Source organism: Procambarus clarkii, chromosome 24, assembly GCF_040958095.1.
Source record: "Procambarus clarkii isolate CNS0578487 chromosome 24, FALCON_Pclarkii_2.0, whole genome shotgun sequence".
NCBI lineage: Eukaryota > Metazoa > Arthropoda > Malacostraca > Decapoda > Cambaridae > Procambarus > Procambarus clarkii.
Genome location: NC_091173.1, coordinates 35,692,417 through 35,764,505, shown reverse-complemented (window position 1 = coordinate 35,764,505; position 72,089 = coordinate 35,692,417). Strand labels below are relative to the sequence as shown.

Below are 72,089 nucleotides of genomic sequence, written 5' to 3'. Positions count from 1 at the left end.
TGTCACCTCCGGGACGCATGGAGCAAATTCGGCTCCTATCATATCTGGACAATGTCGGCCAGTAGCGTCAGTGAGGATGGAGGGGCAGCCATTGTTGTGTCACCTCCGAGACGTGTGGAGCAAATTCGGCTCCTATCATATCTGGACAATGTCGGCCAGTAGCGTCAATAGTATGGAGTGTTAGACATTATTGAGACCAAAGGCGCAGGGAGCAAATTCGGCTCCTGTTAATTTTACTTGGACGAAGTGTTATGGAAACCAAAGGTGTACCATTATCACACGCTGTCAACAAATTTAAGTTAACACTTTCGCGCTCTCGGCGCTCAAAAAAAAACAATACCCCATATGCTTTCGGCACTTCGCGCGCCTACGCGGTAAGACCGAAAAAGTGTACATTCTTTTGACTGTCCTGACAATAATTGAAGGTGCACGTATTTAAATTTGGTGTCACTGTGTTCGCAATAAAATTGTCTATAAGAGCATAGCTATAAAATGCCGCCCAAGCATAAGGAGTATCATCACCAAATAAAAAACTATGCAGATCACTCGCCGAGAGCGCCAAACAGCAACAAAATGTTTCCACTCTCTTAATGGTTGCGAAGCCTACAGTTGTCCTACATCGCTAATTTTGGTATCATTGGAATCGCAATAAAATTCTCTACACGGACATATGCATATGAATGTTTAATATAGGTAATTGCCCACCCGCAAGAGTGTGTGAAGTGGAGAGTAGTTAGCCGCGAGCGCACTGGCGAAAACACAGGGGGGAAATCATGCTTGGAAAATTTATACGTTTCCTGACCCTACTTTTCTATGTACGTATTTCTTTGTTCGCAATAAAATTTTCTATAAGATGAACTGTATAACATTTGTACAAAGCATGTGTAAGAGAAGCGCCAAATATAGAACCACGTCGCTCAGTATGCGTTCGCGGCAGAAACGAACGCATTGTTTTCGTTCGTTTGATGTTTGTCATGTTTATACTTGTTGAAACATTTTATACTTTGTATGACAGTGATCGCAGTAAAATTCCCTACACAGACATATACATAACACATACAAATATTTCCCACGTGTTGGATATATCAACGGCTAAAGGGAACCCACTGCCACACGCTCGCCACACCCCCAAACATACTTTGTGTATTTTTTTTTTTACTCATAGAAGTTTATGTGATATAATATTCATTCTGGTAACAAAAAAATTCGCAAATAAATTCTCTACAAAACAAAAGTATCCCCATCCATTTCGGTTAAAAAATGGAATTTATAGAAATATTTTTTCAATTGACGAGAAAAGTAGGCAGTTATGCGGAATCGTAAGAAAAACCAGTGACGAGTTATCTCTAATCGAAAGCGCGAAAGTGTTAAGTGTCTTTCCGAAACCCGTATATCTATCATTAGTGGCCATTAATGTCATTGAGTAGGGTGAAGCGGTTAGATCACGAAATCGCCTCATACTAAAGGTAATTAAGCCAGGTCTTCAATGTTCCATGTACAGTATTTTCTCTGATATAGCTTGTCATATATAGGTATCTGGCTTTACAGCTAGCGCCCTTTTAACAGGTCAAGACGAGGAAGCAAGGCTTTGTGCATCAGTTACTGGGTGATGGAAGCTACCTCAAAGAGGATAATTTGGTGTCTACACCCTAGTTATACCTGGTGGACTAACCTGCTGTACTATAAGATAAGGAACCTCTTCAATGTATGTAGTCTATTACTGTAGTTTGATTGGCTGCATATATAAATTTAATAAACCCCCCTAATGTGTAGAGGATCGATTTGTGAGATTGAGATTATTGCAGAAATACAGTCCACTTATCATTATACAAATTGCTATCGAAGTATATAAATTAACGTAAATATAAATTCATATAAATTAAATAAATATAAATCTCACAGGTCGGTTCCCACATTATTTGGTCCTTCGAACCGGATGACGGATTATTCGGTCCTTTGAACCCACATTTGGTCATCTTAGTACCGGATGAACCAGTTAACCAGTGGATTCATTAAATAAACTAGTGCAGTGTGATTTAAACAAAGCCAGTCATAACCGGCGGCGTTGACTCATGCGAGTTCACGAGCCCCGCTCAGTTCAGATCAGCTTCGTCAGCGGTTTCATGCACACCCACAGAGATTTGGTGGCGTGTTATTCTGTGAAATGAAAGCGCTAATATAGAAGCCAGCCAAATTAGTGACTGTGTCGCGAGATTGTTCACGGATTTCGTGGTGTTACATTTCGCGAGAGATTATCTACGAATTTTGTGGAGTTTATTTCGCGAGGTCACTAATAATATTTAATACTTCTAGATAATATTAGAAGTTTCATAGAGGCAATTAAGAGGCTATTATCAATAATTGTGTATATTATTTCTCCAAAATAGAGAATCATTTAATATATACTGCACTAGTGTTCACAGTATAATATTTACTAATTGCCAACCCACAACAGGGTAGGATATTAACCATTGACTAGTTGAACTATTATTGCTCATCCTAGTCCCATTATTACCATAGTCAGTTGTACTATATTGATCAACCTAACACCATTAATGAATGGTCCAGACCCTATTTTGGGTGTAATTTTTATCAACTCGAGTTGAGTTGTGTATATATAATAATTTACTTATGATCATTACACCTTTGAGTGATTAATTAGTGTCTCTACCATCCTAGGGTGATATAGAAGAGCTAACCTAAAGGTACTTCCATGACACTGGTTTATCACTCAAATCATTAGTGTGTATGATTGTATATATATAATGTGTATTAATTTTAAGTGCTAACCTCTAGTAGAGGTAGGATTATTGCCTAGTGAGTGCAGAATTTGACCCTAGGCTACCATCAGTGCTTGTTCAGTATTATGAGCAGCCCAAGTACAAGTCCCACAAGGCTTTACCAACTAGCCAGTATGGATAATGCAGGGAGAATGAAAAGAACCCTTGCAGGTCTTAAAGGCCACTTAACAAGACAGATCAAGAAATGTGAAGATTTGTTACAACAATCTCCAGTTGATTATGCTGACCTGGAAAGCTATTATCATGCAGCTGCAGGTAAATTTGAGCAAATCAAATGCCAAATGGCTGTCCTTGTGGGGACAGACTACTACCATCAATTCATTGGTAGCCCTACTAAATATCAGGGTATAACCATGTTAAAGTCTGCAGGAGGTAAATTACTCTCAGGCCCAGTATCAAGCCTGAGGAGACCTATGCCTGCAGATAAACATTACCAGTAGAAATCTAAATTTGTCAGCTGATTATATTTCTCCAGTAGCATTATACTAAGGAGATTACAGCTGACTATACTAACAGAGGTTGATGTTAGTATCATCATTTGAAGCTGAAGACGAGTTCATGAGGCCTCAGTGGCAAATCAGTGAACAGTAGCCTGAACAGCTACAAGTCACTGCGACCAATGTCACTGAACCCACTGCAGTCTCAGAACCATACTTTACTTTAATGATGAGCTATTCAATCTTCTGAATCAATTAACTAAATTAAACCCTAATAAATCTGATGACTGATTTGATACATTTATTATTTAATCAAGATGTATTCCATGGGCCTCAGTGTTTATATATCAGTGACCAGTTACCTGAAGAAACTTCAAGTTATATCTAATGTCACTGATCTCACTGCAGTCCCTGAATCATACTTGACTGTAGCACTTGATCACATTCAGTCTTCTGGGTTAAATAATATGTAATAAGGTTTGAATATTAGCCTTTCAAGAGTTGACAGGGAAATGAAATCGCATTAGACTTCTAACCCCTGCAACTCAAGTACGGGACATCCGTCCTGTACGAACAGACACACAAATGTGTGATTACTAACTACTAGCATCAAATTAATCTAATAATTCGAAGGAGGAGTATCGGTGTTCGTCTGTTCTAAATAGGACTTCGACCCGTGAGCAGCCCCTGGGGAATTATGTCGGAAAATCCGACACCATTTAATATATCATACAGACAGATAAGAGCTGTGTTGTATAAACAAGTTAACCATAGAAAACGTAACTTGTAGTGGAATTACCGTCTAAAGAAAACGGGATATCATCACCACACACTATTATAATTCACCACCTATTATGGTGGGAATTATTCTTAAATACATTAGTCTTTGGACTTTACCATCATAAAAACATCTCATATAAATTAACTTAATTATCAATATTAAAGTAGAGTAAATGTGATCCTTCTATCACTTTCTGACATTTGGACAATGTAAGCCAGGCGTGAGTGGGGAAGGAGGGCAGCCATTGTTGTTGTCACCTCCGGGACGCATGGAGCAAATTCGGCTCCTATCATATCTGGACAATGTCGGCCAGTAGCGTCAGTGAGGATGGAGGGGCAGCCATTGTTGTTGTCACCTCCGGGACGCATGGAGCAAATTCGGCTCCTATCATATCTGGACAATGTCGGCCAGTAGCGTCAGTGAGGATGGAGGGGCAGCCATTGTTGTGTCACCTCTGAGACGTGTGGAGCAAATTCGGCTCCTATCATATCTGGACAATGTCGGCCAGTAGCGTCAATAGTATGGAGTGTTAGACATTATTGAGACCAGAGGCGCAGGGAGCAAATTCGGCTCCTGTTAATTTTACTTGGACGAAGTGTTATGGAAACCAAAGGTGTACCATTATCACACGCTGTCAACAAATTCAAGTTAAGTGTCTTTCTGAAACCCGTATATCTATCATTAGTGGCCATTAATGTCATTGGGTAGGGTGAGCCGCTTAGATCACGAAATCGCCTCATACTAAAGGTAATTAAGCCAGGTCTTCAATGTTCCATGTACAGTATTTTCTCTGATATAGCTTGTCATATATAGGTATCTGGCTTTACAGCTAGCGCCCTTTTAACAGGTCAAGACGAGGAAGCAAGGCTTTGTGCATCAGTTACTGGGTGATGGAAGCTACCTCAAAGAGGATAATTTGGTGTCTACACCCTAGTTATACCTGGTGGACTAACCTGCTGTACTATAAGATAAGGAACCTCTTCAATGTATGTAGTCTATTACTGTAGTTTGATTGGCTGCATATATAAATTTAATAAACCCCCCTAATGTGTAGAGGATCGATTTGTGAGATTGAGATTATTGCAGAAATACAGTCCACTTATCATTATACAAATTGCTATCGAAGTATATAAATTAACGTAAATATAAATTCATATAAATTAAATAAATATAAATCTCACAGGTCGGTTCCCACACCCCATAACACAACAGTGACCCCTGGCAACCCCCCCACCTATAACACAACAGTGACCCCAGGCAACCCCCCACCTATACCACAACAGTGACCCCTGGCCACCCCCACTCATAACGCAACAGTGACCCATGGCAACTCTCCCCCCATAACACAACAGTGACCCCAGGCAACCCCCACCTATACCACAACAGTGACCCCCGGCAACCCCCACCCAAAACACAACAGTGACCCTTGGCAACACCCCCCATAACACAACAGTGACCCATGGCAACCCTCCTCCCTTAACACAACACAGTGACCCCTGGCAACCCCCCACCCATAACAAAACAGTGACCCCTGGCAACCCTCCACCCATAACACAACAGTGACCTCTGGCAACCCTCCACCCATAACACAACAGTGACCCCTGGCAACCCTCCACCCATAACACAACAGTGACCCCTGGCAACCCTCACCCATAACACAACAGTGACCCCTGGCAACCTTCCACCCATAACACAACAGTGACCCCTGGCAACCCCCGACCCATAACACAACAGTGACCCCTGGCAACCCTCCACCCATAACACAACAGTGACCCCTGGCAACCCCCCTCATAACACAACAGTGACCCCTGGCAACCACCCCCCATAACACAATAGTGACCCCTGGCAACCCTCAACCCATAACACAACAGTGACCCCTGGCAAACCCCCACCCATAACACAACAGTGACCATTGGCAAACCCCTCCATAACACAACAGTGACCCCTGGCAATCCCCCATAACACAACAGTGACCCCTGGCAACCCACCACCCATAACACAACAGGGACCCCTGGCAACCCTCCACCCATAACATAACAGTGACCCTTGGTAAACCCCCCCATAACACAACAGTGACCCCTGGCAACCCCCCCCCCCCCACACCACAACAGTGACCCCTGGACACCTTCCACCCATAACACAACAGGGACCCATGGCGACCCTCCTCCCATAACACAACAGGGACCCCTGGCAACCCCCACCCATAACACAACAGTGACCCCTGGCAATCTGCGACCATAACACAACAGTGACCCCTGGCAACCACCCCCCATAACACAACAGTAACCCCTGGCAACCCCCCACCAATAACACAACACAGTGAACCCTGGCAACCCTCCACCCATAACACAACACAGTGACCCCTGGCAACCCTCCACCCATAACACAACATAGTGACCCCTGGCAACCCCCTACCCATAACACAACAGTGACCCCTGGCAACCCTCCACCCATAACACAACAGTGACCCCTGGCAACCCCCCATCCATAACACAACAGTGATCCCTGGCAACCCCCCACCCATAACACAACAGTGACCCCTGGCAACCCCCCACCCATAACACAACAGTGACCCCTGGCAACACCCCAACTATACCACAACAGTGACCCCTGGCGACCCCCACCCATAACACAACAGTGACCCCTGGTAACCCTCCACCTATAACACAACAGTGACCCCTGGCAAAGCCCACCTATACCACAACAGTGACCCCTGGCAACCCCCACCCATAACACAACAGTGACCCCTGGCAACCCCCACACATAACACAACAGTGACCCCTGGCAACCCTCCACCCATAACACAACAGGGACCCCTGGCAACCCTCCTCCCATAACACTACACAGTGACCCCTGGCAACCCTCCACCATTAACACAACAGTGACCCCTGCCATACCCCCCCATAACACAACAGTGACCCCTGGCTACCACCCCCTATAACACAACAGTGACCGGTGGCAACCCTCCACCCATAACACAACAGTGACCCCTGGCAACCCCCCATTCATAACACAACAGTGACCCCTGGCAACCCCCCACCCATAACACAACAGTGACCCCTGGCAACCCCCCACCCATAACACAACAGTGACCCCTGGCAACACCCCATCTATACCACAACAGTGACCCCTGGCGACCCCTACCCATAACACAACAGTGACCCCTGGCAACCCCCACCCATAACACCACAGTGACCCCTGGTAACCCTCCACCTATAACACAACAGTGACCCCGGGCAACCCCCACCCATAACACAACAGTGACCCCTGGCAACCCCCACACATAACACAACAGTGACCCCTGGCAACCCTTCACCCATAACACAACAGGGACCCCTGGCAACCCTCCTCCCATAACACAACACAGTGACCCCTGGCAACCCTCCACCATTACCACAACAGTGACCCCTGCCAACCCCCCCCCCATAACACAACAATCCCCCCTGGAAACCACCCCCTATAACACAACAGTGACCCCTGGCAACCCCCCCACCCTTAACACAACAGTGACCCCAGGCAACCCCCACCTATTCCACAACAGTGACCCCTGGCAACCCCCACCCATAACACAACAGTGACCCCTGGCAATCTGCGACCATAACACAACAGTGACCCCTGGCAACCACCCCCCATAACACAACAGTAACCCCTGGCAACCCCCCACCAATAACACAACACAGTGAACCCTGGCAACCCTCCACCCATAACACAACAATCACCCCTGGAAACCACCCCCTATAACACAACAGTGACCCCTGGCAACCCCCCCACCCTTAACACAACAGTGACCCCAGGCAACCCCCACCTATTCCACAACAGGGACCCCTGGCAACCCCCACCCATAACACAACAGTGACCCCTGGCAATCTGCGACCATAACACAACAGTGACCCCTGGCAACCACCCCCCATAACACAACAGTAACCCCTGGCAACCCCCCACCAATAACACAACACAGTGAACCCTGGCAACCCTCCACCCATAACACAACACAGTGACCCCTGGCAACCCTCCACCCATAACACAACATAGTGACCCCTGGCAACCCCCTACCCATAACACAACAGTGACCCCTGGCTACCCTCCACCCATAACACAACAGTGACCCCTGGCAACCCCCCATCCATAACACAACAGTGATCCCTGGCAACCCCCCACCCATAACACAACAGTGACCCCTGGCAACCCCCCACCCATAACACAACAGTGACCCCTGGCAACACCCCAACTATACCACAACAGTGACCCCTGGCGACCCCCACCCATAACACAACAGTGACCCCTGGTAACCCTCCACCTATAACACAACAGTGACCCCTGGCAAAGCCCACCTATACCACAACAGTGACCCCTGGCAACCCCCACCCATAACACAACAGTGACCCCTGGCAACCCCCACACATAACACAACAGTGACCCCTGGCAACCCTCCACCCATAACACAACAGGGACCCCTGGCAACCCTCCTCCCATAACACTACACAGTGACCCCTGGCAACCCTCCACCATTAACACAACAGTGACCCCTGCCATACCCCCCCATAACACAACAGTGACCCCTGGCTACCACCCCCTACAACACAACAGTGACCGGTGGCAACCCTCCACCCATAACACAACAGTGACCCCTGGCAACCCCCCATTCATAACACAACAGTGACCCCTGGCAACCCCCCACCCATAACACAACAGTGACCCCTGGCAACCCCCCACCCATAACACAACAGTGACCCCTGGCAACACCCCATCTATACCACAACAGTGACCCCTGGCGACCCCTACCCATAACACAACAGTGACCCCTGGCAACCCCCACCCATAACACCACAGTGACCCCTGGTAACCCTCCACCTATAACACAACAGTGACCCCGGGCAACCCCCACCCATAACACAACAGTGACCCCTGGCAACCCCCACACATAACACAACAGTGACCCCTGGCAACCCTTCACCCATAACACAACAGGGACCCCTGGCAACCCTCCTCCCATAACACAACACAGTGACCCCTGGCAACCCTCCACCATTACCACAACAGTGACCCCTGCCAACCCCCCCCCCATAACACAACAATCACCCCTGGAAACCACCCCCTATAACACAACAGTGACCCCTGGCAACCCCCCCACCCTTAACACAACAGTGACCCCAGGCAACCCCCACCTATTCCACAACAGTGACCCCTGGCAACCCCCACTCATAACGCAACAGTGACCCCTGGCAATTGTCCTCCCATAACACAACAGTGACCCCAGGCAACCCCCCACCTATACCACAACAGTGACCCCTGGCAACCCCCACCCAAAACACAACAGTGACCCCTGGCAATACTCCAAATAACACAACAGTGACCCGTGGCAACCCTCCTCCCATAACACAACACAGTGACCCCTGGCAACCCTCCACCCATAACACAACAGTGACCCCTGGCAACCTTCCACCCATAACACAACAGTGACCCCTAGCAACCCCCGACCCATAACACAACAGTGACCCCTGGCAACCCTCCACCCATTAAACAACAGTGACCCCTGGCAACCCCCTCATAACACAACAGTGACCCCTGGCAACTCTCCACCCATTAAACAACAGTGACCCCTGGCAACCCCCTCATAACACAACAGTGACCCCTGGCCACCACCCACCATAACACAACAGTGACCCCCGGCAACCCTCCACCCATAACACAACAGTGACCCCTGGCAAACCCCCACCCATAACACAACAGTGACCATTGGCAACCCCCCACCCATAACACAACAGTGACCCCTGGCAACCCCCCCATAACACAACAGTGACCCCTGGCAACCCCCCACCCATAACACAACAGTGACCCCTGGCAACCCGCCCATAACACAACAGTGACCCCTGGCAACCCACAACCCATAACACAACAGGGACCCCTGGCAACCCTCCTCCCATAACACAACACAGTGACCCCTGGCAACCCTCCTCCCATAACACAACAGTGACCCCTGGCAACCCCCACCCATAACACAACAGTAAACCTGGCAACCCGCCACCCATAACACAACAGTAACCCCTGGCAACCCTCCACCCATAACACAACAGGGACCCCTGGCAACCCTCCTCCCATAACACAACACAGTGACCCGTGGCAACCCTCCACCCATAACACAACAGTGACCCCGGGCAACCCCCCCCAAACACAACAGTGACCCCTGGAAACCACCCCCATAACACAACAGTGACCCCTGCCAAGCCCCCTACCCATAACACAAGAGTGGCCCCAGGCAACCCCCCGCCTATACCACAACAGTGACCCCTGGCAACCCCCACTCATAACACAACAGTGACCCCTGGCAACTCTCCTCCCATAACACAACAGTGACCCCAGGCAATCCCCCACCTATACCACAACAGTGACCCCTGGGAACCCCCACCCAAAACACAACAGTGACCCCTGGCAACACCCCCTATAACACAACAGTGACCCCTGGCAACCCTCCTCCCATAACACAACACAGTGACCCCCGGACCCCCCACCCAAACACAACAGTGACCCCTTTCAACCCTCCACCTATAACACAACAGTGACCTCTGGCAACCCTCCACCCATAACACAACAGTGACCCCTGGCAACCTTTCAACCATAACACAAGTGACCCCTGGCAACCTTCCACCCATAACACAACAGTGACCCCTGGCAACCCCCGACCCATAACACAACAGTGACCCCTGGCAACCTTTCACCCATAACACAAGTGACCTCTGGCAACCTTCCACCCATAACACAACAGTGACCCCTGGCAACCCCCGACCCATAACACAACAGTGACCCCTGGCAACCCCCGACCCATAACACAACAGTGACCCCTGGGAATCCCCCACCCATAACACAACAGTGGCCCCTGGCAACCACCCCCTATAACACAACAGTGACCCCTTTCAACCCCCCACACATAACACAACAGTGACCCCTGGGAACCCTCCACCCATAAGACAACAGTGACCCCTTGGCAAACCCCCCCCCAATAACACAACAGTGACCCCTGGCAACCCACCACCCATAACACAACAGTGACCCCTGGCAACTTACCACCCATAACACAACAGTGACCCCAGGCAACCCCCACCCATAACACAACAGTGACCCCTGGCAACCCTCCACCGATAACACAACAGTGACCCCTGGCAACCCCCCACCCATAACACAACACAGTGACCCCCGCACCCCCCTCCCCACCGACACCCGCCGCCTACCTGTTACACAAGAACTAGCAAGACGTTACCACAAAATGAACAATATTTTGTCACTAAATTGCCCTCGTACACCAACAGATTCCAGCACACTCACTGCTCCAGCACACTCACTGCTCCAGCACACTTTCTGCCCCAGCACACCCACTGCTCCAGCACACTCACTGTTCCAGCTCACCCACTGCTCCAGCACACTCTCTGCTACAGCACACCCACTGCTCCAGCACACTCACTGCTCCAGCACACCCACTGCTCCAACACACCCACTGCTCCAGCACACTCTCTGCTCCAGCACACACACTGCTCCAACACACCCACTGCTCCAGCACACTCTCTTCTCCAGCACACCCACTGCTCCAGCACACTCTATCCTCCAGCACACACACTGCTCCAACACACCCACTGCACTAGCACACCCACTGCTCCAGTACACCCACTGCTCCATCACACTCTCTGCTCCAGCACACCCACTGCCCCAGCACACTCTCTGCTCCAGCACACTCTCTGCTCCAGCACACTCTCTGCTCCACCACACTCACTGCTCCACCACACTCACTGCTCCAGCACACTCTCTGCTTCAGCACACTCTCTGCTCCAGCACACTCTCTGCTCCAGCAAACTCTCTGCTCGAGGACACTCTCTGCTCCAGCACACTCTCTGCTCCAGCACACCCTCTGCTCCAGCACACTCTCTGCTCCAGCACACTCTCTGATCCACCACACTTCTATGCTCCAGCACACTCACTGCTTCAGCACACTCACTGCTCCAGCACACTCTCTGCTTCAGCACACTCTCTGCTTCAGCACACTCTCTGCTCCAACACACCCACTGCTCCAACACACCAACTGCTCCAACACACCCACTGCTCCAACACACCCACTGCTCCAGCACACCCACTGCTCCAACACTCCCATTGCTCCTACACACTCTCTGCTCCAACACACCCACTGCTCCAACACACCTACTGCTCCAGCACACCCACTGCTCCAACACTCCCATTGCTCCTACACACTCTCTGCTCCAACACACTCACTGCTCCAGCACACTAACTGCTCCAGCACACCCACTGCTCCAACACTCACTGCTCCAGCACACTAACTGCTCCAGCACACTAACTGCTCCAGCACACCCACTGCTCCAACACACCCACTGCTCCAGCACACTCACTGCTCCAGCACACTCTCTGGTCCAGCGCACTCTCTGCTCCAGCACACCCACTGCTCCAACACTCACTGCTCCAGCACACTAACTGCTCCAGCACACTAACTGCTCCAGCACACCCACTGCTCCAACACACCCACTGCTCCAGCACACTCACTGCTCCAGCACACTTTCTGCCCCAGCACACTCACTGCTCCAGCACACTTTCTGCCCCAGCACACTCACTGCTCCAACACTCCCACTGCTCCAACACTCAATGCTCCAGCACACTCTCTGCTCCAGCACACTCTCTGCTCCAGCGCACCTACTGCTCCAACACACCCACTGCTCCAGCACACTCTCTGCTCCAGCACACCCACTGCTCCAACACACCTACTGCTCCAACACACCCACTGCTCCAGCACACTCTCTGCTCCAGCACACTCACTGCTCCAGCACACTCTATGCTCCAGCACACTCTCTGCTCCAGCACACTCACTGCTCCAGCACACTCTATGCTCCAGCACACTCTATGCTCCAGCACACTCTCTGCTCCAGCACACTCACTGCTCCAACACACTCTCTGCTCCAGCACACTCACTGCTCCAGCACACCCACTGCTCCAGCACACTCACTACTCCAGTACACTCTCTGCTCCTGCACACTCTCTGCTCCAGCACACCCTCTGCTCAAGCACACTCTCTGCTCTAGCACACCCTCTGCTCCAGCACACTCTCTGCTCCAGCACACTCTCTGCTCCAGCACACACTCTGCTCAAGCACACTCTCTGCTCCAGCACACCCTCTGCTCCAGCACACTCTATGCTCCAGCACACTCTCTGCTCCAGCACACCCACTGCTCCAACACACCCACTGCTCCAACACACCCACTGCTCCAACACACCCACTGCTCCAACACACCCACTGCTCCAACACACCCACTGCTCCAACACACCCACTGCTCCAACACACCCACTGCTCCAACACGATTGCTCCAAAACACCCACTGCTCCAACACACCCACTGCTCCAGCACACTCTCTGCTCCAACACACCCACTGCTCCAGCACACCCACTGCTCCAACACACTCTCTGCTCCAGCACACTCACTGCTCCAGCACACTCTCTGCTCCAGCACACCCACTGCTCCAGCACACTCACTACTCCAGTACACTCTCTGCTCCAGCACACTCTCTGCTCCAGCACACCCTCTGCTCAAGCACACTCTCTGCTCCAGCACACCCTCTGCTCCAGCACACTCTCTGCTCCAGCACACTCTCTGCTCCAGCACACTCTCTGCTCAAGCACACTCTCTGCTCCAGCACACCCTCTGCTCCAGCACACTCTCTGCTCCAGCACACTCTCTGCTCCAGCACACTCTCTGCTCCAGCACACACTCTGCTCCAGCACACTCACTGCTCCAGCACACTCACTGATCCAGCACACTCTCTGCTCCAGCACACTCTCTGCTCCAGCACACTCTCTGCTCCAGCACACACTCTGCTCCAGGACACTCACTGCTCCAGCACACTCACTGCTCCAGCACACTCTCTGCTCCAGCACACACTCTGCCCAGCAAACCCACAGCTCCAGCACACTCTCTGCTCAAGCACACTCACTGCTCCAACACACTCTCTGCTCCAGCACACTCTCTGCTCCAGCACACTCTCTGCCCCAGCACACCCTCTGCTCCAGCACACTCTGCTCCAGCACACTCTCTGCTCCAGTACATTAACTGCTCCAGCACACTAACTGCTCCAGCACACCCACTGCTCCAGCACACTTTCTGCTCCAGCACACTCTTTGCTCCAGCACACTCTCTGCTCCAGCACACCCACTGCTCCAGCACACCCACTGCTCCAGCACACCCACTGCTCCAGCACACTCTCTGCTCCAGCACACCCACTGCTCCAGCACACCCACTGCTCCAGCACACCCACTGCTCCAGCACACTCTCTGCTCCAGCACACTCACTGCTCCAGCACACCCACTGCTCCAGCACACTCTCTGCTCCAGCACACTCTCTGCTCCAGCACACCCTCTGCTCCAGCACTCTCTCTGCTCCAGCACACTGTCTGCTCCAGCACACTCTCTGCTCCAGCACACTCTCTGCTCCACCACACTCTCTGCTCCACCACACTCACTGCTCCAGCACACTCTCTGCTTCAGCACACTCTCTGCTCCAGCACACTCTCTGCTCCAGCACACTTTCTGCTCCAGCACACTCTCTGCTCCAGCACACCCTCTGCTCCAGCACACTCTCTGCTCCAGCACACTCTCTGCTCCACCACACTTCTATGCTCCAGTACACTCTCGGCTTCAGCACACTCTCTGCTTCAGCACACTCTCTGCTCTAACACACCCACTGCTCCAACACACCCACTGCTCCAACACTCCCATTGCTCCTACACACTCTCTGCTCCAACACACTCACTGCTCCAGCACACTAACTGCTCCAGCACACCCACTGCTCAAACACTCACTGCTCCAGCACGCTAACTGCTCCAGCACACTAACTGCTCCAGCACACCCACTGCTCCAGCACACTCACTGCTCCAGCACACTCTCTGGTCCATCGCACTCTCTGCTCCAGCACACCCACTGCTCCAGCACACACTCTGCTCCAGCACACCCACTGCTCCAGCACACCCACTGCTCCAACACACTCTCTGCTCCAACACTCAATGCTCCAGCACACTCTCTGCTCCAGCACACTCTCTGCTCCAGCACACCTACTGCTCCAACACACCCACTGCTCCAGCACACTCTCTGCTCCAGCACACTCACTGCTCCAGCACACTCTATGCTCCAGCACACTCTCTGCTCCAGCACACCCACTGCTCCAACACACCCACTGCTCCAACACACCCACTGCTTCAACACACTCTCTGCTCCAGCACACCTACTGCTCCAACACACCCACTGCTCCAGCACACTCTCTGCTCCAGCACACTCACTGCTCCAGCACACTCTATGCTCCAGCACACTCTCTGCTCCAGCACACCCACTGCTCCAACACACCCACTGCTCCAACACACCCACTGCTCCAACACACCCACTGCTCCAACACACCCACTGCTCCAACACACCCACTGCTCCAACACACCCACTGCTCCAACACACCCACTGCTCCAACACACCCACTGCTCCAACACACCCACTGCTCCAACACACCCACTGCTCCAACACACCCACTGCTCCAGCACACTCTCTGCTCCAGCACATCCACTGCTCCAGCACATCCACTGCTCCAACACACTCTCTGCTCCAGCACACTCTCTGCTCCAGCACACCCTCTGCTCAAGCACACTCTCTGCTCCAGCACACCCTCTGCTCCAGCACACTCTCTGCTCCAGCACACTCTCTGCTCCAGCACACACTCTACTCAAGCACACTCTCTGCTCCAGCACACCCTCTGCTCCAGCACACTCTATGCTCCAGCACACTCTCTGCTCCAGCACACCCACTGCTCCAACACACCCACTGCTCCAACACACCCACTACTCCAACACACCCACTGCTCCAACACACCCACTGCTCCAACACACCCACTGCTCCAACACACCCACTACTCCAACACACCCACTGCTCCAACACACCCACTGCTCCAAAACACCCACTGCTCCAACACACCCACTGCTCCAGCACACTCTCTGCTCCAGCACACCCACTGCTCCAGCACACCCACTGCTCCAACACACTCTCTGCTACAGCACACTCACTGCTCCAGCACACTCTCTGCTCCAGCACACCCACTGCTCCAGCACACTCACTACTCCAGTACACTCTCTGCTCCAGCACACTCTCTGCTCCAGCACACTCTCTGCTCCAGCACACACTCTGCTCAAGCACACTCTCTGCTCTAGCACACCCTCTGCTCCAGCACACTCTCTGCTCCAGCACACCCACAGCTCCAGCACACCCACTGCTCCAGCACACTCTCTGCTCCAGCACACTCTCTGCTCCAGCACACTAACTGCTCCAGCACACTAACTGCTCCAGCACACCCACAGCTCCAGTACACTAACTGCTCCAGCACACTAACTGCTCCAGCACACCCACTGCTCCAGCACACTCTCTGCTCCAGCACACTCTCTGCTCCAGCACACTCTCTGCTCCAGCACACCCACTGCTCCAGCACACCCACTGCTCCAGCACACCCACTGCTCCAGCACACTCTCTGCTCCAGCACACTCACTGCTCCAGGACACCCACTGCTCCAGCACACTCTCTGCTCCAACACACCCTCTGCTCCAGCACACTCTCTGCTCCAGCACACTCACTGCTCCAGCACACTCTCTGCTCCAGCACACTCTCTGCTGCAGCACACTCACTGTTCCAACACACCCACTGCTCCAACACTCACTGCTCCAGCACACTCTCTGCTCCAGCACACTCTCTGCTCCAGCACACCCACTGCTCCAACACAGCCACTGCTCCAACACTCCCATTGCACCAACACACCCACTGCTCCAGCACACTCTCTGCTCCAACACACCCTCTGCTCCAGCACACTCTCTGCTCCAGCACACTCTCTGCTCCAGCACACTCTCTGCTCCAGCACACCCTCTGCTCCAGCACACTCTCTGCTCCAGCACACTCTCTGCTCCACCACACTTCTATGCTCCAGTACACTCTAGGCTTCAGCACACTCTCTGCTTCAGCACACTCTCTGCTCTAACACACCCACTGCTCCAACACACCCACTGCTCCAACACTCCCATTGCTCCTACACACTCTCTGCTCCAACACACTCACTGCTCCAGCACACGAACTGCTCCAGCACACCCACTGCTCAAACACTCACTGCTCCAGCACGCTAACTGCTCCAGCACACTAACTGCTCCAGCACACCCACTGCTCCAGCACACTCACTGCTCCAGCACACTCTCTGGTCCATCGCACTCTCTGCTCCAGCACACCCACTGCTCCAGCACACACTCTGCTCCAGCACACCCACTGCTCCAGCACACCCACTGCTCCAACACACTCTCTGCTCCAACACTCAATGCTCCAGCACACTCTCTGCTCCAGCACACTCTCTGCTCCAGCACACCTACTGCTCCAGCACACTCTATGTTCCAGCACACTCTCTGCTCCAGCACACTCACTGCTCCAGCACACTCTATGCTCCAGCACACTCTCTGCTCCAGCACACCCACTGCTCCAACACACCCACTGCTCCAACACACCCACTGCTCCAACACACTCTCTGCTCCAGCACACCTACTGTTCCAACACACCCACTGCTCCAGCACACTCTCTGCTCCAGCACACTCACTGCTCCAGCACACTCTATGCTCCAGCACACTCTCTGCTCCAGCACACCCACTGCTCCAACACACCCACTGCTCCAACACACCCACTGCTCCAACACACCCACTGCTCCAACACACCCACTGCTCCAACACACCCACTGCTCCAACACACCCACTGCTCCAACACACCCACTGCTCCAACACACCCACTGCTCCAACACACCCACTGCTCCAACACACCCACTGCTCCAGCACACTCTCTGCTCCAGCACATCACTGCTCCAGCACATCCACTGCTCCAACACACTCTCTGCTCCAGCACACTCACTGCTCCAGCACACTCTCTGCTCCAGCACACCCACTCCTCCAGCACACTCACTACTCCAGTACACTCTCTGCTCCAGCACACTCTCTGCTCCAGCACACCCTCTGCTCAAGCACACTCTCTGCTCCAGCACACCCTCTGCTCCAGCACACTCTCTGCTCCAGCACACTCTCTGCTCCAGCACACACTCTGCTCAAGCACACTCTCTGCTCCAGCACACCCTCTGCTCCAGCACACTCTATGCTCCAGCACACTCTCTGCTCCAGCACACCCACTGCTCCAACACACCCACTGCTCCAACACACCCACTACTCCAACACACCTACTGCTCCAACACACCCACTGCTCCAACACACCCACTGCTCCAACACACCCACTACTCCAACACACCCACTGCTCCAACACACCCACTGCTCCAAAACACCCACTGCTCCAACACACCCACTGCTCCAGCACACTCTCTGCTCCAGCACACCCACTGCTCCAGCACACCCACTGCTCCAACACACTCTCTGCTCCAGCACACTCACTGCTCCAGCACACTCTCTGCTCCAGCACACCCACTGCTCCAGCACACTCACTACTCCAGTACACTCTCTGCTCCAGCACACTCTCTGCTCCAGCACACTCTCTGCTCCAGCACACACTCTGCTCAAGCACACTCTCTGCTCTAGCACACCCTCTGCTCCAGCACACTCTCTGCTCCAGCACACTCTCTGCTCTAGCACACCCTCTGCTCCAGCACACTCTCTGCTCCAGCACACCCACAGCTCCAGCACACCCACTGCTCCAGCACACTCTCTGCTCCAGCACACTCTCTGCTCCAGCACACTAACTGCTCCAGCACACTAACTGCTCCAGCACACCCACAGCTCCAGTACACTAACTGCTCCAGCACACTAACTGCTCCAGCACACCCACTGCTCCAGCACACTCTCTGCTCCAGCACACTCTCTGCTCCAGCACACTCTCTGCTCCAGCACACCCACTGCTCCAGCACACCCACTGCTCCAGCACACCCACTGCTCCAGCACACTCTCTGCTCCAGCACACTCACTGCTCCAGGACACCCACTGCTCCAGCACACTCTCTGCTCCAACACACCCTCTGCTCCAGCACACTCTCTGCTCCAGCACACTCACTGCTCCAGCACACTCTCTGCTCCAGCACACTCTCTGCTGCAGCACACTCACTGCTCCAACACACCCACTGCTCCAACACTCACTGCTCCAGCACACTCTCTGCTCCAGCACACTCTCTGCTCCAGCACACCCACTGCTCCAACACAGCCACTGCTCCAACACTCCCATTGCACCAACACACCCACTGCTCCAGCACACTCTCTGCTCCAACACACCCTCTGCTCCAGCACACTCTCTGCTCCAGCACACTCACTGCTCCAGCACACTCTCTGCTCCAGCACACTCTCTGCTCCAGCACACTCACTGCTCCAACACACCCACTGCTCCAACACTCACTGCTCCAGCACACTCTCTGCTCCAGCACACTTTCTGCTCCAACACACCCACTGCTCCAACACACCCACTGCTCCAGCACACCCACTGCTCCAACACACTCTCTGCTCCAGCACATTCTCTGCTCCAGCACACTCTCTGCTCCAGCACACTCTCTGCTCCAGCACACTCTCTGCTCCAGCACACTCTCTGCTCCAGCACACTCTCTGCTCCAGCACACTCTCTGCTCCAACACACCCTCTGCTCCAGCACACTCTCTGCTCCAGCACACTCTCTGCTCCAGCACACTCACTGCTCCAGCACACTCTCTGCTCCAGCACACTCTGTGCTCCAGCACACTCACTGCTCCAGCACACTCTCTGCTCCAGCACACTCTCTGCTCCAGCACACTCTCTGCTCCAGCACACTCTCTGCTCCAACACACCCTCTGCTCCAGCACACTCTCTGCTCCAGCACACTCTCTGCTCCAGCACACTCACTGCTCCAGCACACTCTCTGCTTCAGCACACTCTCTGCTCCAGCACACTCTCTGCTCCAGCACACCCACTGCTCCAACACACCCACTGTTCTAGCACTCTCACTGCTCTGCTCCAACACACCCTCTGCTCCAGCACACCCACTGTTCCAGTACCTTCTCTGCTCCAGCACACTCTCTGCTCCACCACACCCACTGCTCCACCACTCCCTCTGCTCCAGCACACTCTTTGCTCCAGCACACCCACCGCTCCAAGACACCCACTGCTCCAACACACCCACTGCTCCAGCACTCCCACTGCTCCAGCACACCCACTGCTCCAGCACACCCACTGCTCCAACACACTTACTGCTCCAGCACACTCTCTGCTCCAGCACACCCACTGCTCCAACACACCCACTGCTCCAACACACTTGCTGCTCCAGCACACCCACTGCTCCAGCACACCCACTGCTCCAACACACTTGCTGCTCCAGCACACTCTCTGCTCCAGCACACTCTCTGCTTCAGCACACTCTCTGCTTCAGCACACTCTCTGCTTCAGCACACTCTCTGCTCTAACACACCCACTGCTCCAACACACCCACTGCTCCAACACACCCACTGCTCCAACACACCCACTGCTCCAGCACACCCACTGCTCCAACACTCCCATTGCTCCTGCTCCTGCTCCTGTGTTCACTCTACAGGTTTTCTGGTCTCTGCTCTTGTCTTCACTCTACAGGTGTTCCGGTCCTTGCTCTTCTGTTCACTCTACAGGTGTTCTGGTCCTTGCTCTTCTGTTCACTCTACAGGTGTTCTGGTCCTTGCTCTTCTGTTCACTCTACAGGTGTTCTGGTCCCTGCTCTTCTGTTCACTCTACAGGTGTTCTGGTCCCTGCTCTTCTGTTCACTCTACAAGTGTTCTTGTCCATGTTAATATGTTCACTCTACATGGATTCTGGTCCCTACTCATGTGTTCACTCTACAGGTGTTCTGGTCCCTGCTCTTGTGTTCACTGTACATATGTTCTGCTCCCTGCTCCTATGTTCACGCTACAGGTGTTCTAGTCTCTGTTCTTGTGTTCACTCTACAGGTGTTCTGGTCCATGCTTCTGTGTTCACTCCACAGGTGTTCTGGCCCCTGCTCTTGTGTTCTCTCTACAGGTGTTCTGGTACTTTCTCCTGTGTTCTCTCTACATGTGTTCTGGTCCCTGCAAATTTTGTTCATTATACAGGTGTTCGGGACCCTGCTCTTGTGTTCACTATAAAGGTGTTCTGGCCTCTGCTCTTGTGTTCTCTCTACAGGTGTTCTGGTCCCTCCTCTTGTGTTCACTCTACAGGTGTTCTGTTCCCTTGACTTGTGTTCTCTCTGCAGGTGTTCTAGTACATGTTCATGTGTTCACTCTACAGGTGTTCTGGTCCCTGTTCTTTTGTTCACTCACCAGGTGTTCTGGTCCCTGCTCTTGTTTTCACTCTACAGGTGTTCTGGTCCCTGATCTTGTGTTCACTCTGCAGGTGTTCTGGTCCCTGCTCTTGTGTTCACTGTACATGTGTTCTCGTCCCTGCTCCTGTGTTCACTCTACAGGTGTTCTTGTCCCTGCTCTTGTGTTCACTCTACAGGTGTTCTGGTCCTTGCCCCTGTGTTCACTCTACAGGTGTTCCGGTCCCTGCTCTTTTGTTCATATTAGAGATGTTATGGTCCCTGCTCTTGTGTTCACTCCAAAGGTGTTCTGATCCCTGCTCTTGTGTTCACTCTTTAGGTATTCTGGTCCCTGCTCCTAGGTTCACTATACAGATGTTCTGGTCACTACTCTTGTGTTCACTCTACAGGTGTTCTGGTCCCTGCAATTGTGTTCACTCTACAGGTGTTCTGGTCCATTCTCCTGTGTTCACTCTACAGGTGTTCTGGTCCCAGCTCTTGTGTTTACTCTACAAGTGTTCTTGTCCATGTTCATTTTTTCACTCTACAGGTGTTCTGGTCCCTGCTTTTGTGTTCACTCTAAATGTGTTCTGGTCCTTTGTCTTGTTTTCACTCTAAAGGTGTTTTGGTTGGTTTGTCTTGTGTTCACTCAACAGGTGTTCTGGTCCCTGCTCCTGTGTTCACTTTACAGGTGTTCTGGTCCCTGCTCTTGTGTTCACTCTATAGGTGTTCTGATCCTTGCTCCTGTGCTCAATGTACAGGTGTTCTGGTCCCTGTTCTTTCGTTTATAATACAGGTGTTCTGGTCCCTGCTCATGTGTTCACTTACCAGATGTTCTGGTCCCTGCTCTTGTGTTCACTCTACAGGTGTTCTGGTCCCTGCTCTTGTGTTCTCTCTAAAGGTGTTCTGGTCCCTGCTCTTGTGTTCACTATACAGGTATTCTGTTCACTTAACTTGTGTTCTCTCTGCAGGTGTTCTAGTACATGTTCATGTGTTCACTCTACAGGTGTTCTGGTCCCTGCTCTTGTGTTCACTCACCAGGTGTTCTGGTCCCTACTCTCTTGTTCACTCTACAGGTGTTCTGGTTCCTGATCTTGTGTTCACTCTGCAAGTGTTCTGGTCCCTGCTCTTGTATTCACTGTACATGTGTTCTCGTCCCTGCTCCTGTGTTCACTCTACAGGTGTTCTGGTCCCTGCTCTTGTGTTCACTCCACAGGTGTTCTGGTCCTTGCTCCAGTGTTCACTCTACAGGTGTTCTGGTCCCTGCTCTTTTGTTCATAGTACAGATGGTATGGTCCCTGCTCTTGTGTTCGCTAACCAGTTGTTCTGGTCCCTACTCTTATGTTCACTCTACAGGTGTTCTGGTCCTTGCTTCTCTGTTCACTCTATAGGTGTTCTGGTCCCTGCTCTTGTGTTCACTCTTTAGGTATTCTGGTCCCTGCTCTTGTGTTCACTCTACAGGTGTTCTTGTCCCTGTTCTTAGGTTCACTATACAGATGTTCTGGTCACTGCTCTTGTGTTCACTCTACAGGTGTTCTGGTTCCTTCTCTTGTGTTCACTCTATAGGTGTTTTGGTCCATGCTCCTGTGTTCACTCTACAGGTGTTCTGGTCCCAGCTCTTGTGTTCACTCTACAAGTGTTCTTGTCCATGTTCATTTTTTCACTCTACAGATGTTCTGGTCCCTGCTTTTGTGTTCACTCTAAAGGTGTTCTGGTCCTTTGTCTTGTGTTCACTCTAAACGTGTTTTGGTCCTTTGTCTTGTGTTCACTCTACAGGTGTTATGGTCCATGTTCATGTGTTCACTGTACAGGTGTTCTTGTCCCTGCTCCTGTGTTCACTTTTCAGGTGTTCTGGTCCCTGCTCTTGTGTTCACTCTACAGGTGTTCTGATCCTTGCGCTTGTGCTCAATCTACAGGTGTTCTGGTCCCTGCTCTTTCGTTTATAATACAGGTGTTCTGGTCCCTGCTCATGTGTTCACTTACCAGGTGTTCTGGTCCCTGCACTTGTGTTCACTCTACAGGTGTTCTGGTCCCTGCACTTATGTTCACTGTACTAGTGTTCTGGTCCTTATTCTTCTGTTCATCCTACATGTGTTCTGGTCCATTCTCTTGTCTTCACTCTACAAGTCTTCTGGTTTATGCTCTTGTGTTCAATCTATAGGTTTTCTGGTCCCTGCCCTTGTGTTCTTTCTACAGGTGTTCTGGTCCCAGCTCCTGTGTTCACTCTACAAGTGTTCTTATCCATGTTCATGTGTTCACTGTACAGGTGTTCTTGTCGCTGCTCCTGTGATCACTTTACAGGTGTTCTGGTCCCTGCTCTTGTGTTCACTCTACGGGTGTTCTGATCCTTCCTCCAGTGTTCAATCTACAGGTGTACTGGTCCCTGCTCTTTTGTTCATAATACAGGTGTTCTGGTCCCTGCTCATGTGTTCACTAACCAGGTGTTCTGGTCCATTCTCTTGTCTTCACTCTACAGGTGTTCTGGTCCTTGCTCTTCTGTTATCTCTACAGGTGTTATGGTCCATGCTCTTGTGTTCTCTCTACAGGTGTACTAGTCCCTGCTCTTGTGTTCACTCTACAGGTGTTCTAGTCCCTGCTCTTGTGTTCACTCTTTAGGTGTTCTGGTCCCTGCTCCTGTGTTCACTCTACAGGTGTTCTAGTCTCTGCTCTTCTGTTCACTCTACAGGTGTTCTGGTCCATGTTCATGTATTCACTCTACAGGTGTTCTGGTCCCTACTCCAGTGTTCACTCTACAGGTGTTCTGGTCCCTTCTCTTGTGTTCACTCTACAGGTGTTCTGGTCCCTACTCCAGTGTTCACTCTACAGGTGTTCTGGTCCCTTCTCTTGTGTTCACTCTACAGGGGTTCTTTTCCATGTTCACTTGTTCACTCTACAGGTGTTCTGGTCACTGCTTTTGTGTTCAATCTAAAGGTGTTCTGATCCCTTGTCGTGTGTTCACTCTTCGGGCGTTCTGGTCCATGTTCATGTGTTCACTCTACAGGTGTTCTGGTCACTACTCCTGTGTTCACTCTACAGGTGTTCTGGTCCCTTTTCTCGTGTTCACTCTACAGGTGTTCTGATCCCTGCTTTTGTGTTCACTCTAAAGATGTTCTGGTCCCTTGTCTTGTGTTCACTCTATAGGTGTTCTGGTCCTTGTTCATGAGTTCACTCTAAAGGTGTTCTGGTCCTGACACTTGTGTTCACTCTACACGTGTTCTGTTCCCATGTCTTGTGTTCACTCTGCAGGTGTTCTGGTACATGTTCATATGGTCACTCTACTGGTGTTCTGGTCTCTGTTCCTGTATTCACTCTACAGGTGTTCTGGTCCCTGCTCTTGTGTTCACTCTACAGGTGTTCTGGTCCTTGCTCCTGTGTTCACTCTACAGGTGTTCTGGTCCCTGCTCTTGTGTTCACTCTACAGGTGTTCTGGTCCTTGCTCTTATAATCACTCTACAGGTTTTCTGGTCCTAGCTTCTCTGTTCACTCTACAGGTGTTCTGGTCCTAGCTTCTCTGTTCACTCTACAGGTGTTCAGGTCCATTCTCTTGTCTTCACTCTACAAGTATTCTGGTTTGTGCTCCTGTGTTCACTCTATAGGTGTTCTGGTCCCTTCTTTTGTGTTCACTCTACAGGTGTTCTAGTCCCTGTTGTTGTGTACACTCTACAGGTGTTCTAGTCCCTGCTCTTGTGTTCACTCTACCGGTGTTTTAGTCACTGCTCCTGTATTCACTCTACAGGTGTTCTGATCCCTGCTCTTGTGTTCTCTCTACAGGTGTTCTGGTCCCTGCTCTTGTGTTCTCTCTACAGATGTTATGGTCCCTGCTCTTGTGTCCATTCTATAGGTGTTCTGGTCTCTGCTCTTGTGTTCACTGTATATGTGTTCTGGTCCCTGCTCCTGTGTTCACGCTACAGGAGTTCTGGTCTCTGTTCTTGTGTTCACTCTACAGGTGTTCTGGTCCCTGCTCTTGTGTTCACTCTACAGGTGTTCTGGTCCCTACTTTTGTGTTCACTCTGCAGGTGTTCTGGTCCCTGTTCTTGTGTTCACTCTACAGATGTTCTGGTCCATGCTCTTGTGTTCACTATACAGGTGCTCTATTCACTGATCCTGTGTTCACTCTACAGGTGTTTTGGTCCCTGCACTTGGGTTCACTATACAGATGTTCTGGTCCCTGCTCTTTTGTTCACTCTACAAGTGTTCTAGTTTGTGCTCCAGTGTTCACTCTTATAAGTGTTCTGGTCCCTGCTCCTGTGTTCACTCTACAAGTGTTCTGGTTTGTGTTCTTGTGTTCACTCCTGTATGTGTTCTGGTCCCTGCTCCTGTGTTCACTCTACAGGTGTTCTAGTCCCTGCTCTTGTGTTCACTCTACAGGTGCTCTGGTCCCTGGTCCTGTGTTTACTTTACAGGTGTTCTGGTCCCTGCTCCTGTTTTCACTCTACAGGTGTTTTGGTCCCTGCTTTTGTGTTCACTCTACAGGTGGTCTGGTCCTGACACTTGTGTTCACTCTACAGGTGTTCTGGTCCCTTCTCTTGTGTTCACTATACAGGTGTTCAGGTCCCTGCTCCTGTGATCACTCTACAGGTGTTCTGGTTCATGCTCCTGTGTTCACGCTACAGGTGTTCTGGTCTCGTGTTCACTTTACAGGTGTTCTGGTCCCTGCTCTTGTCTTCACTCTACAGGTGTTCTGGTCCCTGCTCCTGTGTTCACTGTGCATATGTTCTGGTCGCTGCTCCTGTGTTCACGCTACAGGTTTTCTGGACTCTGTTCTTGTGTTCACTCTACAGGTGTTCTGGTCCCTGCTTTTGTGTTCACTCTACAGGTGTTCTGGTCCCTGCTCTTGTGTTCACTGTACATGTTTTCCGGTCCCGGCTTCTGTGTTCACTCCACAGGTGTTCTGGTCCTTGCTCCTGTGTTCTCTCTACAGGTGTTCTGGTCCCTGCAATTTTGTTCATTGTACAGGTATTCGGGACCCTGCTCTTGTTTTCACTATACAGGTGTTCTAGTCCCTGCTCTTGTGTTCTCCCTACAGGTGTTCTGGTCCCTGGTTTTATGTTCACTCTACAGGTGTTCTGGTCCCTGCTCTTGTGTTCAGTCTACAGGTGTTCTGGTCCCTGCTCTTGAGTTCACTCTGCAAGTGTTCTTGTCCATATTCATGTGTTCACTCTACAGGTTTTCTGGTCCCTGCTTTTGTGTTCACTCTACAGGTGTTCTGGTCCGTTGTCTTGTCTTTACTCTAAAGGTGTTTTGTTCCTTTGTCTTGTGTTCACTCTACAGGTGTTCTGGTTCATGTTCATGTGTTCACTATTCAGGTGATCTTGTCCCTGCTCTTGTGTTCAATCTACAGGTGTTCTGGTCTCTGCTCTTGTGTTCACTCTACAGGTGTTCTGGTCCCTGCTCTTGGTTTCACTCTAAAGTTGTTCTGGTCCCTGCTCTTGTGTTCACTCTACAGGTGTTCTGGTCCCTGCTCCTGTGTTCACTCCACATGTGTTCTTGTCCCTGCTCTTTTGTTCACTCTATAGGTGTTCTGGTCCCTGCTCTTGTGTTCATTCTACAGGTGTTCTGGTCCTTGCTCTTGTGTTCACTATACAGGTGTTCTGGTCCCTTCTCTTGTGTTCACTATACAGGTGTTCTGGTCCCTGCTCTTGTGTTCACTATACAGGTGTTCTGGTCCCTGCTCTTGTGTTCACTCTACAGGTGTTCTGGTCCATACTTTTTCCCTACAGTATAAAACATATTCTTAATAGCTTAAATTGTTTGTCTTCCAATATTCTGGACTCTCATATGACAGTATAGTCAAGTTGTAAAACTGGAAAATGGTTGATGTCATTAAGCAAAACTACTCCAATTACAATTAATATGGATGCAGTACAATCAGCAGTTTGAGATATAAATATATCAAAATAATATGCATATGAAACAACCACAACTCAGGTATTTATTACCTCGGATCACTCTGAGAGTGAACTAGGTGTTACTGCCCGCAACAATATGAAGATGCAAACAAAACATTTACTGTAATACACGACAAAAGAAAGTGACCACACGCAAGAATTTCCTTCAATTATATCATGTCTGACCTGCCTCAACACGCCCCAGAAACCTCCCACTCAACTGGTCACAAAGGTTTTGCTCGGTACATTATAATATGTTTGTTGAATTATATATGATCATCTTCAGCTCTGTAACCTTCTGTACCCTCAAGAATGTTGTCCTTCAGGGCCAATAGTGTACCCTCGGGGATGTCGTCCCTCGGGGCCAATAGTGTACCCTCGGGGATGTCGTCCCTCGGGGCCAATAGTGTACCCTCGGGGATGTCGTCCCTCGGGGCCAATAGTGTACCCCGGGGATGTCGTCCCTCGGGGCCAATAGTGTACCCCGGGGATGTCGTCCCTCGGGGCCAATAGTGTACCCTCGGTGATGTCGTCCCTCGGGGCCAATAGTGTACCCTCGGGGATGTCGTCCCTTGGGTCCAATTGTGTACCCACGATGCTGTGGAGGAGAGAAAGCCAAGCGAGAGGTGAGAGGTGAGCTACAAGCGAGAGCAGCTTCACTTGGAGAACAGTCACAGGAAATCCGAGAAAGGGATCGAGAGAGAGAAGGCAGAGGGGCAGGAGAAGGTCATTGTGGACCTTATTGGAGACCTTAACATGAGTGCGGAACTCGGAGTAGCTACCTTAAAGGATATAGAGGAGATGAGGGAAATAAACATCAAAAGAGAGGAAAATGTACAAGTGGGCTTCAGGCTTGAATATAGTCAGTGGAAAAGGGGAGGAAGGCAGCAGAGAAGGCAAGAGGGGAAACAGAACAACAAATAAAGAAACACAGGTGTTCTGTGTCCTGACAAAACATTTGTTGAGGCAGCTGAGGGATCAGAAGGGAAAACATACCATTAAAGCAACAGTAATAGATGCAGTAAAAATGTTGCAAAAATTGCGGGGCAGGAGCTGGAGAGGGAGAAATCAGTATTAATCAATATACTGACAAACCTACAGAGGGACATATGGCAAAGGAGAAGAGGTAACCAGAATGAGATTAAAAGAATCCTCTCGAGAATCAGGCTAGAGAGCAAGGAAGGAAATAGAGCATTACTATAGGCTTGGTAGGTTCCGAAAAGGAAGCAATCGACCAGTGAAAGCAGTCTTTCAGAATAATGCATGAGTGAAGTGTATACTGGTTGGACCGAGGGACTTACCATATGGTATTCATTAGTAATTACATGTCAAAGAAGGATAAAGACGAAGTAAAGAAAATGAGCAAAGCAAAACAAGAAAATGCTTCAAGGAGACCAGAAAGCAACACGTGTGGGAAATTTTCCCTCGCAGGAATTTATTAATTTACAATTAAATTATTAATTTATTTAACTTATTGTTATTAATTAGAATGGACTGTATATTTAAGAGTGGACTGGATTTTGCAAATTGGAGTGTAATTAAAGATGATCCTGCTTGGTGTTATCCTACTCACAAGTTTGGGGGATATATGTATGTGGTCTATCACACCGTCAGAGGGAAGTGGTAATAAACTACTGGATATTAATTCCATCGTTAAATGAGTTAGTAAAATATAACAATTTCTTATCTAAGAGTTGATAAGGCATCCGTAAGTCACGTGGATGGAACCTCGTTAAGTGGGGCCCCTAATGGCCTCCATGAATGTCTCGTGTTGCCATAGGTAGACTCGATGTTATTACTTCCTCCCTCGAACTCCACCTGCCGAGTAACTAATAAGTTGTAACCTGCTACTACTATACACAGCATTTATCAATGGAAGAAATTCACATTAGGGAACACGGGCTTACCCATTCCGGGTGGTTTGCAGATATTATAACTGGACTACAAAACACACATAATACATGGCCAAGATAATTGTTATATTATACTAGTAGACCGGGTACACTACTTCCCAAGGTAGCGAAATAGTGGGATGAGCAGACTTGTATAGTTCCTATATCACGAAATTCGCGAGATGTATAGATGATACGTGCACGTGTTGATTGTTAATGAGAGCTGGTACGTGTTAGCGCCTGGACGTCCATGCACACAATGGCGTCGTATGGCGTCTGCCTCCACCGACTCTGCTGCGAGTGTAACCATCAGCATGGTTCAGATTTCGTGATTATCGATTTAGAGAGGGAGAGCTTAAATTTGTTTGTTATTTAATTATGTCAAGTTCAAAAGAGTACCTTTTTTAACATATATTTATAACTTTTAGACTGTAGGTTTATATGTTCACTAGATAAATATTATGCGTAAATATTGGAGTTGCTTAACATTCCATTTTCTCTGAAAAGCTACTAAACAATGTTCCTTTAATGATTTTCTTCTGATTATTAGTGAGTCAGTAAGAATAGTAAGTTCCTAACATAACCATTTGGCCTTGGGATGTTAGGGGTTGGTAGTTTCGAGTCGGAATTTCCGACAACGCAAATCAAGCAGAAAACAACGAAAGCAGTGCACAGGAACAGGAAGGTCAGGCATCAGCGAGCCCAATACAACAGAGTAATGGATCAAACCAGTCTATAGAGATGCTTATCCACACAATTTGTTTAGTGGCATCCTCATGGTAGCCACTAAACAGTCAACGTGTCTTTTTCACCACCTACATAGATATCACAAACTGCTCCAAAATCCAGTTTGATGCAGTTTGTCTAGGATAGTTCAAATCTTCTTAATTTGAGACACAAGAACATAAAAATTGTATAACAAGAGAATTGTGACGGGAAAGTGTTGGAGTGTAGATGTTCGGCAGTCCTCCAATGGCAGGTGTCAATGCCTAGTCATACTGACAAAAAAAAATGATAGACTGCTTGCCTGTTTATCTGTCTGTCTGTGGTAAAGTAAGGGAAGACACGCAAAACACAAAGTATGAACAATGAAACTTTAATTAATATAGAAAACAAAAATATAAACAAAGACAATCCCTTGGCAATGTACAGTGCAAAAGAACAAGTCAAAAACAATATAACATAAATGAATAATAGGGATGAAGTTACTCTACAATAATATAACGTTTAAAGGTGAAAAATAATTAGGTGCTGAGAATATTAGCGCTAGCTGCGAGACATCCAGCTGATACACAGCATATATCAGTTGTTCACTGCTTGAGAGCACAAGGATATTCTGACTTCAATGGCTGGATCTAGCCCAGACATCGACAGATAGAGGGCGCTGAGGTGCAGTGTGTAGGTGTGCAGTAGGCGAGTCACCAATCAGGAGCAGGCAGGCTGGGAAGGGTAGTTGGCTGTTTAATGACGAGCCGGCATGGAGGGAGTGGAGTAGGGGGGGTCTTGGGTACGTTTTGCCTCCTGGTCAAAACGTTTTGTGCTACTGGGAGACGTATCTTGAAGGTAGCATCTTATTCTTGAGAAAATAACGTAACTTTCATGTAGAGAAGAGCAGGCTCAAACTCTCTTGAAAGAGATTATCGTCACAGAATACATATTGGTCCCTGCGGGTTGGTCACGTTTACATATAAACACAACTACTCAAATATATGTGCAGCCTGTTGCCATTGATCAATATGTATATTGCAGCCAGCTTCTCCTTTACTGTTAAGTTTTGAAGATAATATAATAAATTTGGATTTTTTTTATCTCTTCATTACAAATATTCCTCATGCCTGGAGTTATCAGTCTTCAATATCTGCCCCCATTTACGGAATTTATGTTCTTCCTATAAAAAAGTTCCCATATCGCAACTCCATAAGTGAAATGGGGACTAACAAAGGGAAAACAAAAAGGCAGAATATTAACATTAGATGATACATTATCCTAACAGCCTGACATGAATCACAGACCTCTACTTTACACATATATATCATCTGTTCAGTGATATTCTTGCCTTAAGATCCCTACTAAGATATCTTATGTTAATGTTGCTGGAGAAGAGAATCCCATCAACTATGGCGGAAAACTATATAATATCAAAATTACCGATTGATGAAGATTAACCCACCCAAGAGGTAGCACGGGCGTGAATATCCCATAAACCACCTCACCGTCTAACAGGACCAAGAGGTAGCACGGGCGTGAATATCCCATAAATCACCTCACCGTCTAACAGGAAAAAGAGGTAGCACGGGCGTGAATATCCCATAAACCACCTCACCGTCTAACAGGACCAAGAGGTGACACAGGTGTGAATACCCAGTAAACCACCTCACCGTGTAACAGGAAAGTGTAGAGCTACTCCACTCCAGCTCCGGGTCTTCCCGCCACCACTCGTCCTCATGCACTAAAATAGTGAGGAACAGTACCATAAGATACAATGATTACTCTTAATTTTAGTCTATTGAACCTTTCGATAGGTCTTAAAACAATAAAATGCGCGACTACTCACCTCAACAGTGAAATTTAATTAATTAGAAGATGACATGATAGAGAGAAGATAAGATAACAACTAGAAGATGAGATGATAAAGAGACGATAAGATGACAACTAGAAGATGACATGATAGAGAGAAGATAAGATGACAGAATTGAATTGAATTGATGAATATTCCATTCACAGAACTGAATTGAACGCTGCAATAAAAACAACACAGGCTAACAAGCTTGCTATAACGTGAAGTCATACCTGCATGTAATAGTGAAGAGACTATTACAGTCAATTTCGTGACCCGCTACTATTTTCCAGTAAGACAATTTTTGTCCTTAGGTAGAGTATACGTCAAAATGCTTCGTTGTATTAGAAGGATTGGTTGAGGAGGATTGACTAGCCGTCAAACCTTAACTGTAAGCGCCTGTTCACCCGTCAGTGAATGAGTACCTGTTTTGTAAACGATTTGGCCGGTCGTATTCCAGGGAAAATTAAGATTAAGGACCCGTCCGAAACTCTATGCGTGTAAGTGGCTTTACAAAATTGTAAGAACTTTTGTATATATAAACAAAAAGCCAACTCTGTGTGCCACTCAATTTCTCACATATCACTTTCACAACATATTTTTCCTCCTACAAACTATTTCTGTCAAGCGTTGAGAAATTTAGTTATAACATGTCACAGTTGTGTATCTAGTCCGCGACCACCACACATAGCTATTAAGTCCATTAACAAATGTTTGTAAAGGAATTCATATCTCCATTGAATATTACATTTAAACCTGAAGGTCGTGAAGTATGAATATCATGACGGGAACGTTTTCTTACATGAAAGATGACGTAGTAGAGAAAAGATAAGATGACAAGTAGAAGATGACATGATATGGAGAAGATAAGATGTCACCGAGAAGATGACATGATAGAGACGACATATTTTCCGAACAGTGCAAAGGAGAGGTCAAGGCTGGCTGAGCCATTGGTCACCTCCAGGTGATATCATTATGGGGGAAATCAAGGATCTTAAGTTCTCTACAGTGAAAATTAATAAAACTCAGGTCCGAGATGTATTTAGCTTTCCATCAATTATTGCTTTCCAACACAATTATGTATCATTACAAACAAACACACAAGGTCCCTCCCTGCTCTGCTTCCCCTGACACCATTATAATCTTAGTTTTGCTTTTATTGTTCACAATCAACATCGTCAACTTCACCATAAACAACATCAACTTCACCATAAACAACATCAACCTCACAATCAACATCAACTTCACCATTAACTTAACTGTCAACATAATCAACTTCACAATGAACAACACAAACTTCAACATCAACATGATCAACTTCACCCTTAACAACATCAACTTCACCCTTAACAACATCAACTTCACAATCAACAACACCAACTTCACTATCAACAACATCAGCTTCACCATGAACTCCACAACACCAACTTCACCATCAACAACATTGTTACAGACTCGTCACCCTTGTCAGAGGGTAGAGTGGCAGTTCCAGCGTCATCTACGAGTCCGCACCCAAACTACCCAGGAATCCTACGTAATATGGACGATGCCATCTGGTGGTGGTTATCTAAAACTTGCAAGTGGCTAAAGATTCCTGCCTTGGTCAGCCAGAGGGAGCGTTGTGAGTGACCTTTGGTGAGGTGACGCATCATGACCAGCGCCACCTAGTGTGTGCTACAGAGCATAGTGCCAACTTCCCAGTGGGTTAGTGGTATTTCCTAGTTTCGCCAGTACCGACTAGGTCATTGATGACGTTTTTGTGTCCACAGAGGTGACGTCTGGAGGCGGCGGTACTGGAGGCGGCAGTTCATCTCAGGCAATCCAGAGTCTCTGTACAGGGTCCTGGAAACGACCAAGTAAGACGCCGCCGATGAAGCAGTGTGGTAGCTGCTAGTGCTTTAGTGTTGAAAAGATCGGCGTACCTTTGGGACTGGCTTATGGGAGACTGACAACAGGGAGGTGCCTGTTGAGTAATGCTGCTAGCTGGTCGCTAGAGACTGCTGTCTGGGGATCGCTACCCCTGTATTGGTTTGTGACCCCGATCAGCGTGTGGCTGAAGTACTCTGCCAGCGAGTAGCTGGAGAGCGGTCATGGGGGTACAGGCACCTCATGACACTGTCAGTGGGCTGGCCCACGTATAGGTGAACTCGCCGGTGTTCTTCCCAGTAAGGTTGGATACACTACTGGACAGTGAAGAAATACTGTGGATTAATGAACTCTGCACGTGAGCACGTTTGATATCCTGAGCGAAAGGTTTGTACATAGATGTACTAATAGGTTATCTGTTCTTTATATATTATTTATTGTGATGGTGTACGTATACATACTTAACGGTGGTGGAAAGATATTTAATACATTGACAAAAGAAACAGTGTTTTGTTCATCCCCTCCTATTTTTTTATATGCACTACATAGCCACTTTCTTGAAAGTGTACTACGGACTTGGGGTCGGATACTATCATTTTGGTTCTACCATCAAAGAACTCGGTTGTGACCCATAGTGGCCGTATCAAACATCAACTTCACCATCAACAACATCAACTTCACCATCAACAATACCAACATCAAGATCAACTTCATAATCATCAACTTGACCATCAAAAACCTATACGCACCATCAAAAACATCAACATCATCATCTTCACCACAAACAACATCAACTTCACCATAAACAACACCTTCACTATTAACAACATAACTTCACCATCAACATCACCATTAAAAACATCATCTTCATCATCAACTTCACTATTAAAAACATCATCTTCACCATCAACTTCACTATTAAAAACATCATCTTCACCATTAACAACATCAACTTAACTCAATCATTCTCAATCGACTTGAGAATGGTCCAGGACGGACTGAAACATTGTCGTCCCTTCACTTCCTTGTTTGTGGTCTGGTCAACATACTTCAGTCATGTTGTTGTGACTCATCGGCTGCATCAACTTAACCATCAACTTACACTTCACTGTCAACTTCACAGTCAAAAACTCCAACTTAACCATCAACAAAATCGACTTCACCCTCAACAAATCAACTTCACCATCAGCAACATCATCTTCACCATCAACAACATAAACTTCACCATTACGACATCAAATTCAACATCAAAACGTAAACTTCAGCATCAACTTCACCATGAACAACATCAACTTCACAATTAACAATATCAACTTCACCATCAACATCATCAACTTCACAATCAAGAATACAAATTGCAAAAACAATAACATCAACTTCACAATTAATAACATCAACTTCAACATCAACATGATCAACTTCACCTTCAACAACATCAACTTCACAATCAACAACAACTTCACTATTAACTATTGGAAATCCGACACACAAGATAATAAGTTACCCATTAAAGAAATCAGAGAACAGGTATTCCGTGACGTCATCCAACAACACGTAATATAATTACCTAAGTGTAGTTACAGGATGAGAGCTACGCTCGTGGTGTTCCGTCTTCCCAGCACTCTTTGTCATATAACGCCTTGAAACTACTGATGGTCTTGGCCTCCATCACTTTGACCATCAGTAGTTTCAAAGCATTATATGACAAAGAGTGCTGGGAAGACGGGACACCACGAGTGTAGCTCTCATCCTGTAACTACACTTAGGTAATTATATTACGTGTTGTTGGATCACGTCACGGAATACCCGTTCTCTGATTTCTTTAATGGGTAACTTATTATCTTGTGTGTCGGATTTCCGACAATTGATGACGAAGTTGGTGTTGTTGATTCTGAAGTTGATGTTGTTGAAGGTGAAGTTGATCATGTTGATATTCAACTTTACCTTCAATATATTAAACTCTTATTGATTTAAACAACAGTCTAATGTTTAAACTTAATAAAAAAGTGTTCACTAGGACTGAATATAGTTACCAATACCAAGAAGCTTGACTCCCTTGTTACTGTTAAAAACAATCCGAAGTAGAACCAGGATATTACAACAGAGAGAGAGGTGGCGTCACGTACACACAGAATCCTTAAAAAGTACTCGCTGTAGAGGTGGCTCCTTACGAGCCGATATAACTCGTTAAGACACCCAGATTACGTGTCAACAAGTGAGTAACAACCACAACAGCCTCTCAACAATCACCGCAATACCTGAGTATCCGTCTTACTAAGTATTTATTGCATAAATTTGGCCATTTTTTTTCCTTAAATAAGGTAGGCAGTTATACTGTGGGATTTATATCCCAAACAAGTACGTACTCGACATTATACCCCTCTTTTTCATGATATACCTGTACTTTATATGTTAATGAACAACCACTAATTCTAAACATCTTGTACTCGCTTCGGCAGTACATATACTAAAATTGGAACGATACAGAGAAGATTAGCATGGCCCCTGCGCAAGGATGACACGCAAAATCGTGAAGCGTTCCACATTTTCATTCAGGAGAGCTGCTCCAGCTGTCGTGGGGTACGGTTGTTTCCGTCCGGCCGCTGCAGTTGTTGTTGACCCGGCGAGGGGTGAGGACCTGGTGTCGCTGCTGATGTGGCTTGTGTGCCGTGTTATTGCTGAGGGGCCCTTGGGGCCGAAACGGTCTGCGATCATGGGGGGGAGCCTGTGCCCCGTGTCTCTAGGCAGGCCTCCATTGGCCTGGAGTTTTCTGGGATTGCTTCGTACCACGCTGTGGAGGTGGTAATGATTGATATGTTACGTGTCCAAGTGGAGTCTGTATGTGGTGTGCAGCTGCTCGCCGGCCGGCGGGCGATAGTCAAGTTCAACTCTCCGGCGATTTATCAAGATATCGTCACGTGCTATGATAGGCGCTCTTTCGATCTTCCTGGGGATGGTGGGTCGGTAACCCTATCCGACCGTTGTGGAGCCACGACGTATGTGGCTGTGCATGGGATGCCCTTTGAGTTCCCTGAGGATCTTCTACGTTGGTACTTTGCCCGGTTTGGGCGGGTTCTACATGTGAGGATGAATGCTGTCCCTACCGGGAGATGGAAGGGGGTTCCGTGTGGGACCCGCACTCTCGCCATGCGCCTCCGGGGTTCTGTGCCGTCCTCCGTCATGCTGTTGGGGTTCCCGATTCGTGTTTTTCACGCAGGACAACCTCGGACTTGTTTCCGGTGTGGCCTCCCGGGTCACCTGGCCGCGGGGTGTGCGGAGCGTCGGGTCACCCCTGTTAACCTTTTCCAGGAGGAGGATTTTCCCCCGCTGTCGGCCCCGGACCTGTCTCCCCGTGATGGTCCGGGTGTTGATTCCCTGCTGGTTTCTGCCCCGGTGTTGGATGGTGGTGTGGATGTTGACGTAGGGGTTGCGGTGGCCCCGCCCCCGCCACCGGGTTCCCCGCCTCCGGCGTCCCTGCCCCTGTCTCCCCTGCCCGATCTGTCTCAGCTGCCAGTGCCTCCTTCCCTACATGTGGCGTCTCCTGTCCCTTTGGATGTTAGCGGCGTGGAGTCTCCTGCGGTGTGTGGTCCGGTGCCCCCGGTAGTGGAGGCCGCGGTTCTCAGGGGCCGGGCCTTGAAGTCGCGTCCATCGGAGTGTTCTGCTATGTTACAGGATGATGGGGGGGGGGGACAGCTCAGATGACCGGCAGCCCGTCTCCAAGCGCTCGAGGCGGGTCCCGAGTGTGTCTCCCCTTCGTGGGGTGCCTTGGGTGGAGGTGGAGGAGTACGTTGATCCGGCGTCTCCTGCCGAGGTTGGCGGTGCTGTGGGGGGCTCTGTGCTGCCTCCGGAGTCTCCACCTGTGCCTACTGCTGGTGACTCCCCACGGTGGGAGGTTGCTCCTGCTGAACGGGACCTCGTCATGGTTTTACGGAAGGATGTGCGCCACGGTGCTTCGGCTCCTATGCTCGGTGGCGGGGGCCCCGACTCGTCTGTGTCCTCTGCGGGTCCCCTTAGTGTGCAGCCCCATGTGGGGCCTCGGGAGGAACCTCGTGTGCCGGTCGATACGCAGCCCTGTGCGGCGCGCGGGGACCCTCCCTGTGCCGATACCAGTGCGAAACCACCTAGTGTGGGCTCCTCCCCTGTGCTCGCGGCCGACGGGAGAGTGGTCCGTGAGCCACGGGTTTTGGACATCGTTTGGGACGACAGGGTGCGTGAGGGCCCGTGGTGCTCGTCGACTATTTGGGTACCAAAGTTGAAAGGGTTTATTTATGGGGTGCCTGACTGGATGCCTCGGCCTTGTGCGTCTCCTGGTAAGCCAGTGCCTGATTTCGTCCAGCTCGTCTGGGAGGCGTACTGCTTGCGCTTCCCAGCCGAGGAGTTTCCGGACAAGTATCGTTAGTGCCGTGTGTTTACTTGTGTACTCTGTCTGTTTAATTTGTTACCGTGTCTGCGGTTCTGTGTCTGGTTTGTCTCCGTGTTTGGTTTCGCCCTGCTGGGCGGTGTGCTTGTGGGTGTGCTTGGGTGTGTGCTCTGCGTGCGCTTTTTTTGGTTATGCTGTGCTGTGTGTGTGTGTGTTTTGTTCTGTTACTTGTGTTGTTTTTAGGGCTGTGTGTGTGTGTGTGATTGCCGGTTCCTGCGTGTTCCGGTTGTGATTTCCTGTCTGTCTTGCCTTGTCGTATTGCTTGTGTAGCCCTTCAGGCTAGCTTGTTACTAGATATGTTTTATTTTGTACCATGTCGTCCTATGTCCTTTATTTTTCGTTTCCTGTTGTACGATTATTTGTTTTTCTGTTTTATGTTTCTTTTCTGTTGTTCACATGTTTGTTTGTGCTTTATAGTTCACTGCTTGTGCTGTTTTGACTAGATGTTTTGTGTGTATTTAATGTACTTTCCTATGTATTTTTTGTTCTTTGTTTTCTATTTTATGTTATGTTGCTCTGTGTTACTTGTTTTGTGTTGTTGTCATTCTATGTTCCTTGTTATTATATGCTTTACTGTTTTATATGGTTATATGTACGCTGTTTACTTTGTTTTAACAATAAAAAGAAAAAAAAAATCTAAACATCCCAAACAGGTAATTGTGAGGAAAGTTACTATTGCAAGCTGACCTGGCCCCCAACATAACTGTGTATATCAAACTACTAGCATGCCCAGGCAGCCATTTTATGCACACTGAATACATGAAGCCGCATCCTTAGCAGATGTTTGGAGAATGCCGACCTTAGCAGGCCACACCTACAGTAACAGCTAAGGCCTATATGTTCTTTAATACTGTTGATAGAGTAGTATACATAACTAAATTAGTTATAAGAATTGTAGATTAGACCACCATATGTGGTATGATTTATAATTTAAAGTTTGTAACAATAAGGTAAACAAGTACAGTTAGCACCATTTTCATAAGGTGGTGCAAGTTACATTTGTCCCTCCCATTGTGTGAGATAAGTTCTAGCAAACTGAATCATAATATACATCACAATATACAGTCCACTAACTAAGAACTAACTCAGAAGAAAAATAATATAATATTAAAGTCAATTAAAAATTAAGTAAAGTATATATTTAATATTCATATCAAGAAAAAGAAATAAAGCCTGCTAGGATTCTCCCACATAAGTTTGGTCCTCAACAAACCCGATAGAATATAAACATTAGTGCAATATATACACAATATTGACATATACAATAATTATAGCCGGAAGACACGGCTATACATTTTTTTGCCTAATTTTTTTCAATCTCGGCTAATAGTGAACAGAACTTACAACACGCACTATTATTGTTCCGAGGCCTGAACCAAAAGAACAATTGTGCTTTTTCATTACAGGAGGTTGGTAAGAGGCTAATTTACCCATAAATGTATATGATTTTTATAATTTTAGGTGTTTACATAATATTGCATCATAACAATTACTGCATGTCACATAATTTACAACCAATTCTTACACAAGGGTAGGACATTTTAGGCTGGTGTTGTACAGCAACTTAGTCTAATTTATTGTGCTACCCTGGTGTAAGGTTAAAAATTTACACTTGTCTAGAGTTGAACCTATATTACAACCAAGCAAGCCCATATTTTTATGCCGTTGCTCATGACAACATTCTTGTGTTGTCTACATAATATTACCATAACTGACAGTAATAATTTAACTTTAATCTTTTCAATAATTGAGTGTTAATGTTGGTCTCTGTACCAACTAAGAGTGATTTTGAAGAGCTAACTTGAGGTAAAACCAGCATAGGTACAAGGTTACCACTCAAATTATAGTGTGTATGATTATATAGTATGTATTTTTGAATGATAAACAGCTCTAGTTTGGAATCTAGTAGCTCTACTAGCTCAAGCACTAGTAACAGTCCAAATCAAAGTCCAACAATGCTAGGCACTAGTACATCTGCAACACGGCTAGCAAATACAGCCATCATGTCTACTGCAAAAAATGTAAAAGCGACCCTAACAGTATGAAAGGCCATTTAACCTGACAGATCAATAAATGAAATGATTTATGTAAACAATCTCCAGTTGATTATGTAGAACTGGAGGGCTATCATAAGGTCGCAGAGAGCAAATTAGAACATTTAAAAAGCCAAATCCTGAAATATCAGGATATTCTTGCTGCTACTAACATAGATGAAGAAGAAATGGAAGCTGTCGTACAAGAAAATGCCAATTATGAAGATGCAATACAAACAAATTTACAACACTTTGTCAAGTTAATAACCAAACACAAGGCCACTACAAACATTGCAGCCACAGCTTCCCAAAACCTGACACAACCAGAAGTCAAATTACCATAACTCAGTCTACCAACTTTCTCAGGTACAGAGGACGAAAGTTGGGATAACTTCTGGAACAAATTTGTTCATTCAGTGGATTCTAATGCCACTATAGCAAAGACCACAAAATTTACATATTTGCAGGGTGTCTTAATGGATGAAGCATTAAAAGTGGTCTGTAATTTAACATTATCAGATGATTAAATGATAATGCAGTTCAGCTCCTTAAGGAAATTTATGCTAAGCCAGAAAGAGCTATAAGACTTCTAGCCCAAAAACTGTTAGATATAACTCTTCCAGATGGATCAGCTGACTCACTCCAAACCTATAGATTGGAGCTTGAGTCCTTGCTTAAAGCCCTTGATAGTAAAGTAAATATGGTTGAATCAGATTGGAAAATCCAAGTCCATATGAGATGCAAATTACCCATTGACATACTGGATAAGTTGTTTGCCTTACATAAATCTTCTCTGACAGTATAAAAGATTACGAAAGGTTTAAGATCCATCATAGAAAGACAAAGAGATAACACAGATGAAAAATCAACATTTAAACCTTCTTTAACCACTAATAGTAAACAGAGTACTCCAAATAAATCTAAAACAACTTCCCCCTCCACAAGGAGGAAACAAGGCAGTGTGGGCACATATGCAGTGGATCCCTCCAAACCTACAGTTAATGTGTCACCCAAAACGGTGACTCCCCAAGATGCTGTTAACATCTGGAGGCCATGTGTGTGTTCTGTGAAGAACAACATAGCATGTACAGCTGCAAAGTTTACCCTGATCGTGCTACACGTATAAAATGACTCAAGAAGTTACATAAATGCACCAGGTGTATAAGGTCACATAATCCTGATACCTCTGCAACTTAAATATGCACCTGTAATAGGTGCTATAAGGGTCAACACCATATTGTACTCTGTGGGGACACAAGTACAAAGTCTCCCAGACCACATGTGGAGGAAGGAACTTCCACTTCAGTACAGCTTTGTACCATACTACCTGACATAAGTGTCTTGTCAACAAGGTCTGAACATAAATCAGCTTTACCCACTGCTCAATTGATCATTAAAAATGGAAAATCCAAGGTCACCATACGTGAATTATTTGACCAAGGATCCCACATGTCAAATTCCTGGAAGAAAAGGGAATCAAATTGGCTGACAAAATCACATCAGACAACCTCTCCAATATTGGAATCCTTATGGGTTCAGATGTCTACCATAAGTTTATCAAAGGAAAGGATGAAAAACAGTGAATGAACCTGTTACTGTCTGAGGGTGGCTATTTGCTAAAAGGCCCAGTATTACGGCTGAAGCAACCTATACCAGCATACCACTAACATGCCAACCCAGTTATGGTTGCATGACTAGAACAGTCTCCACTACAATTCTGAGACATGTCCGAGGATGAGCTTGATACCCTGGTACATAAATTATGGGACCAAGCAACTCTCGGCATTGTCCCTGAACATCCAAGTCCAGATGACGACTGGACTTACAAACAATACCTAGTCTGAGTTGTCTGCAGAGATAATCAATACTGGGTCAGGTTTTTCCATGGAAGCTGGATCACCCTCAGCTACCCGTCAACCATTTTATGGCACAAAACCAATAAAGATCACAGGTGTTGCACTGACAAAGACCTCCTAAGAACTTGAAATTGTACCATGTACAGGAAATCAAGAAAAAACTCGATGACAAATTTAACGAAGTTGTCACAAATGATAACCCAAAGGAAGGACACTTCCTGCCACACAACCCAGTACTGAAAAATTCAGCTACTACTCCACTACGAATAGTATTTAACTGCAGTGCTAAGACTAGGCAGAATCGTGTTTCCTTAAATAACTGACTTCAGACTGGCCCTAGCCTGCCACAAAGGCTATACGACGTGCTGTTAAAGTTGCGCATCGGGACTTACACATTCACGGCTGATATTAGTAAGGCTTTCCTTAGAGTAAGTCTCCAAGAAGAAGACCTTAACTACACAAAGTTCATATGGATCAAGGATCCTAACAATCCAAACAGTGAATTAATCACGTACAGGTTTGTGTCTGTTTTGTTTGTTGCCACGTCTTCTCCGTTTCTGCTTCAAGCTACCTTAGACATGCACTTGAAGAAGTCTAACAGCCCAAATAAAACAAAATAAGCAATAACTTGTATGTGGACAATTTCCAAGAAACAACCAGTAGTAGGAGTAAACTGCTGAACATATATGACAAAGCATATCGATGAATAATGGGAGCAAATATGCCTCTCCAGTCATGGGTCTCCAACAATGCCAAATTTAATCAACTGATCGAAACTGAGTTTTCCGACTACCAGGTACCTGAGAAGACAAAAGTACTAGGGGTCGAATGGGATACAAGAGCAGATCAGTTGACAATCAAGTCGGGGGAGCCAGATACCACCAACCTTACAATGAGAAAATTACTCTCACAAATCAGCAAACCCTTCGACCCATTGGGACTATTAAGTCCAATATTGATAAATGAGAAGTTGATAATGCAGGAATGTTGGCAAGAAAAGATAGGCAGGGATATTCGTCTAACACCAGCCTTACAAAAACCATGGCAAGGACTAGTTTTTTTTTTTATAAAAGAAATATACAAAGTATAGCACAATATACATGAACAGAGACAAACGGACGTATTACGGACATGGAAAGACACAACAAACATACACAGAATAAACCAGACACTCACACATATACAAAATTTTAGTTTTATAAAAGAAATACACAAAATGCAAACCAGACAATAGAAAACAAACATACATACATACAGGACAAACATAATAAAGTATGGAAACACGGATGCCCACTAAACATACACAACAAAAACCAAGAAATAAAACACACAAATATGGCACAATGAGAAAACCCCGAAACGGGCACTGGAGGGCACACACACACACACACACACACACACACACATAAAAAAAAAAAAAACAGTACTTTACAAATAAATAACAGGACATAAATAACATAAAACAGTCACATCCACAAAAAACGGAAGTACAGAAATACAGGCAGTAAACACAAAACAAGCCCATCCCAACAACCCAAACTCAGGTGCAGACTTGTGCATAACAACAACAGGCCTCATAAACCACCGACACAGAGGAATAAGTACAGAGCTACAGGAAACAAAAAATAAAAAAAAACATGTAAAGACACAAACAGCGAAATACAGAGATAACATAAACACAACAATGCCGCACACCTAATAAAGCAATGTCACAAGGACAAGATAATAAACACGCGCACACAAGCGACATACACAACCACACCGCCCGCCACCCCAACACAATACACAGGGCGAGCGCAACGACACGAAAGAAATAACACCAAACACAAACACACACACCAAATGCAAAGCACAAAACATACAAGAAAACAAGCCACACAGGGACAAGAACAACACCCACACCACCCACACGCACAGACAAGGACACCCACCTGTGCACACAGGCACAGGGGAAACATCACGCACAACATAGACAGAAGCCAAACACACCAATAAACCAATCACTCATACTTCTCCGGGTACTCCCGAGCAGGAAACCGTAAACAATAAGCCTCCCAAACAAGTTGGTCACTTTCAGGAATCAGACACCCAGGAGCTGCAGTAGGCCGAGGCATCGAATTTGGCACTCCCGAGACAAAACACTGCGCCTGTGGAACCCAGATGGTAGATGGGCACCAGGGAACAGGACGCACCAAGTCAGTACACTTAAAAGTCGCAGTTACCTTAGATCCGTCGAGCACCTCGCCGGTCGAGAGGACAAGAGCACCTCGCCGGTCGAGAGGACAAAAGGGATGGGTTTCCCCCGAGGACGCTGGACACACGGGCGCACACTGGGAATCACATCTGACTGCACGGCAGGCCGCAAACCGGCCCGCCCACTAGGGCGTGCACACTGTTCATTGTCAGGAACCGCACCGAGACCCGCGGAGCTCCGCAGGGGCCCCAGAGCTCCCACCAACAGGAACAGGAGCAGAGGCCCCCCCCCTGCTTCACATCCTTCGTCAACACCACCACAAGGTCGCTCTTACCAGGGGCAACAGCCCAATCAGGGGAGCCACCAGCAGGAGGCACAGCATCCAACTCAGAAGGCAACACAGCATCAGCCACATCATCATCCTCCATTGCTTCACGCTCCTCTGCCCACGACCGGTGAGGTGACGCACCCCGAGCCGAGCGACGGCGCCTAAAAAGAGGCTGTTGATCGTCGGAGCTGTCACCCCCAACAAGCGGGGTCCCAGAAGAACCATCGACAGGCGGCCCCAAAATCGGGGCAGCACGTTCACACAGAACAGCAGCCTCAACAACGCGGGGCAAAAAGCCACCACCAGGAATGGAGACCGGAGTCGGAGAAGGAAGACACACAACAGGCGGAAGGGAAGACGTCAGCACACGTGAGGTATCCAGGGAGGGCGACGGAACATGCAGAATAGAAGATGTACTCGTCAACGAGGGAACTCCCAGAGGCGACGAGGCAGAGGACGTGGGTGGAGACACACATACCACCGCACCGTCAGCCCTGGGAAGCACATTGCCTCCAGCAGGAGACGCAGGCACCACCCCTACAGCATCCCCCAAGGCCATTGGATGCGGATGCACCTCCAGTCACCGAACGATGAAGGTCCGAAACAGGCGACCCGAGGTCCCCCAAGTTCACCGGCGGGGCAGACACATCCGGTCAAGACGTAGCGACATCCGGAACCGCCGCGGGATCCACACCAGGCACCTGCACAGAGCGAGAATCCGCCGGGGAGTCCACATGCACAGATAAGCGAGGAAAATCATCCTCTAGGAAAACTGAAGGGGCTTCTGTACGAGGAGTGTCACAACCGGCCACGACGTGGCCCTCAGCACCACACCGGAAACACGTTCGGGTCTGCCCCTGATAGAAAGTCAGAGACAGCCCACGATACGAGACCCTGGACGGTATAGGGCTCGTGAGCCGCATGACAAGCGTGCGTGAACCCAGCCAGACCCCCTTCATTCGGCCCGCACTCAAAGTGTTGAACCAGTGCTTCACCACCGACCCAAACCGCGTAAACAAGGCCATGAGGACCGCCTCGGGGAAGGTCACCGGCACGCCTGAATACTCACAAACGTCAAGGGCCCCCAGGGATCCGAGACCTCTACAGACACAGCCGAGGCCGGAAGAGGAAGCGTGCGGCCATTCCAGTGGGCCACAAACTCCCGGTATACATGTGACGTGGCGAATGACACCGCAACACGGGCGGGCGACAACTTCTCTAAGCCCAGGAGCTCGGGGACATCAACACGGAGGACGTCGAGGAGGGCAACTTCAACAACGGGCCAGTCCACATCAGCAGAAAAATCCAGCCGCACTGTGTCTATTCTTCGAATACGGCTAGTACCAGCCCCGTCCATATTGGCAGGTGGGGCCCCGACCAGCGGGAGCTCCACACTCCCCCCCCCCCCACAGAAACCACCACTCAGCAACGGCAGACGACCGCTGACAGCCAGAGCTCGACGTCTGCACCCTCTGGTGGCGCAGCCAGCACTCCGGGACTATTAAGTCCAATATTGATAAATGGGAAGTTGATAATGCAGGAATGTTGGCAACAAAAGATAGGCAGGGATGATCTTCTAACACCTGCCTTACGAAAAACATGGCAAGGACTAGTGATAGATTTAAGTATCCTACAGTCTGTCAAGTTCCCTCGAAACACAGTAAATAAAAAGGAACCAATTATGCTTAATATATTCTGTGATGCCTCAGGAAAGGCTTATGGTACAGTAGCTTATCTGGTCTCAAATGGGCAAGCCAATTTGCTTACATCAAAGGCCAGAGTGGCACCGTTAAAGAAACGATCATTGCCACAACTGGAATTAACAGCCTTACTGCTAGGAACAAGATTGGCTCATTATCTGATCAAGGCCTTAAGCAACATCCACTTTGAAGAAACAGTGGTAAGGTCAGAAAATGAGGCAGTGCTACAGTGGGTTTAAAACAATAATATTAAAAATTCTTACATGAGTAACCGCGAGGAAATACGATAGTTGTCGGCAGGGTATAAACTGAGATATGTACCCACCAAAGAAAATTCAGCTGACTATCTCTCTCGAGGCCTGACTTTACGGCAATTAACAAAGACAGAGATGTGGTTCAATGGACCTCAGTGTCTAGTCAGCGACCAGTGGCCTGAAGAAAAGCCACATGTCATTGTGACCAATGTCACTGTTCCCACTGAGAACCCAGAACTAGCTCAGACTTTGGTAATTGATTCTAATCAGTACTCTGAACTGAACAAACTAAGAGTGTCACCCAAGTCGTGTTTGAATTTCTGAAGAAAATAGGAATTAAGCATAAATTTCCTAGTGCCCTAAGGTACTGGGTCAAAAGATCTCAGACAGACACATTCGGGATAGAATTTGACAATGTCCCTAAGAAGCTTCAAAATTATCTGGGTCTCTGGGTATACACCAACAATTAAAACATAATCAGATGCGGAGGCCGCTTACGGCATGCGGACAGATCTGGAAGCAAAAAATCCAATATTGCTTCCTCATCACCACATAGTAAGCAAACTAATTGTGTTACACAAATACTACACTCTGCATTGTGGGTATTAGATACTCTCACAGACTTAAGACAACAGTACTGGATACCACAAGGAAGGCAGACTTTAAAATCCATAATTTAATCCTGTGTTATTTGCTGGAAATACGATGCCAGAGTGTGTCCATAACAAGGACTTCCTCTACTCCCAACGGAACGAGTTGTACATATTCGTCCCTTTGAGACCACAGGAGTAGATTTCACAGTAGCACTAACACTAACAGGCACCAAGAACAAAAAAAAAGTAAAGGCATATATCTGTGTTTTCACTTTTGCCATAAGAAACGTTTTCTATGGAAAACCCTACACCACCAAAAGATTGACCTACAGGAGCTCCAAACCGTTGCCATAGAGACAGAAGCGCAAGTTAACAACCGACCACTTACCTACCTCTCTGATGATGTTTCACAACGTGAACCATTATGTCCAGCTCATATAATGTATGGGAGACCACTTAGAATTCTAGTGTCTCTTACGGACGAGGAACCAGAGGATCCTTCATGTCTGAGAGAGTGATTTGGTTCATCGTTTCAAACATCTGTCAGGGGTGAAAAATCCGTGGATTGACATATGGACTCGAGAATACCTTACTGCTCTGAGGGAGTATCATTATGGGGCAAACAACCCCTACAACAGAATTAACTTGAACCCTGGTGATATAGTTCTGGTGGACTGGCCTATAGGCCAAATCATCTCTGTTCATCCGGGTAGTTAGCGAATCTTGAGAATGGTGAAAGTAAAATGCCAAGGAACACTACTCTCAGAACATTTGAGAAATTAGTTCCTTTAGAACTGGCAGGAAAAGATGTTGTTCAATGTCTTCCAGTACCCAAAGAGCCAGTAAGGGACGTCCATCCCGAGCAAACTGCTGCACAACAATGCAAGCTCAAGTTAAAACAACACTATAAATTCTGAAGGAGAGGAATAAAGTGTTCGCAGTCCTAACCGGGACTCTGACCAGTGTTTCTCCCCCCCTCTAAATTATGTCGGAAATCCCCGCTCAGCTCGTTATTGCCGTGTGGAGGCTTAGTGGGTGGCTGCCGGAGTGTGATGCTCCTTGGGACAGTCCTCTGTCCTTCTCTAGCCTTGTACTCCTGCTGCCGTCCTCTCCAATTCTGCTGGGCACCTTTTCCTTTTCCTTCTGTTTCGTTTTTCTCCCCCCTCTTCTCCTATCTGCTTGCCGTTTCCAGCCGACCTTTTGCTTGTTCTGGTTCTTCCCTTGGACTTCTTCTATTTTGACGCCCGGGTGCTTGAGGAGGCATACTCTTGCACCCGTAGAACTGTAGTACCCGACGTCGAGAGCGAGGGGAACCTTTTTTTGTTAATCCCCCTTTCGTCACTGAACCCGATCTCGACGGACTGTCGGTTTCTTAAGGTGGCGTTTGTGGAGCGTATACTCATGATGCACCCCTAGGAGGCCCCGGCAAGATCGGCGATAGCTTCTTGTTGGGTGTCCTGCCTCTAATTGTGGCTCCATGGTGGGTGTGGGGGCACATTCCTGAATGAATTTTCTTTTTCGTAATGATGATGACCCCTGTTTCGGCTGTTTCTGCTTTACCTTCTCAGGCTCGTGGGGTGGGCGACCAAGCCCCCGAGTCGGTGCGTGTTGGAAGACCGGGCTCTGTAGCCTCCGCTGCATTGGGCCCCGACCTTGCTCCTCCTTTGGCCTCTCTGACTCCTTCCCCTGGCTCCCCTCCCTCCTCTATGGTTGGGTCGAGCCCCAAGCCCCCAGTGGTGACTACCTCATCCCCTGGCGCGGCTCCTTCTCTAGTTGTAACTACTGCGCCTTTTAACCCCTCTCTCTCTGGGGGTTCTCACTGCCGTCCTCGTCACGACCGCCCTCGCTAGATTCCTTCCAGTTCTGCTACCTATCAAGCCTTGTTTGGTCCCGCTTCGTGGGCCAAATATTTTGGACTCCTCCCTCTTGATTCTGCGCCTCCTGACGATTTCTCCCTCCATCGACATCTCGTTGATTCCGTGGATGCCTCCATTACTTTCAACCCCACTCGTCTCGGTACACGTGTCGTTGCTGCTCCTTCTCAGGATGCTGCTTCCCGCTTGGCTGCCTTATCCTGCCTTGGCGAGACCCCTGTTCGGGTCTCGAAGAACGCTCAGTTGAATGCCAGTGTTGGCACTATTCTGCTCTCGCCCCATGTTGCGACCGGTGTTCGCGCCATTCTATTCACCAGGTGGACACGTTTATTCGTCCCCCTCGTGGTAGTCGCCGTCAACCCCTCCGGGTTGTGAAGATTACCTTTGATGGTAGGACCCTTCCACCCTCTGTCATTCTTGCTGGTGCCAGGTGCTCTGTCCAGGAGTACATTCCTTCTCCTCGGCTCTGTAACAAGTGCTGGAGGTTTGGGCATGGTGCCCTCCGCTGCTCTGGGACTGTCTCTCTCTGTCCTTTGTGTGGTGGCGAAGGTCACTCTAAGTCGGAGTGCACTTCTCCCCAGGCTCGTTGCCTCAACTGCGGTGAGGCCCATCCTACCTTCTCCCGTGTGTGTGTCCATTGCAAGCTTGAGGCAGCCGTCCTCAACTTGAAAACCGGGAGCGTTTATCTTTTCCTGAGGCGAGACGCCAGGTTCGCCGGCTCCCGCCTTATGCTAATATCTCTTATGCTCGCGTGTTGCACTCTTCCTCTCCTCGTCCTTCCCGCCTTCCTCAGACTCACAACCGTTTCCGAGCCTTGGACCCTGATACGCCCACTGCCCCCTCCTCTGTTCCTTTGGCATCTCTCCCGAAGGATCCACCTCCTGGTCCTCTGTCTGGGGTTCCCCTTCTTTCTACCCGGTCTGTTGTGTCTCCTGTGTCTTCTTCCTCGTCTCCCTCCGTTCCTCCTTCCCTTCCTTCCCCTCCGTCTCTTGACTCTCCCCGCCGCCTGTCGGTGCGGGCTGATGTCCATCGCTCTCCAAACGGCCGTCATGTGTGCTCTCGTTCGGCTTCTGCTGAGACGCTAGAATCCGTTGCCCAGTACGTGGTTGCTGGGACACCTGTCTCTTTAAGTCAGAAGCGTAAGCCTGGCTCCTCTCCTTCCTCCTCCCCGGCGGGTAAGAAGGTTTCGCTTTCTTCCTCGGCCCCTACTTCTGCCTCTCTCGCTCCTTCCCCTCCCATTTCGGTGGTTGCGCCCCCTGTTACTGCTATGGAGGTTTCTTTAGGCCCCGCTTCCCTCTCGGTTGCTGCCCTTGCTGAGGTTCGCTCCCCTCTTTCTACCCCACCTCTTCCTGCTGCTGTCCTTGACTGCTCCTCTCCGTTGTCTCCTCCTCTTCCTCCTCCTCCTCCGGACCCCGCCCGCCCACCTCTGATCTGTTCTCCCATTTCCTTCCCTCCGTCTTTGCTCAGTTTACCCATGCCCCCTAACCCTGACTTTGCTGACCCTGATCCCGACCCTGATATTCTTTAACGTGCTCTGTTGCTCTTTCGCCTTTGTTTCTTCCTTGTTCTCTGTTTTTGTCCTTTATCTTCTCATCGTTGTCCATTCTTCAATGGAACGTTCGAGGTTATTACGCCAATTTCCTCGAACTCCAACTTCTGATTTCGCGGTTTTCGCACCTTTGTGTCTGTCTCCAGGAGCCGATGCTTGGTGCTCGTCCTGGTCGTTTTCGTAGCTATTCCTTTCTCTCCCCCCCCCCCAGCCATTGCTGGGGCTTCTAATTCTTCTGCTCTCTTGATTCGTGCTGATGTTCCCTTTGTTCCTTTACTTTTTCCTTCGCCTCTCCATTGTTCTGCTGCTCGTATCTTTGTGGGGAAATGGTACACAGTTTGTTCCATTTATCTCCCACCGAGTGTCCCGCTTTCTCTTCCTGATTTGAAACACCTCCTTGACTCCTTGCCGGAGCCTGTGCTCCTGCTGGGTGACTTCAATTGTCGTCATTCCCTTTGGGGTGACGTTCTGACGAATACCCAGGGTCGCCTTCTTGAGCCGTTTCTCCTCTCTTCTTCCCTGTCTCTTCTGAATTCTGGTGAGCCCACTCATTTGGACTCTCGGACTCGCACCCTTTCTTGTCTTGATCTTTCTCTCTGCTCTTCTTCTCTTTACTTAGATTTCACGTGGCAGGTTCTTGATGACCTCCATGGAAGTGATCATTTCCCCATCTTTGTTTCCTTTTTCTCTTTTCGCCCTTCCCTCTCTTTCCCTAGGTGGCAGTTTGCTAAGGCGGACTGGACCCTATTTACCCTCAGTGCTACTCTCTCTGACCTCTCCCTTCTGCCTCTCTCTCGCGCTCTCCTCCTTTTTCATGACACTGTCTTCAACGCTGCCCTCCGCTCTATCCCTCGCTCTTCCTCTCGGGGTCCATAGAAGTGCGTTCCCTGGTGGAATGCGGACTGTGCTCGGGCTGTCCGCTGTAAGCGTGCAGCCTGGAAGAAGCACCGCTGTAGGCAGACGACCGATTCATTTCTTTTCTTTCGGAAAGCGAGTGCGGTGGCCCGTAGGGCCATCCGTACAACTAAACGTGAATGTTGGGCATCTTCTGTCTCGAAAATTACGTCCGAAACTCCTCTGGCCCAGATCTGGAAGCGTATCCGCAAGATAGCGGGTAAGTTCATTCCCGATGTTTCACCGGTCCTTCACCTCCATGATACTCTTGTGGCGGACCCGTTGCAGGTCGCTTCCGTACTGGGTTCCCACTTTTCTTCTGTTAGCTCTGGTCTTCATCTTCCCCAATCTTTTCTTCTTCGTAAACCTGTCCTTGAGTCTCGTCCTTTAGATTTCTGCACTCTTCTTCAGCTTCCCTATAATGATCCCTTCTCTCTCTCTGAACTTCGTTCTGCCCTGGCCCTCTGCAGTTCTACGGCGGCGGGCTCCGATGGTATTCATTATGAGATGCTTCGCCATCTCCCTCCGTGCACGTCTCAGTATTTACTGAGTCTGTATAATCGGATCTGGGAGTCGTCGTCAGTCCCTGAGGACTGGCTCGATGCCGTTGTCCTCCCTGTTCGCAAACAGGGGTCTCTGGGTACTTCCCCTAAGGACTTTCGCCCTATTGCTCTCACAAGTTGTGTCTGCAAACTCTTTGAACGTATGGTTAACGTTCGTCTGATGTGGTTCCTGGAACACCATCACCTCCTCTCCCCTTTTCAATTTGGTTTCCCCAAGTGCCGCAGCATGACAGATGTCCTGGTGAACTTGGAGGTCTATATTCGTACTGCTTTTGCTGCGAAGACCTCCGTTGTTGCCGTCCTTTTTGACCTGGAAAAGGCTTACGACACCACTTGGCGATATCATATTCTATCTGAACTGCATTCTTTTGGCCTTCGTGGTCATCTCCCTCTCTTTCTCCGCAGCTTCCTCTCCCGTAGTTCCTTTCGGGTGCGCCATGGTACTGCTCTCTCTGCCTCTTTTCAGCAATACGAAGGTGTGCCCCAGGGTAGTGTTCTGAGCACTACTCTTTTTCTGGTTGCCCTCAATGGTCTTCTTTCCTCTCTTCCTTCAGGTGTCTTCTCCGCTCTCTATGTCGATGATCTTACCCTTTGCTGTCAGGGTGATGATTCGCCTCTCCTTCAGCGCCGGCTTCAACTTGCAATTGATGCCGTGTCGTCTTGGCCCACCGATCATGGCTTCAAGTTCTCTACTTCTATGACTTGTGCCATGACTTTTACGCGGAAACGGGTTGTTCTTCGTCCCTCTTTGTCACTTTATGGTCATCCCCTTGAATACAAAGATTCCGCGAAGCTTTTGGGGTTATTCCTTGACACTCGTTTGTCTTGGTCTCCCCATATCTCTTACCTCCATGTTGAGTGCTCTAAGGCCCTTACCCTCCTTCGGGTCTCGTCCCATACTTCTTGGGGGGCAGATAGGCGCACTCTCCTTGCTTTACATTCCTCTCTCGTCCTGTCTAAGCTCGATTATGGTTGCCCTGCTTACTCGTCTGCTTCCTTCTACTCTTCGCCGTCTTGATGCTTTGCACCATACTGGGTTGTGCCTCAGTTCTGGTGCCTTTCGTTCGACTCCCGTCCTTAGCTTGTATGTTGACACTGGCTTCCTGTCTCTCCAGGACCGCCGTGATCGTTACTGTCTTCGCTATCTAGCGCGGTCCTTACAACATCCTTCCTCTCGCCTCTGTCGTGCTTTAACTTTTACCCCTCCTGCGGTTCCTGTTCCTCTTCACCACCTCCCTCTTTCTGTCCGGTTATCTCGCCTCCAGGATTCTCTTTCCGTTCGTATTTCTAATGTTTCTTCTCGTGTTGTTCCTTCTTTGCCCCCATGGAGAGTCCCTCTTCCGCGGTTTTGTACTTCCTTGACCCGTATCACTAAAGCTTTTACCCCTCCTACGGTTCTAAAACGCCATTTCCTTGAGCACTTTTCTTCTCACTCCCGGTCCGTTTCTGTCTTCACCGATGGGTCAAAGTCGGCGGACGGTGTTGGCTACTCTGTTGTTTTTCCTGATCGCACTTATATGTGTCGCTTACCTCCGGAGACTAGCATCTTTACAGCGGAACTTTATGCTATTCTCTATGCTCTTCGTCTCCTGCTTTCTCGTTGTCAGTCTTCCTTTGTAGTTGTTGTTGACTCTCGTAGTGCCCTCATGGCTCTTGGGTCCTTTAATCCGGTTCATCCAGTAGTTGTCGAGATCCAGCATTGGCTGTTTCTTGTTCACAGTAAATTTAAGTCGGTTGAGTTTTGTTGGGTTCCCAGCCATATTGGTGTGTCTTTAAATGAGCGTGCGGATGCTGCCGCCAAGGAAGCTGTCCGCTCTTGTCCCATCTCTCGTAAAGGCATTCCGTATCCTGACTTTTACCCGGTTATCCATTCCTCAGTCCTTACCCATTGGCAGGCTTCTTGGTTGTCTGTTACTGGTAACAAGCTACGTACTCTTAAATGTTGTGTTTCCTCGTGGCTGTCCTCCTTCCACCGTAACCGGCGGTGGGAAACAGCTCTGGCGAGGTTGCGTATTGGCCATACTCGCTTGTCACTTGGTCACTTGATGGAGCGCCGCCCTGCTCCTTATTGTCCTATTTGCATTGTCCCTCTTACGGTCGTGCATGTCCTTCTTGAATGTCCTGACTTCCAGGACGAGCGTGTGTCTTGCTTTCCGACCGCCCCTCGTGGTCACCTGTCCCTCAATAGAATTCTTGGTGACTCGGATACTTTTGATATCATTCGCCTTATGCGTTTTTGTTCTCGTATTGGCATCCTTGGTGATATTTAGCGCCCTCTGATTATTTTGCGCATTTGATGGTGCTACATAGCCTTCCCGGTTTGGTGCCTTCTTTTGATAATTACTTACTTACTATGTCGGAAATCTGACACACAAAATGTTACCTATTAAAGAAATCAAAGAATGGGTATTCCGTGACATCATCCAACAACACGCAAATATATTAAACTCTTATTTCTGTTAAACAACAGTCTAGTGTTTAAACTTAATAAAAATGTGTTCACTAGGACTGAATATAGTTACCAACATCAAGAAGTATAGCTTGACTCCCTCCCTTAAATAAAATCCGAAGTAGAACCAGGATATTATCACAACAGAGAAGGAGGAAGTGTCACGTACACTCAGAATCATAACAAAGTACACACTGTAGAGGTGACTCCTTAACAGCCGGTAAAACTCGTTAAGACACCCAGATTACATGTCAACAAGCGAGCAACAACCACAGCAATACCTGAGTATCCATCTTACCAAGTATTTATTGTATAAATTTGCCCATTTTTTCCTTAAATAGGTTAGGCGGTTATAGTGTGGGATTTATATCACAAACAAGTACGTACTCAGCATTATACACCCCCCTTATTTATGTCATATTTGTACTTTATATGTTAATGTACAACCACTAATTCTAAACATCCCAAACAGGTAATTGTGAGGAAAGTTACTGTTGCAAGCTGACCTGGCCCCCAACATAACTGTGTATATCAAACTACTAGCATGCCCAGGCAGCCATTTTATGCACACTGAGTACATGAAGCCACACCCTTAGCAGATGTTTGGAGAATGCCAGCCTTAGCAGGCCACACCTACAGTATCAGCTAAGGCCTTCATATTCTTTAATACTGTAGATAGAGTAGTATACATAATTAAATTAATTATAAGAACTGTAGATTAGACCACCATATGTGGTATGATTTATAATTTATAGTTTTAACAATAAGGTTAATTAGCACCATTTTTATAAGATGGTGCAAGTTGCATTTGTCCCTCCCATTGTGTGAGATAAGTTCTAGCAAACTGAATCATAATATACATCACAATATACAGTCCACTAACTAAGAACTAACTCAGAAGAATAATAATATAATATTAAAGTCAATTAAAAAATAAAATTAAGTACATATTAAATATTCATTAAAAGAAAAAGAAATAAAGCCTGCTTGGATTTTCCCATATATGTATTAGGCTGCTTTAACTCAGGTTTAATTTTATCATGAGTCTTTAGCCTATCGACCGTGATTCTTAAACCCTCAAATATTTGTTCCATAGTGAGAAACAAGGCTTTGTAGTGGAAGCACATTTCCGCTAAAATATCACAAGGGAGTTTCCTCTGTAAAAGCAACTTAATAGCCCATTCGGAAGCTGGTACATCAACTTTTGTACCTAATGCTTTCACTAGAGACCCTATCTCCAACCTAAGGCTCTGGAGTGAGTCTGGCCTGTTACATGGTGCCTTCAGATCCAGTAATCGATAATATTGATTAGCTATGCTTAACTCTTTGTTGCAGTAATTTAGCTTCAACAGTTTTATTGCTTCATTATAATTGCTCTCTGTGAGAGCTAAATTATTTAGGATCTTCTTAGCCTCCCCTTTGAGAAGGCAGTGTTGGTAAAAAAATTTAGAAACCTTATCAATAGAAGGTTTTGCATGTATATGGACTTCAAATGAAGTCAAAAATGTATCCCAGTTTTCTTCATCCAGTCCAGCAAATTTAAGCAAGTCAAAAGGAGTAAACAAGCCTTAGGTAGCAATAAACTGGATTGAGATACAGTGGTATTTGGATTTAATTTATGTCGATCTACTATATCATGTGGAACATTAAATTTGTCTCGGATATCATGTTCATATTGAGATATTTCATCAGGCTCAGTTTCTGCAGCATTTAATATCTCAATATAAAACTGGATTGTAGATCTGATTTGATCAAATTTTAGATCAACTACTCTCAGAGATACTTGTAATTTATGGTAATCAATGGGAGCTGCTTTGGATAATGTTTCAGACTTATTGAGCAGTCTAGTTAGATGATCTTCAAGGCCGATGAAGATTCTCCTTAATTTCTCAGAAGTAACCAAAGTGGCTTTATGTCAAAGTTTCATAGGACTCGTATACTAAAGTAGCTTAGGTACTTGCTCATTGGTGTATAAATAACTTGAGGATAGCCTAAATTATTCTGGCTAAGTTTCACTCTACCTCATTCTGAGGTTAAATTTACCTACCTAACAACAAGTAGCTAAAATTTGAGTGATACTTGAATGTCCCAACTAGATTTCGTCTGGCTAGCCCTTCAATATCACCATTCGATTGGAAAGTGAACATTCACCAGCACTCAAAATTATTTACACAAAATAGTGAATATACAATAAATGATTGATACATCCCACCCTAATCAGGATCAGCACAATAGTAAATAATGTAACATTTGATTTGATTGTTGCCGGAGGCGGCTAGTTTATTGTGCACCCCATACTCATCCTGTGAGTGGTAGGGCAAAACGCATTACAGAAGGCACAAAAGGTCTTAATCAGACCTCATCTTAGATTATTACATAAACAATTTCATCTATCCTTCACACCTTATAGTTACAATGTCAGCTAGTTACAGCGAAAGGGCTATTTCAAGAGCTCTATATTTACAGTAAGTCATTATACATTAATGGTAGGTCTTATCGCTAATACATAATAGTTTGACCAATGGAGATATTACAGAGTCATAAGGGAGCTTCTGTTTATTATTAGTCATCACAATACACTACTTGTTTCTTAATCTCACATGTTGTTTATCTACTGGAAGCGAAATATAGATACAGTGCAAGGATTTCAGGTAATTTTTCCATAATGATAAGATAGGTTGCCATATCATACAGAGTGAGCTTAGATTTATCTCTAAATGGCCCAATTTTACTACAATCCAAGATATAGTGTTTGTGTGTGTATCCCTGTCTTTGTCCCCCACACTTTACACTTTACTTCATCTAGATCCCTATACAAGCCGAACTGCCAGAGATACGTGTAGCCAAGTCTTATACAAGCTGTGACAACATCTGTTAGTCTACTTACTTTGTAACTTGCCCAATACACATGTTTTACTTCACACATTTCTTTGTGATGAACAATGAACCTGCTAGTTCCAGTTTGCACTGTTCTACTTTCTTCTAACTCATCCAGGAGTTCTCGTCTAATGACACTTTCAAGGAACCTATTTGATAGCTCAAGATTCCGTTCAATACTGTCTTTATTTACTGCAGCCTTAGCAAGGGCGTCAACCTTGTCATGTTCCTGCAGGCTATTGTGAGAAGGAAACCACAACACTTTTATATTTACCCTCATACTAAGTATTCTTATGTATCTACGTCTAGCTTCCAAGACAAGCACGTTATTACTTGATTGCAAACTGTTTATTGCTCGTAGTGAGGAAAAGAAGTCGGAAATAATTAAGCTGTCTATTTCAGTGTTGTCAATAATTTCGAGTGCTTCCAGTATTGCTACCAATTCATCTTGCATTGTGGATGCCCAGTTACTAATTCGGATATTCCTTTGAATTGTGCTGCCATCGGGCTGATGAGCAATAACAGCACTTTCTGCCCTCCCTGTAGCTGCATTGAGTGATCCGTCAGTGTATAATTCCTACCTAATAAAGGTTGGCATGAAACAACTAATGGTGCAGTAATGTGAATATAATTGTGCTGTGTTTTTGTATTTTTTGTTATATATAAATATATATTTAAACACAAGTGATTAAGAATATACACAGTTAAATTTGGCTTGCTAGCCACAACCTTCCATGATGGTTGATATTGTTAACTAATTTGTTAACTACATGTGACCTAGACTCACCTGACAGGTGTACACCATCTGATGCCTGGTTTTGCCTATATGGTCTGGCTATAAATTGTATGTTAGTGGCATCCAATCTCACTCTTTTCCTTAGCCGAAAGTTAATGTTTTTAGCAGCACGTTGGTAGTATTCTGGACTTACTCTCCAACGATTATCATTACTTGGTTGGTGAGGTTCCACTAATGTGAACACTACTAAACTGGTAATTAATTTAAATGAGAAAATTATTGTTTTAAGATGATTAATTACTTCAGCTGGGTGCCGAGTAGGATGGATGTCATTACCACCTAAGTAAATTATTGCTAGATGGTGAGGCCCATCTAACGCAGGTATTAATGCATAATTATTGTAGAAATTGTGAGCTGTTGCTCCTGGTGACCTGAAAATTAAGAATTTTACCTTGGTGTGAGGTATAGGTCAAAGTGTTGTAGGCAACTGACTGTGTCCCACTAGCGCTACCTTATACATGAAGTATCGACAGCAATTAATTATTAAATTGGTGTGGGTTAGGCTAACATATGGGTACACTGCTAGTAGCCGTAAATAATGAAATATGTTTAATCTGAAATACTACACACTTTGGTTAGTAAATGATTAGTTAATCATAGGTTATAGGACCAGCAATGGTTAGTAAATGATTAGTTTATCATAGGATATAGGACCAGCAAATTTGAGCTAGTAAACTGGTCACTAAAATATTTATAGAATTAATAATGTATCCGGATTATTAGGACCAAAAAATGTTGGGTAATGGGAACTTTAACTCAAATATAATCATATTTAATTAAGAAATCGATAAACTCGAAGGACCAACCCACCTTTGAGTAAAGAGGGAAAACAAATAAAGAGAATTATAAACCTGACACTGAAATACCAGTGGCTATGGATGATAAATTATTTGGAGATTTTTTGAAAGCATGAATGGACTGTGATAATGATCAGTTGAGAGTTAAAGTCCTCACTTCAACATTTGGGTGGGTATTACTAGAAATTAATATATATCTAGGGTAATGACTGGAGCAGGTTCGTCACCAGTTGATTAATTACAACATTAAAGATTACAGAATCAGAAATTAAATGTAGATTCAAATATGATGATAATATAGTAAATAATGAAGCCTATGAAATATTAGTATATCATAGAAATTTATGTGTGTGAAAATTGCAACACACTAAGCAATTAATGTATTAAATTTATGTAGTTTCTCTTGGCTTATTATATGCATAAAAAGGCAGAATAATTATATCGGAAATAATATTAGAATTAATTAATCATAGCAACTACGTTATATCTACGATATAACGAATAGTTATATCGTAGATATAACTTCAATAAACCCGTTTCGTAATTTAAATTCTCGTAGACGTGATCACATCACCCAAGTAGTGGATGAAACACCGACAGGAAAATCGGATGTAGAGGAAGAATTTCTCTGCTTGTCCTCACCAACACGCTGCAATCACAGAAAATGTTATAGAAATTGACAAGGCTAGAGATTTATTCCACTACTAGCTGTACCCTACTAGACTAGACCCTACCCTAGACTGTACCCTACCCACTACTAGAAGTCCTGCTTGGGGACTTCAACCTACGGCACCTGAAATGGAAGCACCTGGCTAATACAGTAATATCAGAAAGAATACCAGGAAGTAGCCTAAATGAACAGGCACATGCAAATGACCTGCTACGGTTGTGTGACAGGTTTGCCTTAAACCAGCAAATAGTAGAACCAACTAGGAAGGAGAACACGCTGGACCTCATTTTCACTAATAATGTTGAATTGATCAGGAACATAATGATTACAAATACCTGTTACTCAGATCACAACTTAATTGAAGTTATGACAACCATGGGGAGTAGACCTTCAAAACCAGTCCAGATTCCCGGTGGAGGAGATTTCAGCAAATTCAACTTCAATAATAAACAGATAAACTGGGAGCAAATAAACCAGGACTTCACAGAAATAAACTGGGAAGAACAGCTAGAAAATGCAAACCTGAACCAGTGCCTGGAAAAAATAAGCTCAGTAGCACTAGAAATATGTTCAAACCGCATACCTCTAAGAAAAAAGAGGAAGAGATGCAGATTGGAACGGGAACGTCGTTCCCTATATAGGAGAAGAAAACGAATCGCGGAACAACTTGAGAGTCGCACCCTATCTCAAGAACGGCGAAGAAGGTTAGGTAGAGAAATAGAAACAATTGAACGGAAGCTACAAGAATCATACAAAACCCAGGAGAGGCAAAGAGAGCAAAAGGCCATCAGTGAAATAGAAAGAAATCCGAAATATTTTTTCTCCTATGCAAAATCAAGATCAAAAACCACATCTAGTATCGGGCCCCTGCGAAAGGGAGATGGAACTTTCACCGTTGACAACAAAGAAATGAGCGACCTACTGAGGACGCAGTACGACTCTGTTTTCAGCGAGCCATTAAACACACTAAAGATTGATAACCCAAATAAATTTTTCATGGATACGATACCAACATCAAATCATATATCAGACGTCACCCTATCCCCACTGGATTTTGAAGAAGACATAAACAGTATGCCTATGCACTCTGCACCAGGCCCGGATTCTTGGAACTCCATATTCATAAAGAACTGTAAAAAACCACTATCGCAGGCCCTCCACATTCTGTGGAGACAAAGCCTAGATACTGGCGTTATTCCTGATATACTAAAAACAGCAGAGATAGAACCACTTCATAAAGGAGGAAATAAGGCAGAGGCAAAAAATTATCAGCACATCACTACCTAATGCATTCCTTCTGTTAACTAATCTGACACTGTAAACGTTCTTTCTAACGTCCCTGTGACTCATTTGAGTACTAAGTATCATTAACTAAGTATTCACCTAGTTGTGCTAGTGGGGTGTTGAGTTCTGGCTCTTAGGGCCCGCCTTTCAACTGTCAATCAATCAACTTGTTGTTGTTTAGCTGTTTTTTCCACATATACACACACAGGAAGCAGCCCATAATAACTCTCTAACTCTCCAATTCCATTTTACTGCTAGGTAATCAGGGTGAAAGAAACTCTGCCCATTTTGTTTCTGCCATCACCGGGGATCGATCACCGACCCTAGGATTACGAGTCCAGAGCGCTGTCCACTTAGCTATCAGGGCCTCTGTTTGTGTGTGTGGGTGTATGGGTGTGTACTCACCTAGTTGTGCTTGCGGGGGTTGAGCTCTGGCTCTTTGGTCCCGCCTCACAACTGTCAATCAACTGGTGTACAAATTCCTGAGCCCACTGGGCTCTATCATATCTACATTTAAAACTGTGTATGGAGTCAGCCTCCACCACATCACTGCCTAATGCATTCCATCTGTTAACTACTCTTGACACTGAAAAAAAATTTCTAACGTTCCTGTGGCTCATTTGAATACTCAGTCTCAAGCTGTGTCCCCTAGTTTGCATACCACCCATGTTAAACAGCTTATTTTTATCTGCCTTATCTCACAACCACTGCTTAGAGATATTATATCATTAATTAAGCGCTAGAGACTAGTTCAGATCAAGTCACAGCTGCACCGAACTGATTCACACTCGCTTAGACAACCAGTTTTACAAGCAGAATAACACTGATTGTTAAGAACCAGAAAGTTAGACCGCCTCGCTGCATGGGAATCAGTTGCAGCTACTTAGTTACTGAACTTTAGCTGCCAGTAGCACAGTTAGACTGTTGCTATATGCTGCCACTCTCTAACCGCCTCACAGCTTACTACTGAGATTGTACAACGCACAATACTTTAAGTTTTCAAGTCGTATCATCGTTATTACGATGTCTACACTTGCCTGTGTTATGATCTCAGCCTACAGGAGAAACGAGTCTCCCTCCTTGAGAGTTATTCATCAAGCCTGACCTGATTAGAAGGTCTAGCAAATATTGAGGTGATAACGCATATGTAAAATAGTTGCTTGGATATGTATAACAGTTTGAGATTATGGGCAATGAAGAAGAAAACAGATAAATGACTGTCGAGGAGATGTGGACGTTTTGCTGGAGGCGTGAGGCTCGCTTCCGGAGAACCTTGACCTCACTTAAGTGCCAGACATCGCAGGGGAAAGCTGCGCTCCGTTGAGCTCCCGTCAGAAGGGAACCCCTAGTGATATATCTCTAAGAGAAGAGAAGTGTGCAGACGTGCCAGCTATGGAATTGAGCTGAGAACGTTGTGGTCTCAAGTCTTGGACGGCGAGGAGAGTTTAATAAGCTGCTCAGAGGCATTTTCGTGGGCTGTGTGGAGCGCCCTGACCAGACGCCGTCAGAGGGAAAGCGCCCTTGACCTTATAATCTGTGGTAAGCACGATATACGCCAGTTCATAGTGATTGCTTGTAGTTGGTCGTGTGCCCAGCGACAGTAGCGATGTTTATTTATAAGTTAGACATGTTTTAATAAGGCAGAAGGCCTGAAATAGGAGAGTGAAGAGGGAGGAACACGGAGCGACGTCCGTCCCCTCTGAGCTCTGACTGGCGACTGAGGGAGCCCGGCTCCTGACGGAGGAAGACCCTCCCAGCGAGTGAGGACCGCCGCCAGGCGAGGTGGAGTATGGACCCGCCCAAAACGGGGGAGTCCACTCTCACTGTATATAGAGGACAGATAGAGGTTGGAGGCAAACATATTGTGTGATAATTTTTGTTTATGTGTTAAAGGGGAAACATTTTATTGGAGTGTCGATGGGTTGCAGGTTTGTCTTTTGGGGAAGAAGTTGCTGAGAACTTCGAAGCCAGCACAGATGAAGTAATTGATGAGACTCCAAGGTAGTGGAGGAGAGGACCTCGAGCTGTGAGGAGAAGAAGCAGTGAAGAGGAGTGTCACATGCTTCTGTAGAGGTGGAGAAGCACCATAGTTGCTCGAGGAAACTTCATGGTGTAGCAGCCAAGAGAGCTGTGTGGAGGAACCTAGCAGAAGGGTGAAGCACCTTAGTTGCTCAAGGAAACTTCATGATAGCAGCCTGGAGGAGCTGCAGAGGATCCTGGTAGTGAAGCCCGGAAGAACCTGAAGAGATCAGGGTAGTGAACTGCCAGAGGTGGAAGGGGAAGTTCTGGTGGATTACTTGTAGGGAGTTGATAGTGTTTGGTTGTCATTAGCGTGCAAGACGCAGTGAGAGGTGAGTGACTGTTTGCATTCTTATGTCAAGGAGTGTTTTAAACTGAAGTTTAGAGTTACAGTCGTAGGCTTGATTACCTACAGATGTATGCGTTCTAGGGCTGATATTGATCGATTAATCATTGTTGTGTATCAATGAACATTTATACTGATATATGTTATTGCATTCAAATGCTGATTTTCTATATATATATTATCTTGCTGATGGTGCAACAGTGTATGTAGACTTGATCAACTTGAGGAGGTTAATAGTATCAGGTGGTGAACCAGGAGATAGGATACCACTTGACAAGCTGATGGTAGAGTTCTGGTTGTGTTGGAGTGCAACCTGATTGTAATATTATAGAGTATAGGATTCATTATTATTATATGTGTGTATGTATCGTGTATGTGCTTTGTCCAGTAAATGTATCCCAATTTGCTGGTGTTTGCCCTTGTCCTAGTGAGGCTTCCCATGAAATAGTATAGAAGAAGAGAGAGAGAGGGAAAGAACCAAAAACCACTGCTGTGGACAGGGCAGAAGGTAATATTAGTAAGTCATAGGGGATTGAGGAGATCATATCACCTAAGGAGAGAGTGGGGAGTCACGTCGGCTCGAGTGGGTGTGTGCACGTGACAACGAGGCTAAGTGTTGGAGCCGCATCCCCTAAACGTGTGACGTTGAGCCCCTCTCCAAGAGCCAGAAGCGCCAAGGGTGATCTCCTAGTATAAACACTCTACCGAGTTGTTTGTTGGGTTGTCCGTAGAGGAGGATCAACGATGACAACACAACCAACCCACGACTATAATACCTGTCACTCTTCATATTCATGTGTGTGTGTGTGTGTGTGTGTGTGTGTGTGTGTGTGTGTGTGTGTGTGTGTGTGTGTGTGTGTGTGTGTGTGTGTGTGTGTGTACTCACCAAATTGTGCTCGAGGGGGTTGAGCTTCGACTCTTTGGTCCGGCCTTTCAACAGTCAATCAACCGGTGTACAGATTCCTGAGCCTATTGGGCTCTATCATCTACATTTAAAACTTTGTATGGAGTCTGCCTCCACCAAATCGCTGCCTAATGCATTCCTTCAGTTAACTAACCTGACGCTGAAAAAAGTTCTTTCAAACGTCCCTGTGGCTCATTTGGCTACTATGTATATTAACTAATTATTTACCTAGTTGTACTTGGTGGGTGTTGAGCTCTGACTCTTTTGGTCCGCCTCTCAACTGTCAATCAATAAACATTTTTTTTTCCACACACAAACACCAAGGAAGCAGCCGGTAAGAACTGTCTAACTCCAAGGTACCAATTTACTGCTAGGTATCAGGTGCAGCAGGTTGAAAGAAACTCTGCCCATTTGTTTCTGATTCTGCCGGGAATCGAACCCGAGCCATTAGGACTATGTCCACTCAGCGCTATCCACTGTTATGAACCCCAGGTAGCCTAGTGAGGGAGGTCTGACTTGTGAGAATTATTCACCACCTGACTGGAGGCAGGAGTCGGGGGAAGGAATTAAACTAAGCAGACGTCAGTAAATTATGACTGAAAAGATGCAAGAAGAAGACGAACATCTTATATAAATGAGGCAAGACGTCGATATTATGTTACGATATCAGTACCATCCAATCATAGTAGTGATCCATTAGTGCATATCCATCCCTCCATGGTAATGATCCATTAGTGCATATCCATCCCTCCATGGTAGTGATCCATTAGTGCATATCCATCATTCCATGGTAATGATCCATTAGTGCATATCCATCCTTCCATGGTAGTGAACCATTAGTGCATATCCATCCTTCCATGGTAGTGAACCATTAGTGCATATCCATCCTTCCATGGTAGTGAACCATTAGTGCATACCCATCCCTCCATGGTAGTGATCCATTAGTGCATATCCATCATTCCATGGTAATGATCCATTAGTGCATATCCATCCTTCCATGGTAGTGAACCATTAGTGCATATCCATCCCTCCATGGTAATGATCCATTAGTGAATATCCATCCTTCCATGGTAGTGATCCATTAGAGCATATCCATCCCTCCATGGTAGTGAACCATTAGAGCATATCCATCCCTCCATGGTAGCGATCCATTAGTGCATATCCATCCCACTATGGTAGTGATCCATTAGTGCATATCCATCCCTCTATGGTAGTTGTGGGAACCGACCTGTGAGATTTATATATATTTAATTTATATGAATTTATATTTACGTTAATTTATATACTTCGATAGCAATTTGTATAATGATAAGTGGACTGTATTTCTGCAATAATCTCATAATCTCACAAATCGATCCTCTACACATTAGGGGGGTTTATTAAATTAATATATGCAGCCAATCAAACTACAGGAATAGACTACATACATTGAAAAGGTTCCTTATCTTATAGTACAGCAGGTTAGTCCACCAGGTATAACTAGGGTGTAGACACCAAATTATCCTCTTTGAGGTAGCTTCCATCACCCAGTAACTGGTGCACAAATCTTGCATCCTCGTCTTGACCTGTCAAAAGTGCGCTAGCTGTGAAGCCAGAATCCTATATATGACAAGTATTTCAGAGAAAACTGTACATGGAACATGAAGACCTGGCTTAATTGCCTTTAGTTTGAGGCTTCCACGTGCTCTAACCGGGTCACCCTATATAATGACATTAATGGCCATAAATGAAAGATACATGGGTTTCGGAAAGAACACTTAACTTGAATTGTAGACATCGTGTTGGAGATGGTACCTTTGGTTTCCATAACACTACGTCCAAGTAAAATTAACAGGAGCCGAATTTGCTCCCGTGTGAGCCTCTGGTCTCAATATAAACAATGGCTGTTTAACACTCCATACTATTGACGTTACTGGCCGACATTGTCCAGATATGATAGGAGCTAAATTTGCTCCACACGTCTCGGAGGTGACACAACAATGGCTCCCTCCTTCCTCCCTGACGCCTGGCCTACTTTGTCCAGATTTCAGAAAGTGATAGAAGGGTCACATTTACTCTACTTTAATATTGATAATTAAGTTAATTTATATAAGATGTTTTTATGATGGTAAAGTCCAAAGACTAATGTATTTAAGAATAATTCCCAGCAGAATAGCTGGTGAATTATAATGGTATGTGGTGATGATATCCCGTTTTCTTTAGATGGTAATTCCACTACAAGTTACGTTTTCTATGGGTAACTTGTTTATACAACACAGCTATTATCTGTATGATTATTAAATGGTGTCGGATTTTCCGACATAATTCCCCAGGGGGCTGCTCACGGGTCGAAGTCCTAATTAGAACAGACGAACACCGATACTCCTCCTTCGAATTATTAGATTAATTTGATGTTAGTAGTTAGTAATCACACATTTGTGTGTCTGTTCGTACAGGACGGATGTCCCGTACTAGAGTTGCAGGGGTTGGAAGTCTAATGCGATTTCATTTCCCTGTCAACTCTTGAAAGGCTAATATTCAAGCCTAATTACTTATTATTTAACCCAGAAGACTGAATGTGATCAAGTACTACAGTCAAGTATGATTCAGGGACTGCAGTGAGATCAGTGACATTAGATATAACTTGAAGTTTGTTCAGGTAACTGGTCACTGATATATAAACACTGAGGCCCATGGAATACATCTTGATTAAATAATAAATGTATCAAATCAGTCATCAGATTTATTGGGGTTTAATTCAGTTAAGTGATTCAGAGGATTGAATATCTCATCATTAAAGTAAAGTATGGTTCTGAGACTGCAGTGGGTTCAGTGACATTGGTCGCAGTGACTTGTAGCTGTTTTAGGCTACTGTTCACTGATTTGCCACTGAGGCCTCATGAACTCATCTTCAGCTTTAAATGATGATACTAACATCAACCTCTGTTGGTATAGTCAGCTGTAATCTCCTTAGTATAATGCTACTGGAGAAATATAATCAGCTGACAAATTTAGATCTCTACTGGTATTGTTTATCTGCAGGCATAGGTCTCCTCAGGCTTGATACTGGGCCTGAGAGTAATTTACCTCCTGCAGAGTTTAACATGGTTATACCCTGATATTTAGTAGGGCTACCGATGAATCGATGACAATAGTCTGTCCCTACAAGGAGACCGAAGTCAGTGAGGTGATCAGACTTAATATTATCTGCCAATTTTATTCCTCTATTTCTCAGGAATTTGGCTGTTGCTCTCAGACCTTGAACTTGTAGGTCTACTGGTATTTTGTCCACCACAATGGCTTGTACTCGACAGACGTACCTGCCTAAGCGTACTGATGGTTGTACCACCTGGTAGACTTGAGGTCCTGCATCTGTTACAAACCCTGAGATGTTGAATGACGTCTGGGCTACAGGCCTTAATTGTAGTTCATCTGCCAACTTTTTAGTGATATATGTTCTCTGGGATCCTTGGTCAAACAACCCACGGGTATGGACCTTGGCCCTCTTATTCAGGATGGTAATTTGGGCAGTAGGCAAAGTCGTATTACCTTTAGACTTTGCCGATTGGACACTGTTTGTTTGTTGCACCTTGCAGTACTGTACTGTGGTGGGAATGCTATCTTCCACCTTGGGGTTTGGAGACGTTGTTTTGGTGTCTCTGCACAATGCTGCATGGTGCTGACCTTTGTTACACCTATTACAGGTGTGTAATTGGGTATCACAGTCGTTGATGTTATGTTTCCTGAGGCACCTCGTGCAATGTTGCAAATCTTTGAGTCGCTCAACACGGGCGTCACTATCAGGAAAATTAGGGCAGTGGTACATTGAATGTTTCTCATTGCAGAACAAACATGTTCCATAGCTTCCAGTACCCTTTGGTGTCACGTTCTTGGGTGACACAGTAACTATAGGCTTGGAGGGTCCCACTGCATATACGCCCACACTGCCACTGTTCCACTTTGGTGTTGAATTATATTGTCTAGATTGATTTGGAGTACCTTTGGTACTCTGTGGTTTACTATTATTGGTTTTTGAGGGTTTACTTGGTGGTTTTAATTTGTCATGTGTTCGTAATTGATGAACTACTGACTTTAAACCTTCAGATATTTCATTCATGGATAAGATACTTTTATGGTAATGAGCACTCATTTGTCTCAATATGTCCCTAGGTATTTTTTCCTGGACAATTATTTTCAAGACCCACTCAGCCCCGTTTGTATCTGCTGTCAGGCTGAGGGCATTGATCAATGATTCTACCTCCAGCTTGAAGACTTGGAGTGAATCAGCTGAAGCCTCCGGTGGGGGTAAATGCAACAGCTCATGAACTAAATGTGATGTTCTTACTTCTGGATCAGCATAATTATCCTTGAGGAGTTTTACTGCCAGATCATAGCCGTCATTAGTTAATCTCAGATGGGATACTACTGTTTTAGCCTCACCTGATAATTGGCCTTGCAAATAAGAGAATTTACTACTCTTTGGTAAAGATTGTTTTGAGTCTACAAGGTCAACGAATTTGTTCCAAAATTCGTCCCAATCTTCCTCATCTTTTCCTGAGAAAGTGGGTAAATTAATTGGAGGGAGTCGAGCTTCTGCTTGACTCGTATTAGATGCAACTGTTGTTGTTGTTGCTGTTGCCTTGTTCTGGGCAATTAATTTGACATAAGGCTGTAACGTGGCCTGAGTGTGATCTTCATAATTCGCAAGATCAACCATAATGTCGTCTATTTCTGTTTCTGATAAATTGGTATTGGCAAGTTCAGCCACATATGTTGCTATTTGACATTTGATTTGCTCAAATTTACCTGCAGCTGCTTGATAATAGCTTTCCAGGTCAGCATAATCAACTTGAGATTGTTGTGACAAATCTTCACATTTCTTGATCTGTCTTGTTAAGTGGCCTTTAAGACCTGCAAGGGTTCTTTTCATTCTCCCTGCATTATCCATACTGGCTCGTTGGTGAAGCCTTGTGGGACTTGTACTTGGGCTGCTCATAATACTGAACAAACACTAATGGTAGCCTAGGGTAAATTCTGCACTCACTAGGCAATAATCCTACCTCTACTAGAGGTTAGCACTTAAAATTAATACACATTATATATATACAATCATACACACTAATGATTTGAGTGATAAACCAGTGTCACTGGAAGTACCTTTAGGTTAGCTCTTCTATATCACCCTAGGATGGAATTGACACTAATTAATCACTCAAAGGTGTAATGATCATAAGTAAATTATTATATATACACAACTCAACTCGAGTTGATAAAAATTACACCCAAAATAGGGTCTGGACCATTCATTAATGGTGTTAGGTTGATCAATATAGTACAACTGACTATGGTAATAATGGGACTAGGATGAACGATAATAGTTCAACTAGTCAATGGTTAATATCCTACCCTGTTGTGGGTTGGCAATTAGTAAATATTATACTGTGATCACTAGTGCAATTTATATTAAATAATTCTCTATTTTGGAGAAATAATATACACAATTATTGATAATAGCCTCTTAATTAGCCTCTATGAAACTTCTAATATTATCTAGAAGTATTAAATATTATTAGTGACCTCGCGAAATAAACTCCACAAAATTCGTAGATAATCTCTCGCGAAATGTAACACCACGAAATCCGTGAACAATCTCGCGACACAGTCACTAATTTGGCTGGCTTCTATATTAGCGCTGTCATTTCACAGAATAACACGCCACCAAATCTGTGGGTGTGCATGAAACCGCTGACTAAGGCTGATCTGAACTGAGGGAGGCTCCTGAGCTCCCTCGAGGCTACGCTTCCGTCTTTGACTGGCTGGCCTTTGTTTAAATAACACTGCACTAGTATATTTAATGAATCCACTGGTTAACTGGTTCATCCGGTACTAAGATGACCAAATGTGGGTTCAAAGGATCAAATAATCCGTCATCCGGTTCGAAGGACCAAATAATGTGGGAACCGACCTGTGAGATTTATATTTATTTAATTTATATGAATTTATATTTACGTTAATTTATATACTTCGATAGCAATTTGTATAATGATAAGTGGACTGTATTTCTGCAATAATCTCATAATCTCACAAATCGATCCTCTACACATTAGGGGGGTTTATTAAATTAATATATGCAGCCAATCAAACTACAGGAATAGACTACATACATTGAAAAGGTTCCTTATCTTATAGTACAGCAGGTTAGTCCACCAGGTATAACTAGGGTGTAGGCACCAAATTATCCTCTTTGAGGTAGCTTCCATCACCCAGTAACTGGTGCACAAATCTTGCATCCTCGTCTTGACCTGTCAAAAGTGCGCTAGCTGTGAAGCCAGAATCCTATATATGACAAGTATTTCAGAGAAAACTGTACATGGAACATGAAGACCTGGCTTAATTACCTTTAGTTTGAGGCTTCCACGTGCTCTAACCGGGTCACCCTATATAATGACATTAATGGCCATAAATGAAAGATACATGGGTTTCGGAAAGAACACTTAACTTGAATTGTAGACATCGTGTTGGAGATGGTACCTTTGGTTTCCATAACACTACGTCCAAGTAAAATTAACAGGGGCCGAATTTGCTCCCGTGTGAGCTTCTGGTCTCAATATAAACAATGGCTGTTTAACACTCCATACTATTGACGTTACTGGCCGACATTGTCCAGATATGATAGGAGCTAAATTTGCTCCACACGTCTCGGAGGTGACACAACAATGGCTCCCTCCTTCCTCCCTGACGCCTGGCCTACTTTGTCCAGATTTCAGAAAGTGATAGAAGGGTCACATTTACTCTACTTTAATATTGATAATTAAGTTAATTTATATAAGATGTTTTTATGATGGTAAAGTCCAAAGACTAATGTATTTAAGAATAATTCCCAGCAGAATAGCTGGTGAATTATAATGGTATGTGGTGATGATATCCCGTTTTCTTTAGATGGTAATTCCACTACAAGTTACGTTTTCTATGGGTAACTTGTTTATACAACACAGCTATTATCTGTATGATTATTAAATGGTGTCGGATTTTCCGACAGTAGTGATCCATTAGTGCATATCCATCCTTTCATGGTAGTGATCCATCCGTGCATATCCATCCTTCCATGGTAGTGATCCATTAATGCATATCCATCCCTCTATTGTAGTGATCCATTAGTGCATATCCATCCCTCCATGGTAGTGATCCATTAGTGCATATCTATCCTTCCAGGGTAGTGATCCATCAGTGCATATCCATCCTTCCATGGTAGTGATCCATTAGTGCATATCCATCCTTCTATGGTAGTGATCCATTAGTGTATATACATCCCTCAATGGAAGTGATCCATTAGTGCATATCCATCCTTCCATGGTAGTGATCCATTAGTGCATATCCATCCCTCCATGGTAGTGAACCATTAGTGCTTATCAATCCTTTCATGGTAGTGATCCATTAGTGCATATCCATCCTTCCATGGTAGTGAACCATTAGTACTTATCAATCCTTTCATGGTAGTGATCCATTAGTGCATATCCATCCCTCCATGGTAGTGATCCATTAGTGCATAGCCATCCATCCATTGTAGTGATCCATTAGTGCTTATCAATCCTTCCATGGGAGTGATCCATTAGTGCATATCCATCCCTCAATGGTAGTGATCCATTAGTGCCTATCCATCCCTCCATGGTAGTGATCTATTAGTGCATATCTATCCTTCCATGGTAGTGATCCATTAGTGCATATACATCCCTCCATGGTAGTGAACCCTTAGTGCATATCCATCCCTTCATGGTAGTGAACCCTTAGTGCATATCCATCCCTTCATGGTAGTGATCCATTAGTGCATATCCATCCCTCCATGGTAGTAAACCCTTCATGGCACTCGTGCATGTCTACTTCACTGCACTCGTGCACGTCTGCATCACTGCATTCGTGCACGTCTGCGTCACTGCACTCGTGCACGTCTGCGTCACTGCAGTTACGTACTAACTACATTCACAGGAGTTGCTCTGGCGCCGCCAGAAGGTGCAGACGTCGACTTGAGCTGTCAGTCGTCGTTTGGCGTTGCTGAGTGGTGGTTTGCTGTGGGAGGTGCGGGCGCCCGCTGGTCGGGGCTCCGCCTGGCGGTATGGCCGCGGCTGGTGATACCGCCAGCCGCATTCGCCAGGTGGATACTCTGCGGATGGATTTTTCTTCTGCTGTAGACTGGCTC

General features: G+C 46.6%; 1 non-coding gene across 1 annotated transcript; it reads left to right on the top strand.

Annotated features, from left to right (window-relative positions):
• Positions 1 to 35,959: 35,959 nt before the first annotated feature.
• Positions 35,960 to 36,066, top strand: LOC123761890 (U6 spliceosomal RNA). The gene has a single exon (XR_006773280.1). It is a non-coding gene; the product is annotated as a U6 spliceosomal RNA (small nuclear RNA).
• The last annotated feature ends 36,023 nt before the right edge of the window (positions 36,067 to 72,089 follow it).